At 34.3% G+C, this 72,089-nt stretch overlaps 3 protein-coding genes and 1 long non-coding RNA gene across 6 annotated transcripts; 2 read left to right on the top strand and 2 right to left on the bottom strand.

Annotated features, from left to right (window-relative positions):
- Nucleotides 1–14,307: 14,307 nt before the first annotated feature.
- On the bottom strand, nt 14,308–14,940 carry LOC110105053 (40S ribosomal protein S30). The gene is made up of 3 exons (XM_020834413.2): nt 14,873–14,940; nt 14,623–14,760; nt 14,308–14,547 (listed from the first exon to the last, which is right to left on the bottom strand). Exons 1-3 carry the CDS (start codon nt 14,874–14,876, stop codon nt 14,501–14,503), a joined length of 189 nt encoding a protein of 62 aa, XP_020690072.1. The 5' UTR covers nt 14,877–14,940; the 3' UTR covers nt 14,308–14,500.
- Nucleotides 14,941–15,070: 130 nt separating this feature from the next.
- LOC110105059 (rhodanese-like domain-containing protein 7) lies at nt 15,071–24,901 on the top strand. Of its 2 annotated transcripts, XM_020834420.2 has the most exons (5): nt 15,071–15,465; nt 22,070–22,321; nt 22,436–22,534; nt 23,144–23,404; nt 24,251–24,901. In XM_020834420.2, the coding sequence occupies exons 1-5, from the start codon at nt 15,079–15,081 to the stop codon at nt 24,644–24,646; spliced, it is 1,395 nt and encodes a 464-aa protein (XP_020690079.2). In that variant the 5' UTR covers nt 15,071–15,078; the 3' UTR covers nt 24,647–24,901. The 2 variants fall into 2 exon arrangements, with proteins under 2 accessions (XP_020690079.2, XP_028549359.1); XM_028693526.1 differs by lacking the exon at nt 22,436–22,534.
- Nucleotides 24,902–28,464: 3,563 nt separating this feature from the next.
- On the top strand, nt 28,465–32,662 carry LOC110105034. Its single transcript, XR_002304110.2, has 2 exons — nt 28,465–28,731; nt 32,302–32,662. It is a non-coding gene; the product is annotated as an uncharacterized LOC110105034 (long non-coding RNA).
- Nucleotides 32,663–34,506: 1,844 nt separating this feature from the next.
- On the bottom strand, nt 34,507–53,078 carry LOC110105061. 2 transcript variants are annotated; one of them, XM_020834423.2, is made up of 7 exons: nt 52,709–53,078; nt 52,511–52,613; nt 43,394–44,446; nt 43,143–43,193; nt 42,821–43,041; nt 36,185–36,291; nt 34,507–34,839 (listed from the first exon to the last, which is right to left on the bottom strand). In XM_020834423.2, the coding sequence occupies exons 1-7, from the start codon at nt 52,778–52,780 to the stop codon at nt 34,740–34,742; spliced, it is 1,707 nt and encodes a 568-aa protein (XP_020690082.1). In that variant the 5' UTR covers nt 52,781–53,078; the 3' UTR covers nt 34,507–34,739. The 2 variants fall into 2 exon arrangements, with proteins under 2 accessions (XP_020690082.1, XP_020690081.1); XM_020834422.2 differs by having other exon boundaries at nt 43,131–43,193; nt 52,709–53,077.
- Nucleotides 53,079–72,089: the final 19,011 nt, after the last annotated feature.

The following is a 72,089-nucleotide window of genomic DNA, read 5'->3' as shown; positions in this document are numbered from 1 at the left end:
AAAAGCTGATTTTGCTACCTCTAATGGCTTAAGACACTCTATTAATTGTGTTCATGTTGATCCAGATGTTACTAAACATTATCCTAATAAAGTGTGGTTGGGGTCTGAAAATTTGAGCTTTATTCAGTTGGTGGAGATGGAAGCTATTCATTCTTATTGTGTACACTGTAAGGATTTTGGGCGTTCTAAATTAGAATGTATCATCTTGCACCCTCATTTAACTGGAGCTACCACTAGTACCTATACTCACTACAGGAAAACACGCGATTACCGTCGAAATTTCCGACGGAGCGTTTTGCGCCGGTAAAATACAGCGCCTGAAACGGCACATGCTGCGACGGAAATTTTACGACGTATTTTACGGCGCATTGGACGTCGGAAAGCGTCCAGAAACCTATATTTCCGTCGGATTTCACATATTATCGGCGGATTTTATCCGCCGGTAACACCGGGTTTTCCTGTAGTGACTACTATTAATGTGGGTGAAAAACCTAGTGATGTGAGGCTTACTAATATGAATATTGTGGATGCTTCTTTAATTCTTGTTTCTATTGGAGTGGGCAATCAAGCCTCTGAACCTTCTCTGGATTTAGTTAATTCTCGAAATAATATGGCTAGCCTTCTTGTCTCCAATAGTTGTTCTTCTGCGTCTAATGATTTGACGATAACTAAGGATATTTCAGGGGGCTATACAAATACTGAATGTTTAGAATAAAATTGATAGCCTTATTTCATCTTATGATGTTGTTGCTAATGATTTAACATTTGCTTCTCATTTAATTTCTACTTCTCTTTGCTCAGATATTCAGGTTGCTTCTGGTTTGGCGCTCCTGAGGGGTGTCAGCTTTTTGTCTCTGTTTTGATAGGCGACTCTCAGGGGGCTCTTGTCCATGTGAGTGGAGAGTTTATTGTTCGTTCGAGCTTAGATGTTTTAGATATGGTTCATGTCATTTCCTTAGCTTTTCTTCATATTTATAAAAATGTTAATATTGTTGGAGGGGGCAGGAATGAGCATTTGGATGATCTTGTTGATCATTTCTGATTGGATCGATTAATTGTTGCTCTTATGGAAATTGCGTTGGTGGGCGGTTTAATGTTGTCCCATCTAACGACTTGTAGGATGAATGTGATTTAAATGTGGTTAAGGTGGATAATAAGGGTTTCTTTTTAACTTATGGTAAGAAAGGCAAGAAAAATGTTCATAAAAGTGACAAATTCAAGCTTCATATAGATTCTGCCACTTGAACTTTGGTGGGCATCCACTGGTTTTTTTGGGTTCGGTTGTTGGGTGGTTTCAAGTGATAATTTTTGTGTGGCTTGTGGCTAGCTCTGCGGTTGTTCCCTCAATTTATGCTAGGGCGATGAAGAGGCGGCTTTCTGCTCTCCACCTGGACGACTTGGCTTGTTGGCAACCATTGGCAGTGCTTCCTTGTTTATTGGCATCAGTTTGAGATGTGGGGTGATGTTGCTCAATGTGCGTCTTACTATGTGTGACCTGTTGTTTGCCTCTGGATGGTCCTTGCTTGCCTACTGGATGGTTGTAGGAGCCTTTTGCCATTACTGAGCCTGAATGGTTTCTTTGTCCTCTTCTCTAATTGTTTTCTCTATTTTAGTGTTTTGGCACTGTAATTGCTATTTTGTCCTTTTTTTAGACTTTCTTGTACCATCTTTTTTGGTTGAAATAAAAAGTATTGTTTTAAAAAAAAAAAATCTTAATATAATTTATAAGAGCACTGACGCAAATTATTGATTTGGAATAGGTAGTATGAGTTAAGTAGAATCTTTTGAGGATCTTCATGTTGAATTTATAAATATGTAATTATGATTCATTGGCGAAGTTACTTGGCAAATTATGGATGGAAAATTTGTTTGCGTGGTCAACAGTTATTTTTTATATTCTAGAAGATAATAAGCAGCCAACAAAAGAACTCAGCATCGATTTTTTTTTGCTTTGTTGACGATGTTGTGGATGACTACAAACCTTGCCGAAGCTTCACTGAAAGTGCAAAAGAGAGGCTGCATTCAAGTAAAAACGGTCATTTCTTGACATAATTTACTTATGATAGATACTATTAATGTAGTGACAATGATGGATTGTGTGAATTTTGACATAATATTCTGGATTTGATGTTACAGTATGTCAGCTTCATTGTTTAGTTCACAAAGGGGAGGAACCCCCTTTGAGCTCAGCCCCCCCTCAAATTTATTATTATTATTATATGATTTCTTAGGTCAAATCCTGCCAGAGGTTGTCACTGCCCCCTTGGACCCTCGATATATCTCCCAACAGTTACTTCTAAGTTTGTTTCCCCTGAAAATTATTGCTGGTTCCGCCCCTGAGTTCACATTATCCCTTTATGACTCTAAGTAGCTCAATGTATTATATCACAATCTTAGAAGAAATGTAATAGCTAATTTCATCAAAAACAAATATGATGCGTTTAATTTCTTTATAAGAAGGAAAAGCCTAGCTAAAAATGAGGCTACACAAAAATAAATATTACTATTTGCCAGTGATGGAGAGTGTGATAGCATGAAATTAAAAAATTAATATGCTAGTAATGAGATTCACATAGAGAAAATAGTCCCATTAGATCCCTGATAGAATGGAATTGCTAAAAGAATGAGAAAGATTTTAAATGAATGGGCTAGAAGCATATAACTCCACACAAAGACACCCAAAAATATTTTGGCTTGATATAGTAAATACAATAACATAACTTAGGCTTCATTTGGGACGACTTTTTATTGCTTTTTAAAATTAAGTTTTACTAAAAAATTGTTTGAGTCTTAAAAAGCAATAAAAAAACCATCCCAAACAAAGCCTTATTAATTGATGGCCAACTCTAGCTTTTAGGCTTCGTTTGGGACTACTTTTTTATTGCTTCTTAAAACAGCTTTCTAGTTTAAAAATTAAAAATTTTATACTAAAACATTGCTTTAAAACTGCTTTAAGAAGCAATAAGTAGGCATCGTGACACTGTTAAGTATTGTATTATTATGTTTCTAGCCTCACTTTCTCTATACATGTCTGGGAGGTTGAAAGGAGGCTTAAGTGGAAGTGAAGTTATAAGTAGGCATCGAGATATGTTCATTAAAAACAAACATTACATTGATAATAGTTCAAAAAATCTATTATACATAATACTTTGAACTGAATACTAGATATATACTTCTGAAATTCTATAAGAATTATGATGAAATGAATATGTCAAGCACATATGACAAGCAAGTGATATTCCAATAACAAATATTCTGTGAAGTATTGAAAATCTGTGAAAGTGGTGGTACAAGTGCACATAATAATTTTAGAAATAAGTTTATAATGAAGCCCTAAATATTATGTCCCCGTAGTATTTCATTTGTTTAATCTAAACTGCTATTTAATATTTGCAATGGATATTGATATATGTGATGATTAAGGGAGATAGTTTACAAAGCTAGTTGTGCTCATTATATTCTTTCTGATATTTCAGGAAAAAGTAAAGGCTTAGCTGAGTAGATAAAGTTTAGGAGTAGGATCTTCTGAGTTTGAAATATTATTTTTATAATAAAGTTGTATTTATTCTGATGTACAGACAATTGGATTTGTACTAGATTATTGTATTTATATTTTGATGAAATTAAATTTGTTTATATGTGCTTTTGTAATTTGGAATTCTAGCATCTAGCTCTAGTTATCTTTGGTTAAAGGATGAGTTAATTTTTATTATAGATTTAAGTGATTCAATCCTTTCATTACATCCTAGGGTGTCACATAGTTAAAGTAAGCCCCATGTCAATGGAAAAAAGTTTGATGGATTCATACACAAAAATAACTTTTGTTAATATAATGTTGATCATTGTTGTTATGTAAAAAAATACTAAAAAGATTATATAACTTTATTTTATAGTTAATAACATAATGATTGTAAGGGCTGACATCTGAAAAATCAACAATATGAAAGTACAATTATCATAGAAATTTGATACGAAGATCCTACAGAAAGCCAAGAAGATTCTAAATATAAGAGTAGACTGATATAAAATTACATGTATTTTAACCTTATCATGCTCTCAATATATTAAAAGTGTATTTGATAAGTTCAATATAATGAAAGCAAAAAATGGTGAGCACACCACTTACATATCACTTCATACTATCAAAATAATAATTACTAAATGCAATATTGCAATCATTATACATGCACTAGGAGATTTCAGTTGGTATATATCAAATCTATAAAAAAGAATATTATGAGGCTATATTGATGTGGATTTGGTAGGAAACCTAGACATATGGCAAAGTAAAACTATATATATATATATATATATATATATTTATCCGCCGATTTTTCTGTCACTGTGCTGGATCAATCTAATGTTCTGATCAAGCTTTCGAATGATCTTGATTATGGGAGGATTTTTGCGCATCGTTCATATTTTGTTTTTGGCTGTTTCATGAAGGTGATTAAGTGGTCGCCTCTTCTTGACCATTCGGAGGAATCACCGATCGTCCCTGTTTGGATCTCGTTTCCTGGTTTGCGTCCTCATCTTTTCTCACCCTGATTCTTTTAGGTTTAGGATCTATCTTTGGGCGCCCGATTCAAACCGACAATGCCACGGCTGTTGGCTCGCGTCCCTCAGTCGCTCGTATTTTTGTTGAACTCGACATTTCTAATTCTTACCCTGAGTCTGTTTGGCTGGGTCCGGAGAAATTTGGTTATGTTCAAAAAGTTATCTTTGAAGGTATGCCAAGTTTTTGTTTGCATTGTAAGGCTGTGGGGCATTTGAAGTCGGATTGTGTTAAGCTTTTTCCCCATTTGCGTTCAGATATGATTTCTGCTCCATCGCCGGTGGATCCTCCTTCTAAACCCCTAGCGAATTCTGTGTCTTCTACCCCGAATGTTATTTTTGTTCCTCTCTGTGAGAATAATGTGATTAGTGTTGATGACTGTGTTATTGGTAAAAATGCTATGGTGGGTGAAGTTTTACCCTCTGTTGTTTCTCCGCTATGTTCTCATGGAGCTGGGGCTGGGCGTTCTGATGTTTTGGGAGTCGCTCTTGCTAAGGAGGCTGAGACTCAGCCGGGGGCTTTAATTCCTCTGGTAGGTTTTAATAACAATTTGGTTGAAGATGGTTGTCCTGAGGTTGGAGTTTTTTCGGATCCATTAAGGACTCCTGCTGGTGTTTTTAATTGCAATAAAGTGGATGTGTGCCCTGTTGTGGATGATATTGTCCATTCGGTGGGTATCATTGACGTTATCGAAGGTGTTGTTCCTTCTGGCGAGGCTTCATGTTTTCCTGCTGCGAGTGTGGATTGTAATGTTGAGTGTATGCAGGTGGATACTTTGATTGGAAAGTCTGGTTGCTCTAATACTTTTGTTGATGTCCCGGTAAAATTGGTTGAAGCGCATATTATGGTCAATCGTTTGGGTGGTAATTCCGGTTTGGATATTAGGGAACATGTGAATTGGTTGCACGGCTCGTCGGATGGTGAATCTGAATCCGATTTTTCGGATTGTGGTTTGGTTTCTCCGAATATTTGTTGGGGTTCTGACCCTGGAAATGATTTTGCTTTGGTTCGTGCTAGACCTGTTATTTCGGCTGCCTCTCGGGGGAGGTTTCGTGGGAGAGGCCGCCGTAGAAGATAGTTCTGTATTTTTTCCATGTTCAATTCCATGTTCTCTTTTTCGGGATTGCTTTACTTTTTTATTGATCGTTTTGGTGGCGTGCTGGATTCAGGGCAATGATGTGGCTGAGGCTCGCATCTTTGTCGTTTTGCTAGTGGCAACCTTTGGTGTTGTTTCTAGATTTGGTTGGTATTGGGGGCGATATCTTCACCTTATTGGATGGTCTGTGCGAGGCTTCGGGGACGCTGAGAGCCTTGGCCGTTTATTGAGCCCGCTTTTTTGTTGTAATTTGCTTTTTTCGCTTTATTGTTTTTGTGCTATTGCTGTTGTAACCTTTTGATTTTTATTAATATATCTATTTTTTGGTTAAAAAAAACACTATATAAAAAAATATGAAGATTTAGCGGCGTTTTAAACCGCCGCTAATTGTGAAATATAACAACAATTTAAACAATCGTTATTCTGGAAAAGCATTTGTGGTCATAACTGTCGCTAATCTATTAAATAGAAGCGGTTTAGACCGCTTCTAATATAATCGCTTTAAAATTTTTCTCCGATAGTCTCAAAACCATCGCAAAAAAGCTTTGCAGCAGACACCAACTACGACGGTCTTGCAGCGGTTCTTAAATAGCTGCAAATTCACTTATAGTGGTTAAAACTATCACTAAAGTCTCAGTCAAGTGCTGAATTAATCGTGCATTTCGGTTGGTGGCATTCAGCAGAAACGTATTAAGAGCAGCGAATTCTTAATGAAATGGAAATAGAACAAAAATATATTATTTTAGCCAAATAAAAACAGCACCAAATTGATTGATAAATATGATCAACCATAGGTCATCTTATTTTGTGACGCTTAAGAAGACATTTAGCAATTTATCATTAAGAATGTATATTATGCATTGACAAATAATCTAAGAAAAAAATTCACTCGTAATATTCTGATCAAAATTTTTATTATAAATTATATTAATTAAATTTATTTTCAAATGAGAATAATAGAAAAATTTATTAATTTCTCATATATTACTAATAAATATAAATCATAAATAATGGATTCAATGGTGGAACTTCGAAGAGCCTTAGGGCATATCAGCTGTCTTCAATAAATTATTTGATATATATTTGATCATTCTTCTTTAAGCATGGGAGATTTGAGATTAAAAGACTTCGTTTGAGACGACTTTCTTTATGCTTCTTAAGGGTTCGTTTGGGACGACTTTTTTATTGCTTTCTAAAATGGAGTTATAGTACAAATTTTTTTATTTTTGTACTAAAACTCCATTTTAGAAAGCAATAAAAAAGTCGCCCCAAACGAAGCCTAAAGCAGTTTTTTAGTTATTTGATATATGTTTGGTCATTCTTCTTTAAGCATGGGAGATTTGAGATTAAAAGACTTCGTTTGAGACGACTTTCTTTATGCTTCTTAAAGCAGTTTTTTAGTACAAATATTTTAATTTTTGTACTAGAAAGCTGCTTTATGAAGCAATAATAAAGCCATCCCAAACGAAACCTAAAATGTTTAATGTAAATCATGTTTGTTGATATTGAAAATTAGAGTGGATGTCGATGGTATGTATAAACCTAATAGTGATTAGCTGTATTGACATCATTAGTAACGGTAAGCATCACAGTTAGGTGGCATTTTTTTGTAGTCAGAGGAGCATAGTTAGGTAATATTGGTCAGCGGACGGGAGTAAAGCAAGGGTGGTTGGATCTTTAGAGGCATTAAAACGGGTCAAATTCAGTTTCGACCCAAAATTGATCCGACCCAAATCTGATCATCTTGAACCCGACATGATAATTTTTTTAATTAAAAAATATTTTTATTAGCTTATTTATCATAAATTTTATATTAATTAATAAAAATATAAAAATTATTTCAATAAATAAAAGAATTTGAAGAAAAAATATTAAACGTATCATTTTCAAGTCAAAATCGAGTTAGCGGGTCAACTCAAAACCAACCTATTTAATAAACATGTCGAAATGCTTGACCCGAACCATACCTATTTATTAAACCTATCAAACTAGAATCTGAATTTTTTTGGGTTGAATTGTTGGGTCGGGTCATTTATTAATAACCCTTTGAAGGATTATGGTCGGATGATAAAAGCCAGAAGGTTGTAGTCCAATTTCAACTGCGAGCTTGTCCTCAGGACAATGTCGCCGGAATTTGGGAAGACGACGAAGAAGATGAGCTCAGAACAAAGGATATCGACGGCGGAGGTCGAGAAGACGAACGCGACGACATACGACGGACGGCGGCTACGACCATTTTGACAGCAGAGCTCGGGACTGAGCTCGACGAGCCGCTCGACATGAAGACGAGTCGAGCTCTAGCTCTGATTTTGAGCTCGACTCGAATTCAAGCTTGGTATTAGATAGTCGAGCTCGACTCGAACAACCCTTGGCTCAAACTCGACTCGACTTGTTTGCACCCCTACATCGCCTCCATTTTTATATCACAAGCAAAACGATGCACAAAATCATAGCAAAAAAAACCCACATTTTCCAAGCGTCTTCAACCTTGTTTCTTCATAGAACAGGTTTTCTATGAGGATAACAGCGAGTTCAATTCTTAATGCATCAATATGGCGCATGCTCTGATGGACGGCCTTTCTTCCTCTATAAGAGCAACGCTTCCTGCGACCATGACACAGTGAGGCAGCGGTTGTTGGCATCTGAGAGCATGATTTGCTGTGTGATCAAAGATTTTGAGTGAAACTAATAGCTATTGTGATTATATTGCACATTACAGATTTAAAAATGCTGGTTTTCCCCTCTTTTGTTGTTAACTTCAATCAAATTATACCCCTTCGGTGATTTTTAATCAATTTTGCAGTAGAACAGCAAAGAATTGTGTTTGTTTGATCAATATGCAAAGGACTGTTCAGAATCTGACGAATTGGAAATTGATCTCATTATTTTGTACATAATCTTATTATAAACTTGATATATCATAAAAAAATTATCTTGATCGGGCGCGAATCTCGAGGCAAAATCAAGTTGGAAACTTCAAAAATTAATTCGGAGACAATTTGAACTCCAATTTCAGCAAACTTATAGTCGAACGAACCCAACGACACCAAATTAGACTCAATCAGAGACCAAATGAGTCCGAATCAAAGACCTCCAAATATGACGTGCTTATAGTCGAATCGAGCGGCTCGACAAGATGAATCCAATGAGCCCAATATCTCTGAATTCTGATATCATTAGGGCCTTCAAATGCTCAATAAATGGTCCACGATCAAGGGAGTCTATATTAGCCGTCCATTCTCATTTCTCATGAGAGGGGACCCAAGCAAGCAAGGAAAAGAAGGAAGAAGGGAAGATAAGGAAGAGACTCCTCGACCAACGCCAGCCTTTCACCTGGCAACCGCCCGACTCCGGAATTAAGCAAGGAAGCAAGAAGAGAGGACGAAAAGCAAGAAGAGACTCCTCGACCACCACCAGACTTCCACCCGACTGCCAACTGACGTCGGAATTTTTCCCGACCGTCAAATGAAGCCAGATTTTTGCCCAACCACCAGAACATCATTAGATTTTCGATCTCCGTTTGTAACTGAATTTCAACCTAGAAGAGGCATCCACTTATAACTTAAGCAAATACTAGTATAATCATTTCATCTGGGCGTGGCCCCATGATTTTTTCCTTTCCAAGGATTCCATGTAAAAATTTTGATGTTCCTTTTTATTCTATTTGTGTACTGGATATTCATACAAGGCTAAGACATAAAATTTTCAAACTCTATCACCGTGTATACACTAGCCCGCAACAAAACTATAAATGTAGTCACGGTTCAATAACAAATTATATTTAGGGAAAATTTTTGATAGGATCAGATTTTAAAATTATATTAGGAATAGGATAAAAAAAATAATTTAAAAAGGATCAGCCGCGTGAACATGATTCGCGTTTTGCTACAAAACGCAAAGCAGAACTGCGTTTTCTATAGAAAACGCGATCCTAGATCGAATCTGAGGAATTGGAAATTGATCTCATTATTTTTTACATAATCTTATTATAAACTTGATATATCATAAAAAAATTTATCTTGATCGGGACTCTCTAGGCAAAATCAAGTTGGAAACTTCAAAAAATTAATTTGGAGATCATTTGAACTCCAGTTTCAGCAAACTTATAGTCAAACTAAACGTCTCGGAAATACGAACCCAACGACACCAAATTAGACTCAATCCGAGCCCAAATGAGTTTGAATCAAAGACCCGAAACATATTTGAAGGGTTCAAACTATAATCTGGATTAGTTTCCAAATATGACGTGCTTATAGTCGAATCAAGCGGCTCGACAAGATAAATCCAATGAGCCCAATATCTCTGAATACTGATATCATTAGGGTCTTCAAATGCTCAATAAATGATACACGATCAAGGGATTCAACATTGGCCATCTATTCAAAACACTCCCAATGTACCCTTTGATCTTCATCTTATTTACTGGCCATGCCACTCTCAGAAAACTATAAATAGACCCCTCATTTCTCATGAGAGGGGACTCAAGCAAGAAAGGAAAAGAAGGAAGATAAGGAAGAGACTCCTCCTCGACCAATGCCAGATTTTCACCCGGCAACCACCCGACGTCGGAATTAAGCAAAGAAGCAAGAAGAGAAGGACGAAAAGCAAGAGAAGGAAGAGACTCCTTCTCGACCACCACTAGACTTCCACCCGACTGCCAACTGACGTTGGAATTCTGCACGACCGTCAAATGAAGCCAGATTTCTGCCCAACCACCAGACCATCACCGGATTTTTTATCTCCGTTTGTAACTGAATTTCAACCTAGAAGAGGCAGCCACTTATAACTTAAGCAAACACTAGTAGAATCATTTCATCTGAGCGTGACCCCATGATTTTTCCCTTTCCAGAGTTTCCATGTAAAAATTCTGATATTCCTTTTTATTCTATTTGGGTGCTGGATATTCTTACAAGACTAAGACGTAAAATTTTCTAACTCTATTGCCGCATATACTCTAGCCCGCAACAAAACTATAAATATAGTCACGGTTCAATAGCAAATTATATTTATGTCGCCATATTAATGACCAAATGACTTTTAGGTTGCCTTGCAAGAAGGACAGAAGTAGAACGTACGACTTTCTTTAGCTTTGCTTCGTCTATTATATCTGAATATACTACTTTTTTTATAGTTTCTTATTTGTCTTTCCAGCAATCTTGATGAATATTAAAAGGGTGCTGAGTAGAGTTATCTTTTTGTTAAAGATAAAAAAATAAAAATGATTTACTTAGTTTGAATTAATAAATAAATAAAACCCACTGATGCTTAGCTTGGTTGGGTACCACCCAACCGTTGAATCCACTCGAGCGGCAGCGCCTCTTAAGTGGGGCCCAATCAATTGCGGGCTAGGAGGTTTCTGGGGTGGGTGCATCTTCTAGGCTAGCTGAGGGATTAGTTATGCCGTCAAGCGCCTCCTAAGGGGATTGCAGCGGGCCGATATCCCAATTCCAAAAAATAACAATAATAATAAATAAAGAGGCAGTTCTATGGAATTTAATTGTTAAAGATTATCTAGTTTAGATTATATTGCAAAAGATGATTTCATTAGTTGATTAGCTTCCCCAACCTCCTCAACAACCTCAACCATTACAACAAGGATCACCCTTGTCATCAAGTGGTCATCCTCCTCCAAAGTCATATTTTGATAAGCCCCCATCTCTATGGAGCCAAAGGCAAAATCTTGCCAAGCACTGCCTTCCAAACTATTGTATCTACTACATGACTTCCTAATAATAGAGAATCTCATCATATTGATGGTAACTTGGAAACTCTCACTCTTCATTCCTCATACACATTCTTTGATAAAATTGCATATATACATGGGCAACCAAGTCTAAGTCCAAAACTAAGGCATGAGTTGTGTTTTGTAATATCAAGATCATCTATGTCATCCTCATTCTAAAATTCTCAATCATTTAGTATCAAATAAACACATGAATACATGAATTAGTCCAATCCATCATTATTAAATTTAGCTTTCTTTCTCTACATCAAAAATCGTGACCTCTCAACCATTTGAAATTATTTTTTGAATGTGTAGACCTCCCAAACACCCAATTGATGAATTAAAAATATGACATAATATTTGTTGATCACTATCCTGGAAATCTTCACTAAGTTCAAGCCAAATGAAGTTTCATCACAAAACTCACCCATTACTTTGTCAATAGTAGTGTAGAAGCTCTTGATCCCTTTCTCTCGTCTAATGAAATATACCATCCCAAGTCATACCCCAAAAAATAATGGGTACTATGAATATTATCATCATAATACAATACAATAGAAATTGGTCTCTCTATGCTTACTGCTTCCCTCCTCCTAATCAGTCATATGCATTTATGATTGTTGCCTACCTAATAAGGCCTCATTTGGTTCCCCCGACCTTTTTTTCGTTCTTAAATAGAGGTATTGCAATGGAGAAGCAGAAATTTTTTTCTTCCCGGATCGGCAAAAATACGGAGGTGTAGCAAAAGATGTTTTGAAAAAGTCGCGTAAACAAACAATACAATAATAATTTTTTTCACCGATTGAAATCGAAAACGGAGAACTTGTGGCCAACCAAACAAGGCCTAAGTGATATGTCAACTACCACATTTTACTTTTAGTCTCCCTTTGAATCTCTTTTTATCCACCCTCCCAACTACTCCAAGCTTCGAGTATTTCGATGTCTCTACAAACCCCAACTCTACCTTAAGTCTACCCAAAACTAGATCCTTAATCTTCTCCTTTTGTCTTTTTTAGGTACACTATTACACAAAGAGATGATCTCTATGAACTCCACAAAAAATGCATCAAATATGTTGAGTTTGTCAAAAATATCATCCACTTTGTGTATGCCATTGACTCTCACTCATCAAAACCCTAAAACTTTACATTCATGAATTTGTTGTAGGTCCATTAGTTGACCCACTAAACTATTCCTCATCATCATCTTTGCAAGCAAGTGATAAAAATTGTTCCTCCAACTCACCACAAAACCTAACTAGTACCCTACCATCTCCAGCTACAACCTCCACTACCACGTCCACCAATTACCCAATGACCACCCGATCTAAAAATAACATCCACAACTCACCACCACACAGATAATGCATATGGCTCAACTACCCAACTTTCTTGATCATGATCATTCAATTATATATATAAGCTCCACAAAGTTATATATGAACTCAAATAAGGCACTCATACCGAATATGCTAAGCTCCCTCATTTATCTATAGCATTTGGCTTCACAAACTCTTATGTCTGTATGTCATTATTTGCATTAAACTCTAATGCTATAAATATTCTTGTATATGTTGATGACATAATTATCACCAACAATGACCTTGACACCATTCAACACTATATAGATCTTTTTTTTATAATTGTTTCTTAATCAAGGGTTCAACTCATATTTTTCTTTAGTGTCAAGATTAAAATTGTGTTTGTTGTAATAAATTGTCTTAATTCATGCATCACCCTATTATTGATCACTAGACAATGATGAAATATCTTCTAAACTAATTTTCCACCCTTAAGAATGGTATTATGCTTTATCGCTGCTCTTCCCATGCGCTTTGAGTTGGTAGTGGAGACTTGAACTCTCCCTATAAATAGATTGTGCCTAATATCATCTATCTTAATCACAATGTTCTCTCTTGGAGCTCTAAGAAAAACAAACAATTTCCACTTCCTCCATTGAAGTAAGATATCTAGTGATGGAACACTAGTATTGCTAAAATTATCTGGCGAAAATCATTATTCTTTGAATTGGTATTACTCCTACTAGCACATCAAAAACCTATTATGATTATATTAGAGCAAAAAATATTTGCGTTAATCCCAAATTTCACTCTAACATGAAACATACCACCCTAGATTATTTTCCTTTACTCGGGAAAAAGTTTGGCATTATGATATTTGGATTGCATATGTTCCTACAGAAGACCAGACTGTCAATGCACTCAACAAACCTTTGTCGTGTTATCCGTCTCTCTTCTTCGTTCCAAGATTGGACTCTCCAACCAAAGCTCCATCTTAGGGGGGCATGGGCATATTTATAGAACAACTGAATTTACATTATTTGTACAACTTAATTTACTCTTTGACACAAATTTTGTAATTTTGAATTTATTTGAATCCCTTCAATCAACAAATTTAGCATTAATCAAGAGATTTAACCAAATCTGGGAAAATGCCCAATCATGTATAAATACATCCATTCCATAAATGATATACACACAACAGAGAGCAAACATTTCCTCGATAATCACTCTATAGTGTTCATAAAAGAAGTAAAGATAAACGAGGATGGGGTCAACCCTATCTCAAATCATCTTTAGAATTGAAATAAACTTGGACCTCACCATTGGCAATAATAGAGAAAGAAAGATTTGTCATGCACATACCCTTGCTAGCCAATCCCTTGAGAAGAAAAGGTTAGTTAACACTATCAAAGCCTTGCAAAGGTAGTTTATCTGTTTGCAGACAAAATTATTAAATTTGAAGTCGAACAACATGAACAACCATTGCAGCCCCATTGTTTGAAGAGTACAGACTTTATGCTTTTTATTGACTCCTATCCTAAATATGCATAATAATTGGAATCATGGCTTTCCTACTGCATTGAACAACAGAAGTAATACAAGCAAAAAAAGGAGAACACACAATAAAATGAGTTCAGACAATAAAGCAAGATAAGAAAGTGATAAATCAACAAGATCTCATTAATACAATTCAAAAGCAATTACCTATAAAGTTAATTCATACTCGAGGGTTTTGATCCTTTCAATACAAAGAAAACAACAAATTACCAAAGACATACAAAAATCAGAATTCCACTCCTACGAACTTTGCAAGCCAGATCTTTACTTCTCGGACGAGTTGGGTCCCCTCTTCTTACCGAATCCAACGACTGGAAAGAAAAATTAAGATCATAAGAAGCAATCCCTATATTGAAAAGCTAGAAATTACGGACTGCGGAGCTCACCGGCGGTGACGAAGCGGCGGTTGTACTGCATCCGCTTGTGGGCCCTCCCCCTCGGCTTCTTCTTCTTGTCTTGTTTCGCCACCTTCGGCGTTTGCCCCCTCACCTTACCAGCGCGAGCCAGAGATCCGTGCACCTTTCCTGCAAATCATTTCGATAGAAAATAAGAAACGATCCATAAAATCGATGCTCAAACCCCAACTCCCGATCGAAAGGAAAAACTTAAACAATAAAATACAAGCTTTTTCCTTACCCATGGCGGACAAACAAGAGAGACCGCCGTTCGAATGATCGCGTTTGCTAACTCAAAGCGAGAATTTATCTCTTTACATGAAACCCTAGTAGCGCTGGCCTCAAACATTTTAGACCGTTCGATGTGAATCGATGGTTTATTACATGACACGTCAGCTTATAGAACAGTACGTCCTTGACAGATAAGGTTAGGTTTTCTTCGAATTGATGAACCCAATGGACAGAATCGGTGCGGCCGCGACGGAGGTGTGGGTGCTCACCATACCGCCTAGCTTCAGAAATCCTCCCTATTGGCCTATAAGAACCCTTCTCTCCATGAAAGCAGCCGAAGTGAAATCCATTGCCGCTAATCTCTCTTGCAGTGCGACTCACGGCGGCTCACTTCCTATCAAAAGCCGAGTTCTTCGCGCTGCCGGATTTCGCCAGGAACCCAAAGCGGTTGGCGGCGGGAGCTTGCAGATGTCCATAGCGAGGGATGGACAGGATGCGGAGAGGTCTATGCCGCCTTTAGTGGTTGTGTCCTTCTATAAGTTTGCGGTTTTTGCGGACTACAAGGATATGCGCATGCCATTGAAAGATCTCTGCGAAAAAGTGGTGAGGAGATAGGAAGTTCTGCTTTTGCACTAATTTTTGGATGTTAAGTGAGATTGCTGTTATCTATGCTTAAACAATTTAATATTTTCATGCGCAAATTATAACAGCTATCTCTGATATGATCAGCAAGACCTCCTGCTATTTAGCATTGCAATTTGTATACTTTAGTTGCTAGTAAGTGAAATTTGGCTAGTGTTTGCTTCGGAATTATAGCTAATTGATCTACATCAAGAAAGGGAAGCCACCTTTTGAATAGGTGTGAATTCTTTGAGGAGAAGAGAGATTAAGAAAGAAAGAAAGCAGAAATCTTATTTCTTGAATTCCATTACAGCATAGGGTCTATTTATAGAGATTTATATGAACTAATTTTGGGTTTAATAGAGGTTCATACTAGTTGATTTAATACAAGTAAAATAAAAGAACTAAAAATGAGTCTGGGATCAATGTCAGACCAGCTGATTTAATGCAAATAAAATAAAAGAACTAAAAATGAGTCTGGGATCATTTTAATGCTAATCACAAGTTATTGTCGGTTGTTATACTGCACCAAATCTTTGAAAGATTTGCTTCCTTGTTCTTCTATGGTAGATTTTAAATATTTTATTATCTTTATGCTGATTTTTTGAATTGTTCATTTATTCTTGACATTATTGTTGTACTATCCTTGAATCCAAAATAATATATTATTGCTTAACACTCCCTTCACCATAAAAAATAAATTTGTCCACAAGGTTGAGAGATGGAAAAGAAGTAGAAAGAGCTTTCATGCCTAACCATTGGTACCAAGTAGCCGTAGGTACTTTAAGATGAAAGGAAGTTATTTTAACTCAATCATAATCATGTGCGTTGTGGAAACCAAAGTTTTCCTATTCTTTAGAGGTCCATGTTCGACGTTGAATCCATTATAAAGCGAAAAAGTTCAAATTTCATTGATTTAAGAAAAGAGAAACTTGTAGAAGACGGTGGCAGCTATAGGGAAGGGATTTGTTCAGCAGAACCAAGGATGCTGACGGAAGACAAAGGATCTTGATGGAGTGGAGTAGTTGGGCGGTCAATGCACAAACTATCAAGTTTCTTGTCAATAAAATGTATAAAAGCATGGAATTGTTGAATTGATGAGCCAATGAAAGCAAATTGAACATTGACTTGTTGTGGAGATTTTTGAATTTAAGAGAATTATAATTCTTGATTGGTTTGCATTGTTCGGAGAGCTGTTTTTTTTCATGTTGAGACGACCTTGGCGGCTGTTGAAAGGGAATATAAGATGTAGTTCTTGATAAGAAGAACAGTGACCTGATAGAATCTTCAAAGAAGAAAGAGTAAATTGCAAGAATTGGATTGGTTTTTGAAGGAGAATCAACATCTTGATGCTGCAGATTTCTGAAGCCGAGGCTGATGCAATTTGTGAAGCTATCCTTGATGCTGATTTCTGAACCTGTTATTGATGTTGTAACCGTTCTTGATGCTGCCTTGACTATTTCTTGCTGTTGAAAATAGAAACTGATGGCTGATTATTGAAGGCAGTAGATTTCTGGAGGTGAACGGAGAACCTAAATGGTGCAGATTTCTTGCTGTTGTTCTTGAATGCGGCAGGTCAGCAGGTAAAATGAAGGCTGGGGCAGTGGAGGTGGCTTGCCCGCAGGATTAGGAGGTGTGTAATGGAGTTTTGGTGGAGGAGAAGAGATCTGGTGGCTGGAAGGAAGGTTGGTTGTAGTGGAGAGTGCTGGCCAATAGGATAGGAGATGGAGAGGTAAGTTCTTAGGGAGAAGAAGAGGGCTAGCAGCTGAAAAGAAGTGTTGGTTGCAGTGGAGACTGCTGGGTGGCAGGAGGGGGAAATGAATTTTGTTGTCTCAACAAGAGCATCATTTGATATGCTTCTTGATCTACATCAAGAAAAGGAAGGCACCTTTTGAGTATGTGTGGACTCTTTGAGGAAGAAGAAGGAGAAGAAGAGAGATTAGAAAAGAAAGAAAGTAGAAATCTTATTTTCTGAATTCAAGTACAATATTTGGGGTCTATTTATATAGAGGTTTACATGAATCGTTTTTTGGGTTTAATAGAGGTTCAAACCAGCTGGTTTAATATGTGTACAAGAAAAGAACAAAGAATGGGTGTGTGACCTGTGTAATGCTGAAATAACTTAAACTACGAGTTTTTGAGCCGGTCAGTTGTTGTAGTGCTTCCAATTTTTGCAAGATTTGTTTTCTTCTTCATCTATGATGGACTTTAATATTTTATTATTTTGATGCTAATTTTTTGAGTTATTCATCCATTCTTAACATTGTTGTTGAACTATTTTTTAATCCAAAATAATATGCTATCGCTTAACATATTGTGATGGTTTGGTTGGTCTTTGATTAATCACTCATTAGTGGGACGATATTTTTTTCTGGTTTTTTTAAGGAAGATAGGGATAGAATTGTACACTCATAGTTATACACTTTTTTACTTTGTTTATTATAGATATGCAAATGCAAGCTTCAGGATAAGACATGCATTTCGAGAGTTCTTTTAAACTCTTTATGCCCGAGAATGGCAAGAATTTTGCTGTACATCTAGGGCAAATAGCGTTGTCCTCCCACACTTTAATACCCAAACCTTCATAATACAATTTCCCTCCCAAAACCTCCTCTCCCCACTCCATTTGAATTTCCCTTTATTAAATTAATGGGGCCCGCTCCTTTTGAGCGGAACAGGCAGAGGAGGCGGAAGTACTATAAACCAGCGGCCCTTTGGCCGGCTGGTTTTGGACCGGTTCCAAGTGAACCGGTCTAATAGGTTGCCACTGATTGTTTTGGCTTGGTAAGTTCCTTTGGATAATCTTGTTTATTAAATAGATAAATCTTATTGGATCAATGCTTCTCATACCTTCTAGCTCTTTGACCTAGACTTTTTGGAATTTTTGGCTTTGATATCAATATGATGAACAATCTATAAGATATTTATGGTGAAGGCAACAACTTAATTGGTGCTTTTTTAAGATGATGGTGAAAGGGTTATTTGGGTGGTGATAAAATGGGTATTTAGGGTTTAGACAAATTTGATAGTTTATATGCTGTTAAAGGACAAGTTTGTCTTTGATTAAAATCTTAAGAAACTTCATGTTTGAAATATTAAAGAACTAATTATGATATTCTTATAGACTTTAGATTAGTAGTTAAAAAAGTTATAATATTTTTAATTTAGTTATTCATAGCAGGAAATTCTCTCTCTATTTCAAGCTTTTAGCTTTGGTATCTTAGGGTTATTGGAGAGTAGAAGCCTTAGAAGATTATGAGGAATGTGAGGGACTATTTGAGAGTTTTGAAGAGGTTGGATGTATTTATGATTTGAGGGAAGCTATGCTCGAATTTATATAGAGGAGATGAAAATTATGTGGGAGAAAAGAAGAATAATGTCGGGAAAAGATAATTAAGGACTCTCCAAAGTTCTAAGAGATCGGCCATTAAGTTTCATGGAAGAGTAGAACAGCTATCAAGCCTTTCTACGCAAAATTTTAACAAGCTAAAATAATTTTTATTTAATGCGTTAAAGGTACAAAGCTATAGCCCCTTTTTATAGGCTTTTTCCAAGCCTGGATCATTTTGAGAAGCCTTACAAGTTGATAAAATACTATTATATGGATTAATGATTTATCTTAACATAAAGCAAAAAAATAAGAAAAATAAAATGAAATTTAAAGCTTTTAAATGCATGAAGATTTGGATTTATTAAAATAGGCAAATAGAGTTGTCCTAGAATTAAGCAATTTATGAAGATTTTTTTTTCTTTTTAATTGGTATAACCCACCTACCAATCAAGCTTCTTAATTATTCTTCTATGATTTTGAAAGAATTATTGTTAGATCATGAGCTTGCATGGAGAGTTATGTATGATGCATGATCGAAATCTTGATGCAAAGTCTTGGTTTGTGACATTGTCATCGACTTTTGTCTTAGTATTACATCATGTTGAGATGTCACTTGTAGGTGACATGCTGGCTGATCCATGCTTCCTTTACGCCACAATTACTGAAAGTTGTACCATCTCACTTATGTACATGTACAGCATTCTAGCAAATCCTTTCTTGCTTCTAACTGAAATTGGTTGGGTTATGTCAAGTTGCTTTTTTGGAATGCCCTAGTGCTAGTAAAATTAGAATTTGGGTGGTGGTGAGATGGGTATTTAGGATTTAAACAGATTTGATATTGAAACTTCTAAGCTATTAAAGTGCAAGTTCTTCGTGAATAAATATTTGGAAACTTCAAATCAAATATTTGAAATACTATGAAACTAATGATGATATTCTTATGAACTTTAGATTGGTGGTTCAAAAGTTATAATATTTGTTATCCGGTTTCTCATAACAAAGAATTATTTTTCTATTTTGAGATTTTGTCTATGGTATCTTAGGGGTATTGGGGACTAGAAGCCTTGAAAGATTATGAGGAATGTCGAAGACTATTTGAGAGAGTTTTGAAGAGGTTGAGCGTAATTATAAGTTGAGTGAAGCTAGGCTCGAAGCTATGTAAAGGATATATAAATTATATTAGGAAAAAAAAAGAAAAATAAGGTTGGGAAAAGATGATTGAGGACTAACCAACGCTCTTACAGATCGGCCATCAAAGTTTCATTGAAGAATAGAGTAACCATCAGGCCTTTCCACACAAATTTTTTGCAAGTTAAAATAATTTTTATTTAATGCGTAAAAAGTATAAAGCTAGCTCTTATTTATAGGCTTTTTTCAAGCTTGGATAATTTTGAAAAGCTATAGGAGCTAATAAAATGCTCTTATATGGATTGATAACTTATCCTAATATAAAAGACTATGATGCATCGACACTTCTCCTCAAAGAGGCGTGCAGTGTCCGACACCGTATCCGACACGACACTCTTCTGACACTCCTCCGACACGTGTCAGACACGCCAAAAATGTAACTGATTAAAAAAATATTAAATACAAATTGGACACGCGTGTCCGACATGCGTATTTTAAATATTTTATGAATTATTAAAATATTTTTTTTTTGTATTTGACGAGATTTAAACTAAATTTCTTATTTCATATCCACAATGCTAAATCAACATCCGCACTTAATACCCAATCATCGAATATTCTCATTTTCATTTCTTTTTGGCAGTGAAGGTATTTTCTTACTAGAATGGATATAATATAACCCAGATTGTAAAGTTATTCCGAGTGAAAATTTATATATCCAACATCGATTATTAGTTTTGGACTTTAAGATAAAAGGGCATAAAATAAAAAATATAGTAAAACATTTTTCTAGGATTAGATGGGGGAATTTAAAGAATATTAACAAAAATATTTTTGAGAGTAAGATTTTAGATCTTAAGATTTTGTCTGTGTTCAAAGATCGAAAAGCCAAAAGCTTTGATGGTTTGGTCACATAAAAAGGCGGCCTTCCGATGACCCGGTTAGGAGAGTAAAGGTATTAGATTTGACTTGTGTTAAGAAAAGTATGGGTAGACCTAAAAAGACTTGGTTAGAAAATATTAGGAATGACCTATCTTTATTAGATTTAAACGAGAATTTGACTTTTAATATGACACAATGGAGAAAAAGGATTCATGTAGCCGACCCCACGTAGTGGGATAAAGGCTTGATATTGTTGTTGTTGTTGTAGTGAAGGTATTTTCATCTCATCTCTCAGTGACTTATAAACGGCAGCGACGCTTGACTCTCGACATCCTAATACTAATCATTTTAAACACAAATTCTAGTTAAATGACTTATAATTTTCAAATTATTTTTTAAATTATACTTATTTAATTTTTATGCACTATTTTTTAAATATTAAAATTATAATACTGTGTCAACCCGTGTCCGTGTCCTATATTTTCAATAACTAACGTGTCCCGTGTCCGTGTCCATGTCTGTGCATCATAGATAAAAGAAAGAAAATAAAAAAAATAAAATAAAATTTAAATCTTCTAAATACATGAAAATTTGGATTTATCAAATTAAGCAATTAGAATTGTCCTGAAATTAAGCAATTTATGAAGGTTTTTTCCTTTTTGATTCATATGACCCATCTATCCATCAAAGCATCATAAATTAATTTTCTTAATTTTTCTCCCATGATTTTAAAAGGATTATGAGTGGATCATGAGCTTGCATGGAGGATTATGTATGATGAACAATCCAAATCTTAATGCAAAGTCTTAGTTTATGTTATTATTATTATCTTTTGTCTCATTGTTATATCATGTTGAGATGTCACTTGTAGGTGACATGCTGGCTAACCCATGCTTTTTTCCACGGTTAGTGTAAGTTGTACCATATCACTTATGTGTAACATTCTAGCAAATCATTGCTTGCTTCTAACAGAAATTGGTTGAGGTAATGGAAAGATGCTTTAACTGTGGCAATGGGAATTTTATAAATCTTATTTAATCAAATCCTAAATGTGTTTAATCCCTCTCTAACCCTCTGTTGTATTTACAGCATTCAAAATAGCTTGTAATGTAATTTTAACTAGCTAAGTAATGTGCGAGGACTATGTCAGTACCTTAATTTCCATGTTTAATTATAACATTGTACATTTTTCCGATCTTTCATCAATTTGCATGCATGGAGATTTACATAGCTGATTCTCTTCAGCGTATTTCAGGAGGTATCATTCTGGCACCAGAGGGAATAAATGGTAGCATATGTGGAACGCAAGAGTCAGTACAGAAGGTTCTTGAATTTATTCAATCTGATGCAAGGCTAAAAGGCGTAAAAATGGTTGAATCACCTGTTACTCCTGAGGAAGAGGCCATTCATCATGGACACACCAGCCATTCTCCTCTTGGAGCAGGTGATGATGCTCCTTTTCGTTGGGATCATGTTCGTGTTAAGTTGAAGAAAGAGGTAAATTTTCTATGTTTGAATGCCTTTTCTACTGTCCCTTTCACTAAACAAGAGTGGAGGCTCTACTATCAGAAAACATTAGAAAATTATTCTTTTAAATGTTTTTGCAAGCAGATAGTGACATTTGGGGATGTAAGCGTGTTGCCTACTGAAAGAGTTGGAAAGTATGTTCAATCAAGGGACTGGAATGCGTTGATTAGTGATCCTAACATTGTGAGTACCTCAATGTTACAGTATGTTATTGTTTTTTGCTGTCTGGATTTCAATAAATAAATTGCAATATTGTGTTCAATTTGGTGGTGAGACCTGCAATGTTTTATGGTGCCGAATGTTGTCCATTAAAAGAGAAGCATAGTACTAAGTTAAGTGTTGCAGAGATGAGGATGCTTAGGTGGATGCGTGGCTTTACCCTTAGAGATAGGATACGAAACGAGCATATACGTGAAAGGTTGGACTAGCTCCAGTGGAAGATAAGATTAGAGAGAATCGCCTTAGATGGTTTGGTCACATTAAACGGAGGCCTTCCGATGAACCGGTTAGGAAAGTTGAGGTATTAGATTTGACTTATGTTAAGAAAGGTAGAGATAGACCTAAAAAGACTTGGTTAGAAAATATTAGAAATGATCTTTCTTTATTAGATTTGAATGAGAATTTGACTTTTAACAGTACACAATGGCGAAAAAGGATTCATGTAGCCGACCCCACGTAGTGGGACAAAGGCTTGTTGTTGTTGTTGTTGTTGTTGTATTGTGTTCAATTTGGGCATCAAGAAAAGTGCAGGAAAGAAACATTAATGTGCTAACCTTAACATTTATGGGCTAGGTGTTAATCGATGTACGCAACATGTATGAGACCCGCATAGGTAAGTTCAAAGGTGCGGTCGATCCACGCACAGCATCATTTCGAGAATTTCCATCCTGGGTGAAGGAGGAGTTTCAGGTCGGGTCAAGAATTCAGCAGGTAGACACAGAGGATGACAGACTTGGAGAACCACCTAAGCTGCCTCGTGTCGCAATGTACTGCACTGGCGGAATCAGATGTGAGAAGGCTTCAAGTTTTTTGCTCAGCAAAGGTTTTGAAGAGGTATGAAGTTCCCTTCATGCTATGTTCCTCCATGTTCATATTTTTATCCTCAGATAAAATTTCTCTCTTTAGATAATATTTTGAAAAAATCATAACTAGTTAAGAGCATCTTTATGAAATTCATGACAACTGGGGGTGGATCCACCTAAAGGCTAGGGGGCAATTGCCCCCTCGAGAAAATAAAAAAATTCTTTATTCTATGATTCTTTTGGTAATTTATTCCTCTCTTATTTTTTATTCTTTATTACAAGTATTTTCAGGAAATTCCCCCCCCCCCCCCCCCCCCCCCCCCCCCCCTCTAAAAGTTTTAAAATACTTTTTTCTTTAGGCAATTGACTCAACATGATTAAACACATTGTGTAGGATGTTATTATTAGGGAACCATGAACCAAATTCAAAGAGAAATAGTAAAGATAATCCAAGAATATTCTTACAACCAAATACAAAGACAAATAGCAAAGAGAAATTGTAAGGTTGAAACCCCCAAGGGAGCGCTGCCCCCTTGGACCCCCGACATATCTGTGAAGCGTACAACGATCAAGGATATGAATAAATAGGGGTCGAGAGGCAGCGCCCTCGGAATAAATTTTGGTTGTAAGGATATTTATGGAAAAGAAATCTCTATACTTTTACTTATAAATTTGCCCCCCCAGAAAATTAAGGTTGGTTCTGCCCCTAATGACAACTGAATGCAATTGTTTGGGAGTTGTTATAAACTATATTAAGTGGAAAGCCATTTAGTCTTCCCTTATCTCCTCTTCTATGTCCAATATTAAAACTTCAAGCAAAATTTATGATGATCCACTTTATTGTTTCTGATATTCTTCCTTGTTGTCATTCTTGTAGGTTTATCATTTGGAGGGAGGGATTCTCAAGTATCTTGAAGATGTGCCAGAATCAGAGAGCCTATGGGAGGGTGAGTGCTTTGTGTTTGACAAACGTGTATCTGTTGAGCATGGTTTGGAACAAGGGAGCTTCAAGCTATGTTACGGCTGCAAACAACCAGTGAGCGACGCAGACATGGAATCCCCAGAGTGGGAGTTTGGTGTTTGTTGCCCTTACTGTTTCTCCACCAAATCAGAAAAAGAGAAAGAGAGAGCAAGAGCAAGACAAAAGCAGTCTGAAACCTGGGGAGTTATCGGCGGACCTGATAAGGGACGCCGGAATCCCCATAGATCCCAGCTGAGCTATGGAAAGGTAGAAATGCCTCTTCCCAGCTCAATCCATCATCCTCTTTTGTGACTTTTGTTCACTGAGGTTTTATTTGGGACGGTTTTTTTACTGCTTCTTAAAGCAGCTTTCTATTAATTTTTATAACATAAAGCTTCTTTTAAGTAGTAAAAACCCGTCCCAAACGAAGCCCGAAGCAGTTGGAGCTGTTCATGTTTAGTTTTTCATATTGGGTGTTGATTGATTAATGTCTTATGTTTCTCATTGTGCCTATGTTTTGGTTTGAATTCTCTTGCTTCATTTCTAATTGAGCACTCATTGTGGCTATGTTTTGGATGTTGGTCGACCCACAGGAGATTTAGGTTATGGTGAAGCTTGTGAAGTGAGAAAATGTATTTTGAATATCCCAATGTAAATTATATATGTATGTTTGAATTTGATTGTGAATTTTAATAATCAGGTAAGAATCTAATTCATGAAAGTGTTAATTTTGCAAATAAATAAAATTTGGAGGATATATATGGAATTACCTCCAGAAGTTAACATGAATTGTTTGTCTTGCTAATCATTTCGTCAAGTGATGATTAAGATGGATCCCATCAACTAATAAAAAATTAATTCCACCTAATTTGACAATTAAAGTTAATGATTCTTAACCCTTCATTTTCCTTCGCAGTTAAGATTTAAATATTTATTTATTCCAGACTGATCTATCTAACCATCTGTATTCTTTTAAGGTAACAGCTGAAAGAAAAAAAAAAAATTCAACCACATATGACCATTTTTAGTGCGTAAGAACAACTAAATATTTAATTATTTTTAAACAAATAATCTAATATATATTTAAAAATAATCTGATCTGATTCCAAGTGAGCTTTAATCAGGCATCATGTGAATATATTTGAAAACTTATGAATATTAATTGAGGAATCAACTGATCTTCTTATGATTATAATAAAACTAAGCGTCTCGATGAGCTGAATCTAACGAGCTTAAGATCATTAGATTCTGTCATCATGAAGGTACTTAATGACTTAATAAACAATTGACAATCAATTAGATCTATATAGATTGTACGATGTAGTTTTTTTTTATTATTATTTTGATCAAATTTGATCAAATATTTCTCTTAAAAAGGCTATAAATATGATCATATTCTTTACAGGAAGGGGGATTGTAGAATTGAGAGAGCTAAAGAACTATATAGCAATTTCCAACAATTAATGCCAACAACCACCTCAATAGTCATCGCCACCATCATTGAATGCCTGTCATCCAATTAAGACTATTAACATATAACTCTGACACTTTGTTTTAACAATCCTCTAGTGGACGATTGATTTATGTAATCTCTCTAACATAATAAAATAATTGTGTTCAACTTTATATAAAAAAAAAATCCCAAATTCCTCTTTTGTGAGGAAGGATTCTTATATTTCAGATGTCTGGTGATTTTTCTCATTCTTGAGTTATTCCTATATTTCGCAACTTTTAGATGGGCGTGTTGAATTTTTGTACAAAGTTAAAATAATAAGCATATGTTTTAACATCTAAAAAGCTTATCTAATATGATTATAATTCTATCAGTAAGTGAAATATATGACCTATCTATGTAAGAAAACAGATATTTAAAAATACATAAAATTTATAATAAATTATTATTTTTAGTTCTTTTACGGAGTCATTCTTGACAAAATAGGAGAGAGGTATGAGACTTTTTTTTGTAGCTTATTTTATTATGGTTCTATGTTTGGTATTACAGAAATACTGTGTTTCCACGACAATCTTCATACCAATTAACAAAGTTATGCTGTTGTCATCGGGATCTATCCATAGCTAGATCACTTTTTGTCTGCACTCCTGTTTCAGTGATTAATTTGTTAGAAACAATCAAAGATGAATATAATAGTTATCCACTTAAAATTTTACCTCAATATATCAAGAAAATTTATCTATATATATATATATATGTATGTATGTATGTATTGCAGGCGAGAATATATGCGACGATGGAGTAAGAGAATAAAACATCTTAGTAATGTGCTTATATTCGTACACCAACAGATAGTTGAGAGAGAATAACACTAGATGTTTTTTTATGTGAAAAACCTGGAAAGGGAAAGCCACGGGGCCTAGCCCAGATGAAAAAATTTCACTAAATTTGAATGAATTATACAGCTTGATTTGCCCATTTACTTGGAAATGGTGGAATTACAGTAGATAGGATAATCGTGCATAAATCTGACAATGGTTGACGTACGGACCAAAATTCGGCAATAGTCGACGACGAGTGGAAGTTTGGCAGTGGACAGGAAGAACTCCAACGATGATCAACGAACAAGCTGAAGTCTGGCGGTGATCGACAAACGGCCAGAAGTTCGACAATGGTCTGCGGGAAATAAGCTCCCAAAATTTTCCATTCTCTTCCTTTTTTATGCCTCTTTTTCTCCTCCATAAGAATAATGAGGGATTATTTATAGTTTTTATATATAATTGTGATAAGATATGATCTTTTTCATAAATTTGTGTTTACACCACTATCCCATTTGTGTTTCAACAATTGTTATTCGGAGACTTAAGTCACAACCCCACTTGAGTTACACTCATCCTCACCAAGACTTAGGCTTCGTTTGGGACGGCTTTCTTTCTGCTTCTTAAATCAACTTTATAGTATCAAAAAATTTATTTTTTGTACTAAAAAACTATTTTATGAAGCAGTAAGAAAGTCATCCCAAACAAAGTCTTATTTTACAAATATTATTTGTGATAGAACTATCATCATGCATGAACCTATATCATAATTCCTTGCACCATAGTTCACTTTAATAAGACATACACTGCAAACTTACTAAAGTCGCAACCTTCTACTGCAAAAACTTTTGTGATAATATATTAATTTTATACAAATTCTTAACGGGATAAGGTCGTTAGGAGTGTCAATATTTGACACGATTCGAAAATCCGACATGAATCTGACCCGAAAATTTTGGCTTAGGGTCAATCCAGACCTGAAATGGGTCGGATTCGGGTTCAACAAATCGACCCGTTTCAAAAACCGGGTTGGGCTCGAATTGACCTAGAAACCTAAATTTTACCCGTTTTTGACCCGAGAACTCATTTTTTGATATGGAAACCCAAAACCGATCCGTTTTTTTATCCCAAAATCTGATATTGACCCATTTTTTGACATGAAAACTAACAATTTTTTGTCAGCCCCAGCTCATTCGGGTCATGTCGGGTTGACTCGAACTTGAAGCTTGTAGGGTTTGGGTTCGAAAAACTGACCTGTTTGCAAAAACGGATCAGGTTCAAGTTAACCTGAATAGTGCCGATCAATCTCGAATTTGACCCGAACCATCACCCAAAATTGACACCCCTAAAGATCATATGAGTTTTTATGTTCAATAATGCTTCAAAAAATATATTATATCACCGTTTATTATTTTATTTTAATTAATTATGCACATCAAATAAAACTTAACTTGAACAATCAGATCGATCGACATTATAATGATTCAATTTTCAGCTCACACATCTTTATTATGAGTAGTTATAAGTTGAAATTAGGATTGAGATGAAAAACAATACATTTCACCATTCTCTTTGGTTTGTTGGTTGCGAGTTTGACCCTCAATTAAGAGGTCCTAAATTTGAGTCTCGTGTATATATATATATATATATATATATATATATATATATTGTATGTATTTGATGCTTCCTCTAATTTCTTAAAAAGAAAATGTGGACCGACCAAATCATTAAAAACCGATTAATTCTAGCAATAATCACGACATGATAGCGTCCATGGCAATCGTGAATCGCACGGACAGGCGAGCTTAGTGGATAATAATGCCAATACTTTGGTTGTTCAAAGGCTGTGGTGTTTGATGCAATATACGTGATCTAATCCACCTACACGATGAAGACACTTATTTAACGCGTTTCTGCTGAGATTTGGGATTTAATTCATATTAAGCCTTTCTTCTCTTCTTCCACGAATTTAGACGTCTTTCCCTCTCCTCGGAAAGAACTGAAAACCCTAAGAAGAGAGGAGTCTTCTTCTTCAAGTTTGTCTTCGCTTTGTCTTAAATCGATGTGCTTTTGTTCCATTGAAGTTCTCTTCTGGTTGGGATTTGGCACTTCAATAAGAAGTTGAGGTATGGATGATTTCAGTTTATCGTTTTATAATATTGATTCCTTCTCGCAGCTAAATGTGATTTTCACCTAGAATGATTTCATTCTTTTTCTTCATGTTTTATTACCCTCTGGAGAACTTCTCTTTCTCACGCTGCCCATGTTTATTAAAAAAGAAATTTGGGCTTTTTAATGGAAACAAGGTCAGACTGTCTTCTCTAATATCTATGATATGAGCTACTATTTAATTAAAGAAGATGTAAAAGCTCAATACTGTATTCTTAGCTTTGCCATTCTCATCCGGAATACAATTCCATAATCAAATTTTCTCTGATTAGACTTGATACATCATCAAAAAATTATCTTGATCGGGCACGAATCTCAAGGCAAAATCAAGTTGGAAACTTCAATTTCAGCAAACTTATAGTAGAACTGAACGTCTCGGAAATACGAACCCAAGGGAACCAAATTCGACTCAATCCTAGCCCAAATGAGTCCAAATAAAAGACCAAAAGCACATTTGGAGGGTTCAAACTGTAATTTGGATTACCAAACGGTTTTCAAATAAGATATGCTTATAGTCGAATCAAGCGGCTCGACGATACGATCCAACGAGCCTAAGATCGCCAAATTCTGATATCATTAAGACATTCAAATGCCCAATAAACGGTCCACGATCAAGGGTTTTAACATCGGCCGTCCATTCAAACCACTCCCAATTTACCCCTAATATTCCTCCTATTTATTGACCAGGGGGGGGGGGGGGAAGAAGGCCCAAGCTAGAAGAGAAGAGAGAAGCAAAGGAAGACCTCCGCTCATCGCCGGAATTCTATTAGGCATCAAACTTCTATCCATCGACAGACTTCTACCCAGTGCCGGACTTCCGCCCGTCGTCGGATTCTTACCAGACACCGGAATTCCACCCGTCGCTGGATTCCTACCCAATGTTAAACTTCCGACTGTCGCCGGATTTCTGCCCGACGCAGGACTTTCGCCCGTCACCGGAATTCCATCGGGCTTCTACCCGACACCAGACTTCTTCCCGTTGTCGGACTTCTATCTGACGTTGGACTTATGTCCATCGCTGGACTTCTACACCACGTCGTCCTTCTGACTTTCGTCTCTATATAACTTTCTTTATGACTTATGTCGCCCAGCAATTACAGTCCTTTCGACCTCCTTCGCCCACCGACTATGGCCCTTCCGACCAAGCAAACACGTCAACAGCAATTCTTCCTGTTTCCACCATTTAACACACTTTGTATGATGTATATTTGTTACATCAAGCTAAGTCGGAGTTCTGCCCAAGCAAGAAGAGAAGAGAAAGAAGCAAGGAAGAGACTCATCCTCGACCACTGTCGGACTTCCACACGGCAGCCTACCGACGTCGGAGTTTTGCCCGAATGCGAGGGGGGGGGGGAGAAGGCCCAAGCAAGAAGAGAAGAGAAAGAAGCAAGGAAGAGACTCCTCCTCGACCACTGTCAGACTTCCACCAGGTAGCCTACTGACGTCGGAGTTTTGCCCGAATGTCATCTGACATAGGATTTCTATCCGGCCGTCGACTGAAGTCGGACTTCTACCAGACGTCGGACCTCCGCTCATCGCCGGAATTCTATTAGGCACCAAATTTCTATCCATCGACAAACTTCTACCCAGTGCCGAACTTCAGCCCATCGCCGGATTCTTACCAGACATCGGACTTCTGCCCGTCGCCGGATTCCTACCCAATGTTGGACTTCCGACTGTTGCCGGATTTCTGCCCGACGCAGGACTTTCGCCAGTCACCGGAATTCCATCGGGCTTCTACCCGACGCCAGACTTCTTCCCGTTGTCAGACTTCTATCTGACATTGGACTTATGTCCATCGCTGGACTTTTACACCACGTCGTCCTTCCGACCTTCGTCGCTATATAACTTTCTTTATGACTTATGTCACCCAACGATTACAGTCCTTTCGACCTCCTTCACCCACCGACTATGGCCCTTCCGACCAAGCAAACACGTCAACAGTGATTCTTCCTATTTCCACCATTTAACACACTTTGTATGATGTATATTTGTTACATCAAGCTAAGGCCTTCCCCCAAATGAAGGGCCTCATTTGTAATCAACTGCAAATACTAGTTTATTCATTCAAACTAGGCTAGGCCCTATGATTTTTCCCCCTTTTCAGGAGTTTTCCATGTCAAAATCTTGGTGTCTTTTGTGAATACTATACTCACTCTTTTTATTTGATTGCGTGCTGGATCTTCGTGCAACGCTAAGACGCTAAACTGCATAGAAAGGTTGTGCCAATCACTGACAATAGCTGAGTTGTCCTACGAGTGAAGGAGGCATGACTTGGAGGTTGAGGATGAGATAATGCAAGAAGGTTATGAAGGCCATTGGGAATGAACACTCAATTCTCCTCCTGTAAGTGAAGACACACGCCTAAAGGGAGCAAGCAAGACAATACAAATAAATCATAATGCATTTAAAGATGATCAAATCAATCTTTTTTCTTGGGGGAGAAAGCCAGATGGATTCAAGAACATAAATTCAAATGAAGGAGAACTTCAAGGAGGGGTAAAAGCTCTAGAGTTAGTTCAACATTTGAAAGTTCATAATATTTAAAATGTCCCAAATGAGAAAATTTTGGGGCTATTAAGAATAAATATACTAGATTATGCCTCCAAGCTAGCCCAATTGACTTGTCTAAGTAGGTTGGTCTAGACTGATGGTGTTAAACTATCAATGGTGAATTGAGGCTGCAGGCTATCATTGACAACATCTTCAATCAAAAATCAAAATATATCATCTTGCAAATCTCGACACCACAAATCCAACAAAGGCGATGGATCAAATTTTCAAACGACAAATTGGCCTTTGCAATGCTGAGGAAGTTCATGAATTAAATGAACACGGCTTAAAACGATTGTATGTGACTGCCAATCCTCAATGTGAAGACGTGCCTAAGAAAAGGATTTCTGGGGAACTCAAATTGTTCCAAGTTGATTTAGTTGGTTAAGGGTTTTATCATGCTTAGATTTGAGTCTTTTTGGAGTCATTGAAATTATTGCAACAAGACGTTCACCTAGGTGGTAAATTTAGGCTTCGTTTGAGACGGCTTTCTTACTGCTTCTTAAAGCAGCTTTCTAGTAAAAAATAAAAAATGGTGCTAAAAAGCTACTTTAAAAAGCAGTAAGAAAGCCGTCCCAAACAAAGCCTTATGCTATGTAATGCTTGTTCAATTGCTGAATTTTTAGTCAAAATAGGTGTGTCAAGCTGTTCATTGATTTTGAGATGCATGTTTTTTTATTATCCCAATAAATATGATCATAATATTTCATTTTGTTATTTTTTTATTTTATTATCAAATAATCTTAACATTTAGGCTTCGTTTAGGACAGCTTTCTTAATGCTTCTTAAAGCAACTTTTTAGTACAACAAATAAGATTTGTATTCTAAAAAGCTGCTTTAAGAAACAGAAAGAGAGCCGCGCCAAACAAAGCCTTAGATGTTGCTAGATTTAGGTGGCATTATTCAATAAATTGTTATTAGTCCTTTGGTAAAACTCTTTCGGTTTTTTTTTTTTTTTTTCAATTTATTTTCAGGGATAATGGGACATCACGACCATCATCACCATCATGACAATGACAGCCCATATGATGATCCTTTCTTGGTATGCTGCTGCTGCCCCTGCTTTGCGATTCTCTCCATCTTTAGGGGAATTGGAAGGTGCGTCTTTGTGGCTTGCTTCCCCTTGTTGAGATGTCTTGGCCTTGATGATTGTAGGCATCACCACCACCACCATCATCATTGTCATTTCCATTAATGTTGTGTACCTACAGCCATTGGTCTAAATAGTTATTCTATTTATATATGTTAAAATGTAATAAACAATTTATTTTGTTTGAAAACCAATGGATGTGAGATCAAATGGATTGATTTCAAGAACCTTGATGCTTTGTCCCACCTGTGCTATTCTTTTGTTATATTTGTTATTTGATGGGCATTTGGTTTACCTGCTTTACAACTCGCACTCAATATTCTAATGAGTTTTCATGGACTAAAAGTTTGATTAGCTAAATATTTATTTTATGTTCATAAGAAAATCTTTCGGAGTAAAGAAAAAGAAAGCAAGAGGATCGACAGAGTCAATTTGTTACCATGTTTTGCTTCTTAAATCAATTTTAGTATAAAATTTTAAATTTGTTATCAAAAATCTATTTTAAAAAACAGTAAGAAAATCATCCCAAATAAAACTATTATTTAGGTATTGTTTGGGATGATTTTTAGTACAAAAAATTGCTTTAAGAAACAATAAGAACGTCATCCCAAACAAAGTCTTAGTTGGAGAGCAATATTTCTTGTGTTTTAGAAAGTTACTTCAGAGTTGTTTCCTGAGAAGATAACTAGATGGTTTTTATGTTTTGTTTCTGTATGCATTTTCTTCTAGGCTGGTTTATAATGGTCTATCAAACAGTAAGAAAGCCTTCTACTCTATTAATTACTTTTCTAATTATCTTAAAGGACTGGCAGTAAATTTTCTTATCAACTATTCATTTCTATAAAAATAATAATCATTTTATTTCTTGAAATGCTGTTTAATAGCAACATATTAACTATCAACCGATCTCACAGATACCATGTTTGCCGGTGTTGTTGGAAATAATAATCGCTTGAACAGTTGATGATGTCATTTCCGTAATAGATTTATTTGACTGGACAATAGAGGTAGCTGAAGTTGCAAATGTCATTTGCGATAGCTTTCTTCTTATTTAAAAAAAAAAACTAGTATAAAAATTAAAAATTTTGAACTAAAAAATTACTTTTAGAAATAATAAAAAAGCCATCCCAAACGAACCTTAATCCCAAAGAAAAATCAGCATTTCTAAGCTAGTTTTGGTTGGGCCTGCTGATTATAGCAGTGCAACTATAGATGCATATAGATCCCTTTGAAATCTAAGCTGCGGCATAATAAGAACAAGCATATTATCACTATGATATTATGATTTTAATTTGAAAATATGAGGCTTAAATTTACATTACATCGAACGTTGAGATTGGCAGATATGAGCTGATGAACATTAATTTCACAACCAAACTCCTGTTGATTGTGTGTTTGTTTGATGACAGTTCGATAGCAACTCAAGAAAGAAGAATCCACACGATAAGTTAACGTTGGAAAGTCGTTTTGCCTTTGAAGGCAAATTTGTTCACCTAACTTATCAATTGATGTCAAGAGATGAGAAATCCGGTTGTGAATAAGCACTGACCAAAAGATAAAGACAATTATGTATATAATAGTTTGACTTTGAAGCTAACTAACAAAACTAATATTGAATTTAAAGCCAGTTAGGATGCAGCTCACTTTGGTCTATTTGTTGGAAGCTTTGGCTACCAATTAAGAAATCTTGACTTTGAATCTTTCGTATGTGAAGTGTGTGTAAGTTTGCCTTAAACTTCGTTTGGTTCAGTTTTTACTTCTGAAAACTCTATTTTGTAACCGAATAAGGAGAAGCTGAATGAATTTTGTAACCGAATAAGGAGAAACTGAATGAATTTTCTAACCACCGAAAAAACAAAGTTTACTAAAAAAGAATTATGACAAAGTTTTGATTCCAAACGGTAAAACAATAACTGAATTCGTCGTATGAATACGGAGAACGGAGAAATTAAGCCTAATCAAACAAGATCTTAATTGACCTAAATGTCCCAAAAAAAAAACCATTCAAGTGCATTTTGAAGGATGCTTCACATTCAAGAAACTATAAATCACGACGTTCGCAAAGCTTTGCTTAAGTGGTTCATAGAAGTGAAATAAGAAGGAAATCGAAATGCTTAACTTAGCTTTTAAGTTATGGGATACAAGCAGACATTCAGAGATAATCCGGATACAGCTCAAAGACCAACTTGGTTAGGAAAAAGGGCATAATAATACAGGTGCTCAATAAAAAAAAGTAATAAGAAACTGGACAAGAGGATCACCAGCTAGAGGAGGATCCTCAGTTAAGGAAATTGAAGAAAAAAATGAAAGATGGAAGGTGTATTATCTTGCAGTCATTATCAGGTTGCTTGTAGAGTAGATGGAAGCTGCAGCTGCTCTGACTGCACACTCCCCTTCCCAAGACTCCTTGTTCTTCCACACACTGAAAAGAAACAGAAGAGCTTAGATTGCTAAGATTTTCAAGCATATGGGACAAAATAAAAATGAATATAAATTCTGAATTCAATAGCAATTGAATAACACTTGAGAAGACGATGTAAATTTTCCTCAAAAAAATTTCATCATTTTCTTGTTGATATTAGACAAAATAATGAAGAAATTTCATCCTTTGGTATATAGGTATGGGTAAAATATTTAATATTTAGTTTTATTAAGAGAAGCAAATTATGAATATTATTTAGTTTAAATTAATAAAATTTAAAATACTAAATGACATAACTTTCATGAGAGCTAAAAAAAAAATTAAAAAGGTCACTAATATAAAGTATATTGTACCACATACGAAATTTAGTTGTGCTTATTTTAATTTAATGCTTTATTTGATTCAACTTTTTTACTGCTGTTTTAAATCAACTTTCTAGTACAAAAATTTTTTGCTAAAAAAATTGTATTAGAAAGCTGTTTTAAAAAGCTGTAAAAAAATTGTCCCAAACAAAGCTCTAGAAATGGTTAGATGTTCATTATTCACCATCCCCTCTAGCCTACAGAAATTAATTTCATTTTTTAGGATAGCTTTGTTGCAGCTTTAAGTAAACTTAGGCTTCGTTTGAGACGCCTTTTTTATTGCTTCTTAAAACAGCTTTCTAGTTTAAAATTTTTAATTTTTATACTAGAAAGCTTCTTTAAGAAGCGGAAACAAAGTCGTTCCAAACAAAGCCTTAACTAGCATATCCTTTCAAAAAAAAAAATAAAAAGTAATTTTACTGCAATTTTAAGTAAAATATAAGTTTCATATCCTTTCAAATAATTTTATGGTGTCTTACCGAAGTTCTTATATTTAAAATATATTTTAAGGGTCAGAATAATAAAAAAAATTGCAAAGGCAGAATTTGCTAAATGTCTGGTTTTGACTAGAAGTAGGATGAAATTTTAACAATAATAGCATAAGAAATTCAATGGTTAAAGATAAAATTTCATAAATTAATAAATAGTTTATCAATTTTCATATGAATTATAAGGAGAAAACTAATTTTAAAAAATATTTATTTAAGTTCAGTTTAGACTGTAAAGAAAGGGCTTTATTTCTAGTATTTCCATTTGTGTCCATATACAAGAAAAGTTTTATTTTGGCATATAAAATAAATATAATTCAGTTTTATTAATAAAAAAGCATCAATATTATTTACTATAAATTAAATAAAATAAAAACTACTTAATGAGAAAATTTCTCAAAAAATGTTAAATAAATAAGATATAAATTAATTTTGTAAATAAAAAGAACTAATAATTTCAAGAGGGTTAAAACTAAATAATGACTTTAAACTAACCTCACATCCTCTATTGAATCCAAATTCGAAAGCCCATTGGCACTAACATACTTTAGACCTTTGTCACATTGGGATTGAAGTTCTTCAACCTGCCTAAGCCACTTCTCCTGCAACATTAAGTGTGATCAATATATTATTATCACCATATGAACACAATACCACAAAATCCAATTAAGTTTAATGTGTCCACCGCAAAAGCTCTCTTAGATTTCGGCTTCGTTTGGGACGACTTTTTTATTGCTTTTTAAAACAGAGTTGTAGTACAATTTTTTTTTATTTTTGTACTAAAACTCCGTTTTCAGAAGCAATAAAAAAGCCGTCCCAAACGAAGCCTCTTTTGAGACAGCTTTCTTAAAGTTTCTTAAAGAAGCTTTTTAGTACAAAATTTAAAATTTTTGTATAAAAAAACTGGTTTAAAAAACACTAAAAAAGTCTCAAACAAAGCCTTAGATAAGACATAAGTCATTGTTAACAGCCACAGAAGAAGTCTATAGCAAGAAAAAATTGTGCAAGGAGCTCCTGACAATATTGCATTAATATGGGATTCATTATATGCCAGCTGTCTTCAATCTTAAATGCAAATTGAGTATTAAAATTTTCTTGCAATTTTATTCATATATCCTGCTAATTCATAGCCAACCTCTCCATGTTATCAATTAACCCATAATAAGAAGTAAGAATGGTTAAATGAAGTATTAGGAATTCTTTGGAGAGGATCCTTGATTACTCATTTAATTAAGGCTATCTCAATTGAGTTTTCTTAGTGAAGATAGCAAGTTTTCTCTCTCATTAGGTTCCCCTCCAGTGGATAGCAAGCTAAGCTATGGTTTTCCTTTCCAACTGGCTTTAATGTCCATCAGATTCACGGTTTTTAGACAGGGCAACAGTAACAAACAGATTGTTTGTGACGTGTTTAACTTTTACTAAGTACAACGTATTTAACATTTTTAAGGCAGCTGGCCCACACTATGAGAAGATTTCACATGTCATGATTAAACAATATTACATTAGTAGTTATGAGATCAAGAAGAAAAAAGTTGAAAAGATTGTTAAATTCGGTTGAAGTGGTTGGCAAGTGTTGCAGAGATGAGGATGCACAGGTGGATGAGTGGCTTTACTCTTAGAGACATGATACGAAACGGGCATATACGTAAAAAGGTTGAAGGAACTCCAGTGGAAGATAAGATTAGAGAGACACGCCTTAGATTTATGGCCTTCCAAAGACCTGGTTAGGAGAGAATGTATTAAATTTGGCTTATGTTTAAAAGGTATAGGCACTCAAAAAGACTTGGTTAGAAAATATTAGAAATGACTTTTCTTTATTAGATTTAAAAGTAGGGATTCTCTCTATCCCCATCAAGAATTTTGCGTGTATGAGAGGTTCGAATGTAACATATTTCTTAATTAGCACTTGTATTCTGACTGTGATGATAGTTCCATTGAAATCTTGATTATTCTTCAAGAAATCAAATTTTTTATCACTCCTCCATTTGATGATGTCATTTGAATGCATGTCATATATCATATGGGTCCTTTGTTGACTTTGAAGAGAACTCATATCTCATGTGGTAGATTCACATACTAATGTTTGTATGATGATCATTTGATATTTCATTGAAACTATGCTATTGATTGTAGATACATCATTGCATCTCCCATTTCATTAAACTCTAGTTCATTGTTGACATCTTTGAGTTTATCTTTTATAATCACTCAAGTCAAACTCTTTATGAATCAATTGAGTTGTGTCATTTTCGAGTTTAATGCAAGTTTGAGTCCATATCAGGTCCTTTGCATTTGTTCACTTGGGTTCAAGTTATGACATGTTCATTTGCATTTGCTTGAATATGAGTCCAAGTGATCCAAGTTCCAGTTGTTCAAATCTTGTTCAAGTCCCTTGTGATTTGACTCAAGTCTTTTGTAATTCACATGAATTCTTTGCTTGCATTAAAAGTTGATGTTCGTTTGAAAGTTCACTTAAAATTTTTACATTTTAATTTCATAGTGTATTTATTGCATTGAAGTCTGGTTCCCTGTAGTCAAATTGCAAGTTCTGTTCAAGTTCAAGCTCAAATCAAGTCCTCTATTGTTCGTCTGATTTGAGTTCAAGACTCTATTTAGTTCATTTGAGCACAAATCCATAAGTCATCTGCTAAATTTGTTGTCATTGTTAAGTTAAAATTTGTTCAAGTTTATTTAAGTTCAAAACAGGTCTCATATTCACCCGAAATTTCGGTAGCCTCCCGATGTCTCCCCTATTTAGGGAAAAACTACGGGGAACTAGGCATTCCCACCACGCTAAAAAAAAACATGTATGGTAAGTGTTCTCGAATGAGGACACCGAGACAGTATATTTTTGTCCCCCACCACGCTAAGAAAGTTGTATATAGATCTTCGGTACATGTTGCAAAAAAAGCAGTTGTTTCCCTGCAAGCGGGTACTTATGGGTATCCCCACTTCGTCGTACGCATCGCACCGGGTTCCCATCCCACTACGCTAAGAAAAGCGTGTATAAGCGGTTTTCTGGTGAGCCACGAATCACCACGCTTCGTCGCAAGCGTCGCGACGCACTTCCTCCCACCACACTAAAAAAAACGTGTATATGTGGTCGTTTTATCGCGCTGCAAGCGTCGAAGGTGGGTTCTCAAAGTTTTAGGGTTTAGGAGTTTATGCCTTAGCAACGTCAGCGTGTGGTTCGAGGCAAGAGAAGAGAACGAGTGGGGCATTTCTTAATTACAATTAATTATAACTAACCATAATTAATTATAGTACAACAACAACAACAACAACACCAAGCCTTTATCCCACTACGTGGGATCGGCTACATGAATCCTTTTTCTCCATTGTGTCCTATTAAAAGCCAAATTCTCGTTTAAATCTAATAAAGAAAGGTCATTCCTAATATTTTCTAACCAAGTCTTTTTAGGTCTACCCCTACCTTTCTTAACACAAGTCAAATCTAATACCTCTACTCTCTTAACTGGGTCGTCGGAAGGCCGCCTTTTTATGTGACCAAACCATAATTAATTATAGTAATAATAAATAATTATAATTATTTATTTATAATTATAATTAATTTAAAAATAATTACTAATTAGTAATTATTTATGATTATAATTAATTTCAATTCATTATAGTTAATTATTAATTAATTGAAATTAATTATAGTTAATGAGATAATTATAATCACTAATTAATTAATAAATAATAATTAATTATAATCAGTTAATTATTTATAATTATAACTAATTAATAATTAACTATAATTAATTATTAACTATAATTAAATATTAATAATTATAATTAATAACAAAATTAACCTCTTCCCTTCTCTTGTTTGGCGCGCTTAGGAATTTAGCTGAAGAGGCACGCGAATAGGTAGAATATAACTCTATGACATATAGTTGCATATGTCTTAGGTACGAAATACCAGCTTACGTATCATACATCGGTGGACATATTCCCTATTTTCTATACTGATAGTTCTTTCCACATTCTCTTTCATGATATATGCCATAAGGACGAGCCCACAGAGGAGCACGAGTTCAATAAGGAAGGGGGAGACCTTCCAGCACCAGCACCAGTACCTACATACCGGCCCTAGGTCTACAACACGATGGTAGAGAGATTTGACCGCCTAGAAATGCAATTGGATACACACTTCTAGGAGTGTACTCAATATTAGGAGCGGCTCCAGCAGCAACACAAGCTGGTCCAGCAGCAGCACGAGGCAAATTGAGCGTGGTTCATTTACCAATTTTCTACCATTCACTGATACTTTCAACAACCACTTGATCACGAACCTTCCTACTTTTAATTTTGTGTGATGTGTTGTAGATGTTTTTGTCGTTGTAGTTTGTTTTGATTATTGCTTTTCTCGGTCAGTTTATTCTCCTTTCTGGTAATGTTAAAAGGGAAATATGATGTTCGTTAGTTGTATCCAATGTTTAATTTAGTTTAATTTTTTTTTTATTTAGATTGTTCTTGTGTTTATTTATGTCATGTTATTCTTAATATTAAAAAAATAAAAAATTAAAGAAATCAATTAGTAAGGAGAAGATTATGAGAAAATTAAATAAACTTGAGAATTTAACCAAAAATATTTGTCATCATAAAAAATAAGGAGATTGTTGCAATCCAAGATTCCGAACTTATGATTTTGATAATAACAAATATTATTGGATATTTACTTTATTTCTCCTAGTATTATTACTGCATATATCTCTTGTGTGTACTAATATTTCAGATACATCATACACCATGCATCAACAAAGGATCAAAACTCAAGGCTGGATAAAAAAAGTTTGATGTTTGCAAGATTCAGTATTTCTACTTATTTATTTTTATTTTTCTTGCGGCAAATAACTGATAAAAGGTGTATGCTAGCTTAACAACCGTGCACACATACACCGAGAGAGCGAAACTTAGAAGTTTAAATTTTCACTAGCTCATACCGTACGATCTAGATCGTAGAATAAAATCAGTCTATCAGAAAATAAATTAAAATGGGTAATTAAGAGTAAGGCTGTCAAAATCGGGTCACGGGTCGGGTTCCGGTCTAATCCGAAACTGACACGGCATAAGTTGACCTTACTCGAACCCGAACGTTTTTGCAAACGGATCACTTTTTTGAACATGAACCCGACCCGTTGCAGACCCGAGTAAACCCGACTAGAGGTCCATACCTTCTCACATATGTCTCTAAAGGTTGTGCGGTGACATTACATTAAATAGACATGAAAAGTACTCTTTAAGGAAAAAAGAAAAAAAGATAAGAAAAGTTGTTAGGTCGCTTCAATAGTTTGAAGTTGTGCAATTAATTGATATGCCAAATTTTGTGGATGAAAATGCAAACAAAGTGTAGCATTAGGAAGTATGCCACCCAAAGAGATTCTTTCTATATTTTTATTCATAATGCTTATTCTCATCAAATGATCAATTTTCATTATGGCGCTTACCACACCACAAACCATCTCAGGTAGACTAGAGGTCACATACCTATCCATTATGTCTCTAAAGATTGTGCAGTGACATTACATTAAATAGACAAGACAAATACTCTTCCAAAAATAAATAAATAAATAAATAAACATGACAAGTCCCTATGTCGCTTCAATAGTTTTAAGTTGTGCATTTAATTGATATGCCAAAGTAACAACTCAACTTTAAATTATTTCTGAGCAAACGACATAATGTACATGAATTAGCACACTATGATAAAATTGATAAAATAATATATTCTGCCAACCATACAAATAAATAAATAAATGCAATATTATGATGCTAGTAAACCAATATAATTGGCAATTTGTTTACAAAATTAGAAGAATTGAAATTAATTTTGTTTCAACAAAAAAACATGTTTTTTTTTTTTTGTAAAATTGATTTCACAACATGCTAGAACTATTCTTAAAACTTTTAAGTAGGATAATTAACAATTTTAAAATTAAAGTTAATTAGGTTTACATTTCCTGATTATTTAGGATAAAAAACAATGCTAGCAATATAGGTTTCTAGAAGGATTTCTATACACGTTTGACCAAACTGCCTTTTAGAATTAAAATTTTCTTAATGCAGTGGAGAACCTTATCATACGATATGATTGAAACTCTACTAATAATCAGGGTTCCATTTCTGAGGTTCTCTCCAAGAGTTTTGTTATCACCATCTTTCTTTCCACCAAAACTATCTAATCTTGGTATATACATAGAACTCCCAACTGAATTTCAACCTTCAACGTTTTTGGCTATGATTTTAAAACTAGGTTTTAGATTTTAGCGATTTAGGTTATTGTTATGGAATTTTTCCCTTCAAATTATGAAAAGAAGGGCCAGGGAGAGGAGGGTATGGTGGTTTGTGGGTTGTTCTTGTGTGCTAATGTTTAAGGCAAAGCTCATGAGGAAGATAATTTTTGAATATGTATGAAATGGGACAATTCTATGGGGAAAGGGAGACTAAACTAACTTAGACTTACCATCAGGATTTTAGTACTAATATCAATTTTGTGTAGATCTTGAAGATGTATGTCTCCTTGATTTTTTTTTCTTTTACCTTTTCTTTAAATCTGTTTTATTTTGCCTTTTAAAGGTAGAGGACAAGTTGAGAGGGAGGATGAGGGGGATGCTTCATTTTTTTGAATGATAAAGAGAATGACGCCTGAAAAATCACCATTCTATAAAAGAGAGAAAGAGATCAAGAGATACTGTAATTTGGTGATAACTGGCTTTGTTACGAGCATTCCGATCAAAATAGAGCCAAGAGAAATTATATATTTACAAGAAAAAAAAACCAAGGAGAAAGGGAATTGACGATATCAGAACAGCAAATTTCAAATCAAAATGATAAAAATAACATGCTCCAAGTCTATTAAAGAAATAGGTATTAAATTTCAAAATTCAAAAACTAAATCCTGTCATCTTATTCATATTTAAAAATAAGATTATCCAATGCAAGAATAATTCCTATCCAATTTGCATAAGAGATTATTGAATTAAAGAAAATCAAATAAATACAGTTTTATGACCTAGTTTGATCTTTAGGTTCAATCTAGACTTTCGCATAGTCATAAAATATAGCACATATTAAAACTTCTTATAAAAGATAAAGCTTAATAAAAGCCACAAATTTGAGACTTACCAGATGTTTTCCCTCCTCCAAAAGTGATTTCTCCATCTGACCAAACAGATTTTTCCATCGAGCCATATGCATGTCTAAAGTTTCCTTTCTGGGGCACTCAAGCAAAGAGGAATGTAACGGCATAGACTCATTCTCTTGTTTAGGTGCTAGATCTCTAGTTAGCAAGCAAGGTAACTCTATCTGGATTGCATTTTTAACTCTCTTTTTGCTGCGTCGAAGTGCTGCATCCATTGAAAAATGGAGAATCGTCATTAACAAAATAGCAGCATATTTGAAAATGTTTAGTAGTTCTAAGCTAACAGTCTCTTACCAGCCAACCGACCTTTAATATCTTGCTGAATCAACCCTAGCCATTGAGAAGCAACACTAGCCGCTGTAAAGTGTGGGTAAAAATAAGTCTCCACAGAGGTTTAACTTGCATTATATTCTTATGTATTGCATTATATTATTATGTAGTTGATTTCTTAATCTTCAAATTTTATATGGATACATAAAATAACAACCGGCATCACAATTTTGCAGTGATTACAAAGATATAGCTAGGGGCAAAAAATAAAATAAGAAGTACATTACCTTTAAATGATAGAGAGGTGTTTTCTTGGTTTATTGAGAAATCAATGATTTCTGTACTGCTAGCATGCTCTGTTGATATTACACCTGATGATAGTTTCAGTGTGAGAGAAGCATCATCGAATTCTGATGCATTGATGCTATCACTGTTGAATTTGTCATCAGGCAAATCTGACTCACTGCTTTGCACTCTAGACCCAAAACAAGCAGGATTAAATGTTTTATTTAGTGATAGATCAAGTTGATCAGCTACTGAGGAATAACTATGTTCATTTGAACCCACATTGACTCCCCTACTCCCACTCCTAGATTGTTCAAGGGGCCTATGTTGTTGTAGCTCTTGATTCTCAAGCTTCTCACTTTGCAGCATCGCTTCAATAATTGAGTTCACCTGCTTGCTATTCCTTACATGCTTGATGATACCAGGGTTAAGCCCAGAAAGCAAACCACTTGGGGCACCAACATTGATGCACTTATTGGTCACTTCTCCCTTCACGGTGTCAGTCTTTTTCTTGGTATCTTCACTTTTTCTCCTTCTAGGCTGACGGCCCCTTGGCTTCGGGATGGCAGCAATTTCTTTCAAGGAGACAAAGCCATTCTGCTTCATCTCATTCCATATTCTCATTGATTCATTATTTTCCATTGGACCAGTGGAGCTACCACATTCTGAAGCATCTGTAGCTCTCACCTGCCCTAGTTTCTTATAAGGATAAAAGGGATTGTTAAGATCCACCCCAAGTTTCGGTATATCAGTTGCCTGAGAAACACTCTTCATTTCACCTTTTGTAGGCATGGAAACTTTAGAGGAATCTTTCATGTTTTCTGATTCAAGCTCACTAATAGTAACCATGGATGATTGCAAATTGATGGCATGACCCAAACTGAGAACTGCAGCATCAGTTTCAAGAGAACTATTGTGCATTGGCATGTCTAATGGATGGTTAGAAAGCTTCAAATCTGTTGCCTTAGTGATCTGGGAGCTGTCCTCTTCTTCACTAAAATTTTCAAGTTCTCCAGTTCCCTTTTCTATTGGGTTAGGTGAGGAAGACCCGATTCCTGGAGTGCAGAGAAACAATTTAAATATTCATCATCAAATACTGTCAAATGTATGTGAAAGCAATTACAAAAGAAAAAAGATTGAATCCAGTCTTATAATTATCATGGTATTTAAGCGAGGGAAAATGCATAATCAAATAAAATTGATATCCTTTTTACCTATCTGGTTCTCTTAGCTGTAAATACAGTCAGCAATAGACTATTTAAACAATTCTGATCTGCTAAAAAAATAATAAGATAAGGAAGCATGCAATTCAAAAGAAAGATACAGGCATAAACAAATGTGAAACACAGGTGCTCTTGCCTAGCAATAAAAGTGGGGAGGGAATTTCAAGAGGATGAATCTGTAAAGAGGATTGTAAAGTGTCATTTAAGTTAAGCCACGCACAAGAAACTTCTAAAAAATTTCTGCTTAATATTAAACATATTTATAACTGACCGACACTTATCTAGTGCAGGCAAGGTTGATTTGTTATAATATTGTGTTTCTAAGCTTTATTTGAGTGATCAAACTTCCAACCGCCTTTTTTAGTTCGGAGTTCATCTGATTGAAATCTGAAAGTTTAGACTTATAAAACATATATAAGTAGCGTTAGGACAAGCATAAAGGCATTCTAAATTTAGGTATTATTCTAGTTGTCTTATTTTTCTATTTTGTTTTTTTTTTACATCCCTATGTTGTTGGTGCATATGAGAATGTGATGGTACTCCAGTGTTTTGATTTCATATGGGTTTAATTTACAGTTGCAAAATATTTTCAATGTACCCGTCAAATCCCAGCAATCACTTATTTCCAACAACATGTTCTATCAAGTGAGTTAATTCCAGTTTACCTTCAACTCCCTCTCTAGTCTTATCAATAAGAAGAATATCATCAGCAAAAAGCATACGCCAGGGTATAATCTCTTGCAAATGTCTAGTGAGATTGTGAGAACATCCATGACTAAAGCAAAAAAGGTATGGGCTTAAGGCTGATCCTTGATGTAATCCCACTGAAATAGGAAAATACTTGGTCAAATCACCTAATGTTTGAACACAAGTAATAGCTCTTACATACATATAATTAATGACTTGAATATAAGCATTATTAACCCATTTCTTTTCTAGAACTCTCCATAGCACTTCTCCTGGAACTTTATCATATACTTTCTCTAAATTAATAAATATCATATGAAGATCCTCCTTATTCGCTCTATACTTCTCCATCAAACCCCTCAATAAATATATAACTTCCATAGAAAACCTATCCGACATGAATCCAAATTGATTTTGAGAAACATTAGTATCACGCGTAACATATGCTCCATAACTCTCTTCAATACTTTTGAAGCATGACACATTAACGTAATTCCTCTATAATTCGCACAATATTGTCCATCACCTTTATTTTTAAAAATAAGAATCAACATACTCATTCTTCACTCATCTTGCATCATTTTAGTCTTCAAAATACTATTAAAAAGTTTAGTAAGTCAAGAAATTTATTCATCCCCTAAGAATTTCGACACCTCTATTGAAATATCATCGGGTCCAACAGCTTTTCCACACGTCATTTTCTTTAAAGTCTTTCTAACTTTGGTTTTACTAATACTACACCAATAAAAGCAAAAAATTATTTTCATTTAAAGTGCTGAGGTAACAAATGTCAATCATATTCTCCTAATCTTCATTGAAAAGCTTACCAAAATATATCATCTATCTGTATTGAATATCATCTTCTAATAAAAGCACTTTTTGATCTTCATCCTTAATGCACACTTCACTTAAACCAAATCCTTACTGCTCATATCTCTTTGTTTGCTAACTTATACATATATATTTCACCCTCCTTAGTATCTAATCTATTATATAAATCATTAAAAGCTAAAATTCAGCTAAATCGTGATCGAATAAAAAATAGTCTAGCTAAATCGTCACAAAATATATCTTATCATTTAATATATTATTTAGTCATTAATATGAATGCGTCAATAATTCAATATAGACTACAAAAACTAACATTTTTATAGAAAATATATGTATACTAGAATCTTTAATTTACATCATGTGTATTCTTTTTAATATTATTTTCTAAAACTATACATCTATCCATAATACTTAAATACAGGATAAATTAGGTCACCTGCTTAAGGTCCATCTATCCATAATAATAAAGTACAGGATAAATTGGATTGCACTTACTCCTTTTCCTTTCCTTAAAAAATAATAATCACAATGTCTAATAAGCTAAACGCTCAATGAGATAAACAATTCTAATATAAGATTACATAAGAAAATAATAATAATATGCAATATAAGATTCAAAGACCCAAGAAAATAATAATAATATGCATGTTGGTCTTTTGAACTCACATGGCCATTTTTTATTATAGATATAACCTATTTAATGCAACGATAAATTAAAAAAAAAATACGTTTACATTTAAATAAATAAAAGAATTAAATTTAAAAAATGAACATTGTGGGCTATAAAAATTTGGTGGGTGCCCCAACCTCTCCACGTATATTCAGGAAGAATTTAATGGTCCGAGTTTCGAGAAACATTTTCATTAAGCAAATTAGATAGAGTTAAAATACAACTAAGAGATTTTTCCTTCATATGTGAGGACTTTAAGATAGGATTTCTAGTATTCTATAAGCATAAGTCCTTATAATTAATTATCCCTCCTAGTAATGAGATAGCACTTTTGATTAAGACTAATCGTTAAGCGGTTATTAAATACCCATCATATCGTAACAACAAATATGATATTTAAGTTTGATGTTTATGATTAAGAATTTACCACCTTGCATTTAAAATGGATAGTGGGGAGAATGATGATGATGATCATGATAAAGCTCCCATGGTTCTGTCATCTCAGGTCGGCATGGTCTCTAATCTACTTAATCAGATGAGATAGTCAATCAACCTAACCAAAAAATTATTGTCAGCAGGCATGGCCGGGTTGCTTTGTACAAGAATGCTTTTTAGACTTGGAGAGAATGTTAGTTTAAGGGTCAAGTAAATCTTAGCTAATAAAAGACTTGCTGTTTTATCAAGTTTTTTTTATGATTCACTACTCAAAAGTATTAGTCATTAAGGAATATAAGGGCTCGAGTTATGATCGTAATATAGTATAGTTATTGGCCAGACAACCCACTCAGAGGGCCTCAATTATAATTGTTTATCATGTCGAGCTGTTCAGTCAAACCACTGATACAAGGACCTTTCATAGTCATTTACCTTGTGGAGTTATTAGACCAAAGTCACCAAACCACTGATTAAAGGACATTTGGCACATCCTTACTAGCAGGAGTTTGCTTAAGAATGAATCTTAATAATATTTTCTACTGAACATTTGCTCCCTATGAGAAAAAAATTATTCTTGAATTCATCGCCCTCATCAAACGATTGCAAAGGATGGATGAATTTTTTCTTTAATTTATGAGATGATTCATTTTATTTTCAAATATTAAAATTTTAACTATTGAGTTGAATTTTAAAAGTTTGATAGAATTTGATAATTTATCATTTAGTTGATATTTGCTTTCAATACGGCCTTCATCAGGATACTAAATAATTGGTTTTTTTAGTTGTTTAAGCCTCGTCAATTTTGTGCGCCAACAGAGGATTAGATTCAATCAGAGTATATATAAGATTTTAATTGTAGGGTCTCTTATATTTGATAATTACTTTCAAAAAGACCACCATCGATGAAATACATAATTGGATATTTGAACCTTATCAACTTTCTTCGCTTGCTAATAGAGAATCGAGATTAATATCAACTTTGTGAACTATTACACTAGAGTTGAGTTTGAGAATTTGCATTTAGAAGAATTTCATTTAAATAGGCTTCGAAGGCCTAATAAGAAATTAAGAACATAAAATTTAAATATCTCAAAAAGATTTTTATGATTGTGCATTCATTTATTAATTAAAGTCATGTTGACTCTATCCCTTTCAAGAAATATTAGACTAGAAGCTTAGATTGATCTTTAACCCCGCACAGTATTCTCAAACCTTAGATTCAGAGTTCAAAATAATAGTCAAAGCATGAGGAATTTTGATTTCTTTAAAAATTATGTGCATATTTTTCAACGTGTTTACATAATGCATTTGCACGTCATATTATTGCGCGTGCATAACACATTTGCACTTTACTTGATATACTGAAGTATATGCACTTTGCTTGATGTACTTCAATAATGCATTTTGCACAATGGATTAAGGCACTATATTTGATATACTTGTATATTGCACTTGCATAATATTTCATGTACTTGTATAATGTATTTGCATTATGTTTATGTAGCTGCACATGCATTTGCACTATATGTGATGTACTTGCATATGCAATTGCATAATGTTCGATGTGCTTGTATAATGCATTTGCAAAATACATTAATGCACATAATACATGTGCACGTCATATGGCACACACGCATGAAGCATTTGCATCACACACTTGCACGGTGCATATGCATGTTTTCAATTTATTTACATGCTTTTCGATAAGCTTATGTGATGCACTTGCGCACATTTTAATGCACTTGCATAGTTTGTCAAACGCTTTCATTTTTGCACTAAATTACTCATATTTAAAATGATTGTGCTTCTTTTGATGTTGCTAACCACTTTTCAAGGCAATGACGTGCTTCTCCAAGCGACGTGCTTTGTTAGCTTGTTGTATGTTTCTTGAGATAGTGACTCCATTCTCAAGGCAATAGCAATGCCGGACCTATCACATTTTTTTAGGTTGTTGTGTGCTTCTACAAATAATGGCTCGCTTATCAAGGCATCATACTTAGGTTTTAGAAAATTGCATTTTAAGACTTATGAGATTTTAAACCTTTCAAACTTGAGCATTTGCAATTGTATTTTTATATTTTAAAAGCAACATCTTTTGTCTATTGCAAGCATGTTGTGAATCTGACTATGTTGAGACAAATAGGGTGATGATTGTTGTGGTTAGGAGAGATGTTGCTTGTTCATTTAATTTATTTAAGTTTTCATTGAACATAATTTGTAGGTTATGCATATTCAACTGATGTTAGAGATCCCCGCCCTAACTCGTAGGCGGGTTAAAGTGTGCATTACATGTTCTCTGTCACAAAGGCAGGAGGAATTTAAGACAACCACAATGACATACTGATTATTTGTATTGTTCCAATTATCTTAATTTTTTTATACATAAGTATATAACATGCTTATGATGTCGATTCCTATGAAAATGTTAGGGGATTCAGTTTATTACTACTAGTTATTTTTCTCAACAATCAGATTCATTCAATCGCGTGCTTTCATTTGCTCATTTTGTCCAACTGAAAGATTTGAAAAATCCTATGCAATTCTACTACCCTTATCGAGGTTGGGGAACTTTGCCAAGGCAAGTGAAAAGTACCTTTCCAGTTTCCTTTCTAATGTTTTATTACAATTTTTCCATTTATATAGTGCTTTGTCTCCTTGTGGTGACTTTCCTATTGTAGCAAATTTGGATAGTTTGTTTCCTAAACTTGAAAACAAATTGATGCATTGAACTCTGAACTGGATGCTTATCATTTAGGTTGAAATTTTGAGATTCTTGAATTGAGAACTTGCAATTCCAAGCCAAAACTTCAAGATTATGAAAAACTACTAATTTTTGCATTTATGGGTTATAAATAAGACCTTAAGGCATATAATGTAATATGATGTATAGAATAAATGTTTGTTTCTCTCTTAAAGCTATGTTGGATTGTTCGAGTGCAAAGCAAGCCCTGATGACAACCAAAGGGGGATGTTTCCCCTTGTACATGTGTGAGTCTTGCTCTTCAACTTAATGACTTGCATCATTGTTATTCTCATATAATTGTTCTGATTGGCTTTCTGTGTGCGATTTGAATTCAATTAAATTCATAATATGTATATTTCTTCTTGAGAAATTTTAAATTTAGCGACTTTAAAATTGTTGTTTGAAGCAAATTAAACATCTTGTTTTGCATCACAAGAGGCCAATATTTGCTTAAACTAAAAAAAAACGGAAACTAGGAAGTGTGATCTTTCCGTGTATTTCATTTTGCATTTTATCTTATGTTTGCATTGATAAACCATAGACCACAAGATATCACACATCACTATAACATTAGCCAAAGGGTTGATTCTATTAATAAACTTCACAAAAAAAATAAGTCTTTAAAACTTCATATTGCATGAAAGTAATAAATTTCAACCTCATTTCAAGATTTTTAGTGGACAATTAAGACTTTAAGAACGTAAATAAATAGAAATGCAATCATGTATTGACTCAAAATAATATTTAACATCTATTGTACAATTTGCATTAAAAAGCATGAAGCGAAAAAAAGGGGAGATTATCATGGATTTAAGGATCTCAATGGTCGATTATCTTCAAGATCATATTAGTTTTTAGTGAGGCTTAAAATTGTGCAATTAGGTATTGAAGCGTTTTTCATTTGTGAGGCGAGGTGTACGCCTAAAAATTAAAAAAATTGCATAAAATGAAAATAAAGATTAAAGTAATTTTTATATAATATCAAAATAATATGTTAAAGAATGGCATATTAACTTTCTATTAAACAATGAAATAACAAATTGGCATACATATAAAAGTCAGACAAAACTTAAAATGCAAATTACAAATTACATGAAATAGAATTGAAATTCAAATATTATAAGAGCAAAACAACATAAATATAAGAATTGCATAAAAGCATCATAAAGCATCAAGTTTAACTCCAAATTCATTCTTTACCAATTCCCTGCTCATCCACATTTAATTCCTAAAGAAAGTTGAAATTGTTGAAAACAACTTTGAAATCATTTGCATTGTCATCACTGAGGGAATATTTATTTAAGTCATTTCCTAAACCAAATTGAGGCGCTTGCCTCTTAAAAAAAGCTCAAGGTGTAAGCCTCAAGGCATTTTTCACCGAAATTGCATTGAGATGAGCCTCACATTGCGCAATTTTAAACAATGATTTTTAGATTATAAGTCAAGTATATAGGATGCATCTTCAATATAAGATCCATTCTTAAGAGATCAAATGAGTAGATATACAAACAAGAAAGAAATATGCAGGAGGAAAATTTTAAAAAGGAGAAGTCATCTAAAAATCAAATTTTAGAAACCAAATCACTAAATTCGGGCAATTAATTCTTCCAGTCAATCAAACAAGATGAAACTAAGCGAGAGCATTACCTTCCCATTATTGCATTAAATGAAAATTGGTTATCAGGCTATTTCTCTTTAATGCCATAATCGCACTAAACAGCCAACCGGCTCCCTATATTTAAAGGGACCCAACTACTACACCACCACTTCTTCTCTCGAAAGCCATCACTCCCCATTTATAAACTCCATCAAGCTATTCCTCCCATTCTATAAAGTGAATCACATAGAATGCAACAAACACATATTGCAAGTTTGACCTCAAAAGCAATTAACAAGTGCAGAAAAAAAATCGGTTTGGCTGAGGAGGACTGGAGGGCTTGAACCAATAACTTTATCGATAACTCAGGCTGCGATGGTCTAAAGAGCAATGAGTTACTCTATCCAGCCAGCAATGTCGTATCAATGGCCACTTAAACCAAAAATGGCTTGCTAGAAAATTGCCCACATATCAATTGATTCGCAATAAAATGAAATTATGTAATTCAACACCCACGTAGGGGTTGGATTAGGAAGTTCGCTGCTACACAGAAATATCATGATATTCGGTCCATATGCATGCAGCCCAACCATTGCCCTCGGAAACCCTCATCTGAAGGAAGAAAAATCGCCCAATCGACAAGCAATTTGGCTCCTTTGTAAATTAAAATTATGAGGATTGCTTTCCTGGAAATTAGAAGAAGAGAGCTCCTCTCCAAAATTTGGCAATGGATAAGGTGTGAAAAATCAACAATTTTTAAAAACCACAGATCAAACTGATGCCAAAAAAGACGAATCTTTTTGTCTAATATAGCCGATGAACCCAGTAAATCCTTGCCCTTTTCGCAGTATCATAAAAAATCGGAACTCCAGCTAAAAAGAACGAAGCAGAAAACAATCAAAAATACATATTTTAAGCAAGGAAACGGCCTACCTTCCTCCGATCGCATCACCGTCTCCAAATCGCACAGCTTTACTCTCTTAACAGGCTCATTTGTCTCTTCCAGATCCACCTCTCTACTCCTCGTTCTCCTTTCCTACAAAAAAAATAAAGAACCGAACTTCAAATTACGGCACGAAATAAAGCACGATTACGATAAGAACCATGCGAAACTCCCGAAACAGTGCTCGCCTGAAATGGAAATCTAGGGCTACAAATGGAGGAGGGAGGATCGACTGCCTGCGTTGCCTCCTGCCCATCCATAATCCGATTCCGCCAGAACGGGCTTCAGAGCGAATGAGCGGGAAGGAGGAGGAAGAGGAAAAAAGAGATCTTGACAGGAGTGAAATAGCGTTTAAGGCATGAGAAGATTTTAAAAGATTGCGGTTTTCACTTCAATTAGGGTTCCTATATAAGTGGGAAAGGCGGGCCTTTCTCTCGCTATCTCTAACTCTCTCCCCAACTTTCTTTCCGACTCTCACTCGACCCGCCCTTTTCATTCTGCGACGATGGGTTTTCATTTTTCAAATTCAAATAGAGGAAAGAGGGTGGGAGCTCGAGTTGTTCATGGTCCCCTGCTTATAAACAGCTACTTGAAGCGAGAATTTGATGCTGCAGATTTTAAGCATTGAAAGCCGTGCGATTAATGGTGATGATGTCCACGTGCTGCTTCTTGGCGGGCTAAGTAATAACAAGTAAAGAAAAATTAAAAACTTCTCAACCACTGAGAAACAAAACCACTATAAAAACTTCTCAAAATGAAAGCAAATGTACAATATTTTTCTCTAGTTTTTTTTTTCTGCAAACTTGAGAAATGAAGTACATTGATCTTGTTGTATTTCTATCATATTCATATTTAAAGTTTTTTTTTTAATTAAAACTCATAAAGGAGCCTACTTGTTCATAAGTAAGAGATTATAAGTCATTAGAGTATCAGAAGTCCTCTAAAAATATAGCTATTGAAGTAAAACATATGAGCCTTAGATCCTAACTATTACAAAGCAAAAGGAAAAGAGCCAAAAAGCCAAGGAAAATAAGAAATACGAAAGACAAAACCAACAAATAGAACAACAGACAACAGCAGCGCAGCTTCTAGCCACGCACATCAACAGATGCATTAGAAAGAAGTCTCGCGAACCAACACCCAAAACCAGCAAAACAGAGAAGAGCAACCAGCCAAAAATCGCCAATAGCACAAACCATATCAAAAGAACAACCCTCGAAGGAAAGAAACACAAGAAACATATGGTAGGTAGCTCCCCAACGAGACATGCCAAAGACACCAGCTCAACAACCGATCCCCATCAGGCAGAAACCAAAAAACATAACAAAGAAGGAAGAAACCACAATAAAGATGCTATTTCTTTTCTTTTCTTTTCTTTTTTTCCTTCTTCTTTTACCAACCTTATTGAAAAAACCATCATCGACAATGTGAATAACATCTAATCCATACAATTCCATAGAATCATCCTCTGGCTTATGAAAATCCTCTCCACATCCTAACCAATCACTGTGAACCACACCCTTAGCATTCGAATCAACGCCCAATTGAGCTATTAGAACATCCTTAGAAAGAAAAGAAATAGGGAATCTATAAGTGGCTCATCCTTAATCCAATGCAACAAAGAAGAAGCATTAACAGTACCCGTGGAAGAGACATTTAAATCCACATGATTAAAACCACAAAAAGGAGTTTTCTCATTAGGATTAAGAATGTCATTGGACAACACACCAACAATATGAGTCAACACAGGCAGATAATTACCATCAATAGCAATATTATGATCACCAGTAGAGTCACGAATGACCTTTAAAATCTGCCCAACATAACCTTCCATGCTTTGATGGCACCATTCAATCCAACCAAATTGCTATTCTCCACATTAAAAACAACAACATAAGGAGGAAGATTAACATTAGTAATATCAATAGCCTTTTGACCAATGATTAATCCACCAGCATTCAAATCAAAAACATGCAATAATTCCTGAAAAGGGGGTTATAATTCAGTATTTTCAGTTGAAGGAACATCAACAAGAGAAAAACCATCATTGTTGGGGCCTTATCAATGACAGTATTAAAAACATGATTTCTCACATCCAAACCATCCTAAAAAAGAACCAGTGGCATCATCTTTAACATGAATGGGCAAGGAGTTCAAAGTGCCCATCGGATTATCACATGAATGAGGGTAAAGTTTGTGACATTCCACTTCTGAATGCCTAAAGCTTTACATGTATCATAAAATGAAGGAAAAACTTCTATTTCAACATATTAAATGTAACCAATTTTATCCAGACTAACCCTTATATGATCAGGATAATGCTTAAAGATATCCAGCTAGGCCAGCACATGGGCAACAGACATCCTCGATTCAATGGAGGTTGCATTATCAATTTTTAAAGGTGTACAAAACAAGTATCCCAAACCATGAAGTATACACGGAGAGAGCAAATGAGGATGCAGATTAGGAAATGAAACACATATAAAAAAAATAGAGGAATCCACATTGATGTTGAAGAAGAAGGGCGACCATTTGGTAAGTTTTATGTAGCAGTTATGCACAAAATATGATCGATGAGTAAAGACACGATTATAATCTAGATCATTCTCAAGTTTAATTAAAACATGCTTGGGATTCATAAGGGTAACAGAGAAAACCCCCTTAATCTTAAGATTGAAAAAGAAATTTCTAATTGAATCTAGTGATGGCCTATGATATGAGATTGTACCAACTAAAGCAAATTCAAAAGGAGCCACTAGAGCTAGAATTTTCTCTTAAAAAATCCACAAGAAAGGCAACCCATGAAATGTTGAGTTCTTAAGATCAGAAAAGCCATTCGAAGGAGAAGTTCCAGACATAACATCCAAAAACAAGCGAGAATGTTGCTGCACATTTATGAAACTCGAATATAGCAACCATGAAACGCCATTCGGTCCACGAGATGACCAATGTGAAAATAACGATGAGAGATCAAAAAACCAAAAGAGAAGAACAATGGCATGAAGAATGGAAAGAGATCGCCTAAAAATTTTGAATGGAGAAGCTTGAACTCACCGACAGAGTGACGGGGGAGGTGGCTAGGGCGAAGCCCTAGTGGAGCCCTAAACCATCGGGGAGGGCATGAGCTACAATTGTATTCATATTTAAAGTTTGATTTAGATTTTCCAAGTTTATAGGCTGAAGTCAAGCATGATGGAGATATGGATCGAGTGGGAGATATGATTTCACATTAGAGAAAAAAAGTTCGAGAACAGAAAATGCAAGGAATTAGGAGAAGGGGATAAAATTAAATGGGTTATTAATTTTTATGTTTTAAATAATCTTTGGATGTTGTATAAGTAAATAGAATGATTTTGAAAATTACTTATGTAAATAAAAAACATTAAAGTGTTATATATGTAAGTCCTCCTACAATTAATTTTTCAAGAGTTGAAGTTCTTAAGATAAATAATGTATTCGTCGATGAACTAGGTAATTGTAGTCAATAAGGTTATTCATCCACTTAGAATAAAAGTGCCATTGAACTCTTAGTTAATATCATCAAATAATCTTGTCATGGAACTCACCAGTAAAAAAAAAGTCTAAAAATGCTCTTCCTTAAATGATGTCATCCTAAATATTAAGATTCATCAAGAGATCATCTTTAAAGACTTAATTTTTTATATGCATGATCAAGATATTTCATGTAATTTTACTTCTATTAACCAAAATAGCTACTTATGTAGCATCGAACCTTAACTTGAACGAGTGAGTAGAGATTAAAGAACGAGCCTAACACAATAAGTCATGTTTTAACACATTATCATCAACTTGAATCACTTTGGCTTGTACTTATAATATAAATTTAATAAAATCTTAGAGCTTCTCTCTCTAGTTTGATATTTTTCTCCCCTCTCTCTTTATTAGTTAGGTTCGATACATACTAATAAGATGTTGGTGTGATCCATAGATAGATATGAATCCAAAAAAATACTTCCTCAACTTGTTAAAACTTGTTGTTATAATTTTGAATTTCCTTTATGATATATATATTGGATTATTATTATTCAAGTTTGAGGTGAGTGTGAGGAGATTAGATATAGAAAATAAGAGAGAGAGAGAGAGAGAGAGAGAGAGAGAGAGAGAGAGAGAGACCATATTAAATATTATATTTACTTGATTGGAATTATTGAGAACTTTTATTACTACTTATGAAGAGAAAGTATGCATTGAATAATGATTATAGGGATTTAGACATAAGTTTTGAAAAAAAAAAAAATCTCAAAGATTGGGGAAGAGAAATACATAATTATGTTATATATTCGCATGTGTCAAAGCACTACTAATGAACTTCCATTTCAATGTGTGGGATAAGATTGGTGGTACACAATAGACAAGAAGAAAATACTAATAATTAATAGTATTTGAATTATTTAAACATATTCATTTTTATAGCAAGTTCATCAGTTTCAATCAACCATTATGAAAGTCCTATGGGAAAACTCCAAGAATAGAGTGAGAATCTCAAATGAATTTTTCCTATAGAGAACTTTCATCAAATTTTGGTGAAAGGCCCTACTTAGTAGGTGAGTGCTTGTACTCAGTAGGCCAGTACCCACTGCGACTAGTTAAGATAATTGGGAAGATTTACCTTGTTAGTCTTACAACAATTAGAGTATATTATGTGACTTCATTGTTCAAGTATTGGCGTTCCACTTGAATTTGTCAGCTTTGATTACTTATAATCAAATGAGGATAGTTGCAACTCCATGCTTTGAGGAACTCTTAAGCTTGGTGAGCTATGAGCAAGTTAAGTTGGTTCATATTCAACAAGTTGTATAACATGATTTAAGCTTATCAATTTGACTTAATTAACCATAGTCAAATGAATATGGTTATCCAATAATTCATTGATTCGACTTTCTAGAAATCTAGAAGAATAGAAGATTAAATGTAAATAGGCGTGCGCGCATGCTCATACACACAAAACTTACCATGGTTGTTGAATCATTACATTTCAAAGGTTTTGAAAAAATTTGACAGTTTTTTGAAATTTCAATAATGACATATATGAAAATTGATGTGTTTATATTCCAAAACATATAAATATGGATAATAGGCTTGTTCATACAAAGCCTTTAATTATTCTTCAATTACACTAGATATGGAAGGCAAAGGATATGTAGAGATATTAAGAGACATCAACTATGCATTTAATTTCTACAATTCATACTTTATGAACCGATTAATTTGAAGAATTGATCATGATAAGAGATTGTATGCAAGCATTTTATGATATAGTATAATATATATTTTAAAGTGGAAAGTAAAGTTACACTTAAAATATGTTAAGATGCAAATAAAATATTAAAAGTAATTATATTACTATAGGAGGGTGTTACATTGTGTGAGACCTCTAGAATCAGAGTACTGTTCAAACCTGTCTAACCCAACTAAAAGTCAGATAACCTGTTGAATTTTTATATTTGAACTCTCTTATATATGTTTGAGAATGATCTATGTGCATGAAAAATGGCTGCAAGTATTATAGAGTCGGTTCCAAGGGTATGAATGTATATTTGTGAAATATAAAATTTTCCCTTAGAGCGTCCTGGTGCTGTGTTTTTTAGCTCCCCAACACTGTGCTTTATGGAATTTGTAAATTAATTCAAAGGTGTGAATTTCTGGAGAAGCACCTTGGAGCGCAGCGTGGTGCCTTGGAGCATCTTGGGGCCATCCTAAATTTTTATATTAAAAATATACAAATCCACTATTCCATTCGATTCATTTTTATTTGGGCAGCCACGGAGTGAGAGAGAGAGGATTTTTAGAGAGAGAAACTTTATTTTGGACTACTTTGGGTCATTTTTAGCTGCATTGTAAGTTGAAAATTTGCTCAAATCGAGGTAGGTTACATTTTTCTTATCTCAATTTTTAATAATTTAATATTTTTAATTTTTTTTTATCAAATTTATGATTTGGTTCTGAAAAAATATAGTTTTATCAGATTCCGGTAACTTTTTCCCTGTAACTTTTGATATATTATCAATATGACTGTTATGCTCGTTTTAAGTATTTATTTGAGATTTTTTGTTAGGTAATTTTGAAAAGTTGTGAGTTTTATCAATTCAAAAATTCATTTTGACATCTAAAAATAGTAATTGAATTCAGCTAAAGCTTCAAAATGTTGTTATTTACAATCTTTGTTAATGTGGTAGAATTTCGATATCTTATTTTTGACAAACTGTAGTACACTGTATGGAGAAATATTTGATAGCCATTATAGCGTTTTCTATACTCATATAATAATACTATGATTATTTCAGTAATATAGAATGCACTTTATATTCAATATATGTGATTAAAATATTTGAATTGGCTGAGAGATGTTGGTGGCAAGAAGGAATTTAGTTACATGTTATGTGATAAAAACTTAGTAACATGTTGTGTGATAAAAACTCTAAAGCCTGAGGACCATTTTGATATTCCCTAAGAAGGGATTTTATTGGTGGAGAGAAGGGATTTTGTTGATGGCGAGAAGGGATTATGTTGATTTTGATATATTATCAGTATGATTGTTATGGTCGTTTTAAGTATTTATTTGGTAATTTTTTGTTTGGTAATTTTGAAAATATTTGAATTGGCTGAGAGATGTTGGTGGCAAGAAGGAATTTAGTTACATGTTATGTGATAAAAACTTAGTAACATGTTGTGTGATAAAAACTCTAAAGCCTGAGGACCATTTTGATATTCCCTAAGAAGGGATTTTATTGGTGGAGAGAAGGGATTTTGTTGATAGCGAGAAGGGATTATGTTGATGGCGTGAATGAATTTTGTTGTTTGTTTGTATAAATTAAAAGTTGGAGCCTAAGGGCTATTCTAATATTTGCTACAAGATATTATTTATATTTCAATAAGTTTCAATACAATTTCAATATTTATTGAAATGAATTCAGTATCAATATCTATTTTAGTTTTTGTTTTATGTACAATACTTCAATTGATTATTTCTACATTATTAATTCTTTTGGTTTAAGTTGTTAATTTTTATCTTAAGCTATGATAACCTGCTGAGCCATGTTAACTCACTCATTTTTTCTTTTTTTTTAAACGATAGGAAAATGGTAAGGAGCGAGCTGAGTGGTTTTGATAGCAGTCTCGAATATGTATTGTAGGTATGCCTTTTTAGTTAGTTTCTTTTTGTAAGCTTGGCTTATTTTTTGTACTTTATATTACTAAGAGTGCTGTTATAGGTAGACATATATATATATATAACGGAGCCATAAAATTCTTTGAATGGGGGCACAAATTAGTACTAGTCATTAAATTACTCCTAAAATATCATTCTTCTTTAGTGTATTGCAAATTATAAAATAAATTTTTAATAAAAATAATAAAAAATTCATCCAAAATTATATTTATTCCCAATAAAAGGGAATATATATCGCTTGATCACTAGCTAGCTTGTTGTTCATTAAGAAATTAATATTTTTTTCTAGAGGACTCTTAATGAATTAAGTTCAAATAAATTATTTTTATACTTAAGAATATTTTTTAATTAATTAAATCAAATCTTAATTAATTTTGAACTATTTTTAGATTAATTAAATTTAAATTAGTATAAGATAATAATTTACCTAATAATAAATTAATTAATTATTATTTCTAAATTAAATTTTTATTAAACAAAGTTGACATAATGGTTAACATTTATTCAAAGGAAATCATAAAAAATATAAAATTATAAAGTTAATATAATTAAATTAATTGATTTTCTTACTAAAACATTTTAAAATATTTTGTTAATTCTCCTCCTCTCTCCAAGAAAAAAAACAAAGAACTAGTGGGCGGTAATCTTGAGCAGTCAAAATGGAAAATTTCCCCCAAAATAAATGTGGGGAGAGAAATAAAAAGAAAAAAAAAAGGAGAGAGAGAGAGCTACGCCAACATCATAAAAAAAATTTTGAACGAAGGCATCGGAGGCTGGAGGCAAAGGCGGGAACAATTATTAGGTCCGGTGAACGTACGTAGAGAAACGTCTGGTCGGAGGTAAAATCCCGCCAAAAAAATTTGGTATTTACTCGATATTGCTAGGTATTATTTGATAATAACGAGAAATACCTCTCTGTGAAGACCAATACTGAGTTATACCGAGCTATACCGAGCAATACCGAGTTGTACCAAGTTTTTTCTAGGAAAAACTCGGTATTTTTTGTATAACTCAGTATTGCTCGGTATAACTCGTTATTGGGTCTTCACTTAGTAGCGCGCTATGATACACATCCCTATATATATATATATATATATATATATATATATATAATAAATGCCTAATTATGCTTCATTTGGGACAGATTCCTTATTATTTCCTAAAGTAAATTTTTAGTACAAAAATTTATTGAGCTAGAATTTTTTATATCTGAGAGTTGCTTTAGAAAGCAATAGAAAAGCTATCGCAAATGAATGCTTTATTTCGGACGGCTTTCTTACTGCTTTTTAAAGTAACTTTTTAATATAAAAATTATTTTTTCTTAATAAAAATTTGATTTAAGAAATAATAAAAAAAAGTTGTCCTAAACAAAGCTGAAATCTTAGATGCTTCAACTAGTTCATTAAATATATCAAAATTATTGGAAGATATTATAAAGATTGATGTGGAGTTTAATAAGACATTAATGAACGAAGGGCTAAAATTCCCTTTCACAAATAAAAGAATGATAATTTATCATTATAAAATACTACTTTCCAAAGTATTGTACATTTAAGGACCACCACAAACCAAAATGCTTTCCAAAGCCCAATTAATGAGTCAACATAACCAAGGCGCCCAAAGGCCCAACCCAACACCATCACACAATCTTTCAGTCAAGCTTATAAAATTTATTTAATTAAAGTAGGACTAATTTTGGAACTAAATTGAAGAATATTGTGTTTGATTATAATTTTCATAATTCAATGAAATTTATAATTCATATTGAATTCAACATAATTTTTTTTATTAGATAAAACGAAATAAAATTTGGATTGAATAGGAGTTAGTATTTAAGAGACTAAAATAATAGAGTAAATTATAATTAATTTTTATATTACTGAATACCAATAAGGTACTTAAATTCATTTTATGTTGGATTAATTCTAAAGGAGCAATATTTAGACTTTGTTTAGTACAACTTTCTTATTATTTTATTTTTTAGAATATAATTATAATTTTTATTTGGTCATTATTTTTTCGTTGCTTTCATTTTTTTAATGAAAATGTGTTATCTACAACATCTTTAAAAAATTACTTTATCTAATATAGCTTTATAAAGCAGGAAGAAAGCTATCCCAAATTAATTAAAAATAGTATGATATATTAAGAATTAATTAAAATTAATTTTTCCTCATATTAAATAAATAAATATTTTTGAAATTCATAACTATAAAAAAATTAATCAAAATATTCTGTGCTATTTCTTTTAAAAAGTGACCCATCATATCTAGTGAAAAATCTATACTAATTTCCTTTTTCAAACTAATAATTACTTTGTTTTATATTTCCTAGTAGCAAAAAAAAAAAAAAAAAAAAGCCCAATGGTTGAGAATATGGGTGTAACCGAGTGGAGTTGAGCTTAACTCATGCTTAAGTACTCGGGTTTGGCTTGTCCGGAAAATCGTGAGCTCGAACTCGAGCTCAAGCTTGCATCGAGAGCACAAATGACCTGCTCAAGCTCAGCTCATGGCGATGGATGCAAGCTCTCGAACTAGCTTGTGAGGCATAAGGCCAGTGTTCTCTTCCGCTTATGGTTCTGATTTCGGTTTTCACGTATGTGGTTTCATGTGATTTTGTATCCAAGCTTCCGCTTTCACGCATGCGATTTTTTCTTCTGCTCCGCTTTCTCGCCCACAATTCTTCCTTTTGCCTTTCGCCTTTCGCTCCTTCACAATTCCACCTTCCGCACTCAAGCCTACTCACGAGCTCACGAGTGGAGATTCATCAGACTCTGTTAAAGGAAAAAGTCTTTCCACTAATACCTGTGATGGTATATCACCTTAAGTACTTGCACATGAAAGGCTCCATTACGTATGAATTCGACCACAACTCCTCTATGATAATCTTAACAACTAATTTATAACAAACCCATTTATCTATAACCATCGAATGCTTCTCTAATTTGGATAGCTCTCCAATCTCAGCTTTATATATTTCTGTAATCACTGTTATCAGGGAGAGTAACACATATACTAGTTCAAGTTTTCTCTCTACCTTTATGTATAAGCTGTTGTGCTTTTCCCTCTTTATGAGAAGTATGTATGAGCTTTTCATCATGGTATCAAAGCAGTGTCTTCATAGCACTCTTTTTTTTATTGTCTTTCTTTCTACAATAGTGACACTTGCTTCCTTCTCTTTGAGCCCATCAACGTTGGAAGCTTCTTTTGAGAATTTTTCTAACGTATCAATCCCACCTCAACTAAAGTTTCTTATGAGCAACATTAGAAGCATTATTTTCACATCTCCTACATATGATAACCATTCTATGTGGCGCTCACAAGTTTGAAACTCTTCCATGCAAATGAATTTGACAGATTTTAGAGGGTTCTATCTCATGTCCGATCAAGTTTTTAAATTCTCTAGATGGTGTTTGTATTGTATATAAAAACTTAATGGATGCTTAGGGATCAAAATATGGCAATAGTGCTTTAATAAGTCATTTTAGCTCCACTGATTTCTTATATCCTCAACCTGGATACATGTCATGATATTTGGTTAACTATCAACAAGCGGCTTTAATCTACGAATCACTCATGCATCCTTCAACTCAAGAGTGAACTTCGTCACATGACAATGAAAGATATGTCTATGACCCAATATCTTTCCATGGTAAAATCCAAGGTGGATGTTATCAATGCTACTACTAGCTCTCTTGATGTTGAAGACGTCATCTTATACACATTAAATGGCATACCCTCCTCTTATAACGCTTTTAAAACAACAATCCACACTAACTTGAAATCATTGAATCTAGATGATTTATACTCATTATTATACAGAGAAGAGATCAACCTTATAGTTAAAGCACTTTGGAAGTCTCATATATCTGATTTTACAAGTTCACACATTGCTCTTAATGCATCCAGAGGCAGTGGTCATGTATAATCACAACTTCCTGGTTTAAATAGAGGTCGGTTTATACCTAGAGGTGGATGCATAACTAGCGCTCATGGAGCTCAAGCTCGTACTCCTGGCATTAAATGTCAAATTTGCTTAAAAAGTGGCCACTCTGTGGCTGCTTGTTGGTATCGTGCATATTTCACTTGTCAACCATTTCTCATCAATCCAACAGCTTTAGATGGATACTTAATACCAGAGCTTCCACACATCTCACACCTAACCTCAACCAATTAAACTCGCCCCAGCCATATACTATACCTCAACATATTTCGATAGGTAATAATAACATACTTTCAATTTCTTATTCTAGTCAAGGACTACTACCTACTCATCATAAGTTTCTCCTTAAGTTGCTCTATCATGTTCCATCCACACATAACACATAATCTATTATCTTTCAAGCAATTAATCAGTAACAATAATTGCTCTGTTTTATTCACCAATGGTGGTTATCAAATCAAGGATTTGACGAACAATAAAATTCTCCTTCAAGGACCTAGTAGGCATGCTTATATCCAGTTTCTCCTCCTCTACTATTAAGCTCTTCTTCAACATCTCTGGTTGCATCCGCCACTTCTTTCAAGTCATCCTCATTATTTAGTTTTATCAGCTATTGTACTTAAGAATCCCTATATTAAGTGTTCTTCTTCTTTAGCATGTATTGCTTTTTTATCAAAGTGTTATAGAACACATAATTCTTTATTAGCTTTATATACTTCTCAACCTTTATAGCTTATTCACTCTTATGTATGGGTCCATCCCATATTTCTTCACTTAATGGATATCACTATTATATGCTTTTTGTTGATGATATTCCTGGATTTATTTGTATTGTATATAAATCTAAAACATTTATAAAATTTCAAAACTTTAAGACGATGGTTGAAAAGAAATTTTCTCTACCCATTATGACATTTTGATCGGATGATGGTCGCAAATATGTCATCTCAAACCTCGTCAAATCTTCAACCTTCTTCACAACTCATAAAATGATCCAACCTCCTACTAAGCTGCCTCCAAATTTCCTCACTGGAGGCAAGTGATGTCTGTTGAATTTTAGGCTTTGCAATCTCAAGACACATGGGTCATAGTCCACCTTCCTTGAATCATCATGTACTTGGATGCAAGTGGTTGTTTAAAATAAAATTTCATCATGATGGCTCCATTGCTTGCTATAAAGCTCAATTAGTAGCTCAAGGGTTTCAAGAAGAATATGGCATTGATTTTATTGAGAAATTTAGCCCAGTGGCTAAAATGCAAACAATTTTTATTTTTATTTTGTTAGCTCAACAAAATAAATGTCCTATGCTTCAACTGGATGCATCTAATGCCTTCTTACATGATAAATTAAATGATATTGTCTATATGTTGCAACCTCCTCGTTTTAAGGACCCAGCATATCCCAATTATGTTTTCATTTAAACAATGCTCTATATGGCTTGAAACATGCCCCTCGGCAATGGTTCTCAGCATTCACTGATCATCTAATCTCTAGTGGATTTCGGGCTAGTGTTGTTGATCCAACCTTATTCATCTACTCTAGTAATAGCTCATTCATTTATTTGCTTGTATATGTTGATAACATTTTACTTATGAGAAATAATTCTTAACTTAGCTCTGCTCTGCTCACCGAACTGTAGTCTTCAATTAAAGCAGCTTGACCTCTATCGAACTTCCTTGGTCTGCAAGTTTTGACAACTACATCTGATATCCTTCTCCATCATACCGAATATACATTAAAGATATTAAAAAGAGTAGGGATAGTGGACTGCAAGCCTATTCTAAATCCTTTGTCCAGCAGAAAGGATGTTAATTCTATTGAATGTTGTCCTTTTCTAGATCCTTCACTATTTCTACATTTGGTTGGTTCTTTTCAACCTGTTGTAATAACAATGCATGATATTTCATTTTTTGTTAATAGCATCTTTTAGCACATTCATGAGCCTCAACAACAACACTTTTATATGCTCAAATGTATTTTACATTATATTTAAGGAACTCTTCATCTCAGATTGCCCCTTCACTCCAAAAAAATCATCAACTTCAAGCCTTTTTTATGCTGATTGGTTCGGGGACTCTACTGATCGGAAATCTACTACTTGATACTACATATTTCTTGGTTTTACTCAAATTTCATGGGCAGCCAAGATGCAAACCACTATTGCACGATCCTCTACTGAAGTTGAATATTGTGCTCTTACTACACTTGCTACTTAACTCATTTTGCTTCAACAGTTGCTAAAGAAAATTCAAATTTCTGTTTCCTAGCCAACACTTATTTTTTGTGATAATATCTCAACAATTTAATCTATCTTGCTCGCAATCCGGAGTTTCATGCTTGTCCCAAACATGTAAAGATTGAACAACATTTCATTCATGAGTGTATATAAGTCCAAAACAGTCACTGTTCATCATATCTCTACCATCGATCAGATTGCAGATACATTTACAGAAGCTCTCCCCAACGATAAGTTCTTTACTTTGTGACAAATTGACCCTCCAATTTCGGACTATCAATTTGCAGGAGAATGTTAAAGGTAAAAAGTCTTTCCACTAATACCTGTGTTGGTATATCACCTTAAGTGCTTGTACATGAAATTCTCCACTGCGTCTGAATTTTGCCATAACTCCTCTATGATCTTCTCAACCGCACCTTATAACAAACCCATTTATCCATTACCATCAGATGCATAATTTTTTTTTTAATAATATCTCAACATAATTTATTTCAATATTAAAGTCAAACTATAAAGAGATGAATAAAAAAATAAATGCGATTAATTGTAATTCTATTTTAATGTAAAATATTTAAATCAGATATATATTATGGACCAACACTAATGTCCTTAATCATATCTTTGAAGATAATATTTTCAAAAATTAATTATATGTATTATATGTATTATTTCATAAAAAAAATATATTAACCAATTATGTAGCACTTTTTACCTTATTCTATAATATTAAATTTTTAAGTGGGGTACATTGATTATGATTTGACAATATATATGGCACTTACAATATATACTTTAAATTGTATGATGATAAAATATTGAGCACATAATGGTACTGATTCGTGTCTGTGGATACACTATTTATGTTTCTATTGTGCGATGTGGCTATGTGGTTGAGATTCATTTCTATTTATAAATTATTTTAAATATATGATGAGCATGAGACCAAAGAATAGTCTCACAAGAACAAAATAAAAAAGAGTAAAGTTTGTATACTCTTATCAATCTGTTCATAGATTTTTCTGTTGTTTGTTCTATTCATTGTGTCAGACTCAACCAAGCACCTTTTCACCCTCGTGAGCACCATCATCTAACTACAATATTTACCCCAACCCTAAATCTTATGAGCACCATCATGGGACTACAATATCTCGACCTTCGTCGCCCAATCATATTTTCTCAACTACGGTCTCCTAACTATTGTTGCCTTATAACGATCTTCCAACTGCATTCACACAGCTATGTTGTTGCCCAACGTTCATCGTCTACCATTGCCTACAAAGTTGATGCATGCTATTGCCTAGGGGTGTTAATTTCGGGTTGCGGGTCGGGCTCGGGTCAATCCGGAATTGACCCGACACTATTCGGGTCAACCTGAACCCGACCCGTTTTTGTAAGCTGTCAAACTCCCATGGCTTTACTAGCTGTCGAGCTCCCGTCGCTACTTCCAATCAATCGAGCTACTGTCGAGTTCCCGTCACTACTTCATTGTAGCATCCTGATCAGCTGAAACTAGGGGTGCAAACGAGTCGAGTTGAGCTCGAGCCAGGGGTTGTTTGAGTCGAGCTCGACTACCAGATACCGAGCTCGAGTTCGAGGTTGAACTCGAGTCGAGCTCAAAATCTGAGCTCGAGCTCGACTCGTCTCATGTCGAGCGGATCGTCGAGCTCAATTCAAGCGCAAAATGTTGTCGTCGCATCGAGCTTACTCCGTCGTCGTCGTCGAGCTCAGTCCGTCGTCGTCATCGTCCGCTCCGAGCTCAGTCCGTCATCCTCGTCATCGTCGAGCTCAATCCCGAGGTCCATCGTGGTCGAGCTCAATCCCGGGCTCCGCTGTCATCGTCATCGTCCGTTTCGAGCTCAGTCCGTCATCCTCGTCATTGTCGAGCCCGATCCTGAGGTCCATCGTGGTCGAGCTCAATCCCGAGCTCCACCGTCGTCTTCACATTCGCTCCTAGCTCACTCCGTCATCCTCCTCATCGTCGAGCTCAATCCCGAGGTCAGTTATGGTCGAGCTCAATCCCGAGCTTCACCATCGTCATCGCGTCCGTTCCGAGCTCTGCCATCGTCGTCGCGTCCATTTCGAGTTCCACCGTCGAGATCCGATCCGTCTTCGTCGTCTCGAGCTCGTTCCTGTGAATCCCGCCCAGTCGAGCTGCTCGCCGAGCAGACGAGTCGAGTCCGATGCCTGTTTGAGCTTGAGCTCAGTAAGCCTTCGAGCTCGACTCATGAGCTTGATTAGCTCGGCTCGTCGAGCCTGAGCTGGCTAGACTCGGTTGCACCCCTAGCTAAAACTGCCTCACCAAAATTGTTTTTGATTTTCTTGTTTGGTGCACTTTTCTTCTAGGAATCCAGATTCATAATCTTCAAAAATTGAAGTAATTTATGTGATCTTAAGATTGCCCGCTTGCTTAACAAGAGTGGCCCTAGCATCCTCCGCTTGCTTGAGCTTATAAAGCCTCTAAAAATAACATCAACAGAAGGCACGAGCTTCTCAAAAGGACCGTGGAAGAAGGCATCTGGACATTTATTTTTAAAGCTGACAATCTCTTCCACTAGCTTCTAGCTCACCCTCTTTCCTCTCTCTCTCTCTCTCCCATGAGGGGTGAGACTGTTTTTCTCTCTTTATTATCATATTAGTAGTTTTTTTTTTTAAACTCAAAATTCTAATTTATAGAAAATTTATGCAATTAAAGCCAACAAATTACATTAGAGAAAAATTGTAATATTTAAATTTAAATCAACTAGGTTTAAAATATACTTATATAAATTTTTATATTTTTTAATATTTTTATATATTTATTACTTGTAAAATACTTTTTAATTATATATTTATTTAAATTATATTTGAAAATATACGGTAGAAGAATAATTGAAATAGATTAGTATGATAATATATAGTTTAAATAAATTTGTGTTGAAATTAATTTAGATGAGCATGAAAATAAGCTTTTTTTCATTTTAATAAAATTTATCTTCTTATGATTAATAATAATAAAAAAAAAATTAAAGCCATAATATCAATTTCAAGCTAAAACAAAAAAGCTTGAGGGTTTTTTTTCAGTCAAAATTTTGTACCCGCAGATAAAAAATACTGGCTCCACCACTGATTTCAATCTGACAACTTTGTCACCTACAGACTACAGTTGCTACCAATATATGCACATGTTACGTAAAAGCCTGATTCACATCATCAACTTAATAGATGATCTTTGCCTATTTTCATGCTTATAAGACAGATGCATATTATTTACACCAATCCCCAGACACACAGACTTAATCATGCACAAACTTTGTTACCATCCATCTCTAATAATGTCGATGCACATCATCTCCTATAAAACCGAAGCATGTCGTTGACACGAATGCAGTTAAAAAGTCAATACAAAATCGAATCAAATAATTCACGCTCAAAATGAAATGATGCATAGTTCGCGCTTGTTCACGTTTACTTCATGAACTGCAGTAGTAAATCACGGAAAGCGAGAGGGACCAATCTCAGACTCGCAAGAGGCTTGTTGCCAAATGCCAAGGAATCTTTGACTGCTGGCACCACAGCCTCCATCTGCAAATGAGCCGTGTGCTGCCTTCGCGCATTTCATCAAACAGTCGTTGCGCGCCTTTCTTCCCTCCTCTTTTGATGCGGGGCCAGCCTCTCGAAAGCCCACTAGCTCAATTCAAAGTTCTGAGTGATAGAGAAAAAATCCATCACCAAGCTCATTGATTATGAGAAAAATTTGAGAATTTTGATGAGTCAAATTGAGTGTTCATCGATCCATAAAAATTAAAAAAAAAAAAACTCTTCTGGCTGAGCTTCAATTGAAGCAGCAGCCTCAGTTTTGAGTAATCTAATCAATGAGTCATATTCGATCAATTTATTAGATCGGATCATAACTGATTTCTAAAATAATCATTTAGTACAAAAATTTCTTGAATAAAAAATTTTGATAATAAAAAACAATTTAAAAAAGAGCAATAAAGCTATTTCAAATGAAGCCCCCTGAGCCTTGAACTTTTATTAGGACAAGTGTAAGGACGTAGAGGAACGTCCGGTCGGAGGCAAAATCCCGCAAAAAGATTAAATAATTATTTGCTTACATGTAATGACTATTTACATGAAATTAAATAATTAAATAAAATACAAAGTCACTACTATGAAGAATATTTCAAAATTAGAATCAACTGTACATCAATACCATAATTTACTACAATGCACATATGCACTACAAATTAATTTAAGTTGTAGTTTCCTTCTTATATATAATTCAATAAACTAGCCAAATCACTCAAAAAATCATAACAGTAAATATACCAAATGAAATTTCATAATATTATGTTAAAAATGTCCATATCAATACTATCTATCATATACAAAAAGCCATTTGGTAAAAACTTAATAAATTGAAAGAAAATATATTTTATCACTTTTTAGAAGATTTAAATCAACAAACTCAAAATCATTGAAAACTAAATGGGATTTGGAATACTTACTGGGGCAACAAATATAAATGATCAAAAGCACGTCTCTCTCTCTCTCTCTCCCTTCCTCCTTTTCCTCTGTTCTTTCTTACGCAGCATGTCAGGAGAGTGAGCGGAGGAAATGACTGGAAAAATATATAAAAACTCGTTTTAATCTATGTCATCGTGGTGCCTAAGTGACCCAACGCCTCTTTTGCCACATATGAATTCAGAGTTATTGTAGAACAGAGAGAAATGACGTTGAGGCACCACTTTTTGTGCTTCTCAAGACCGCTGCACCCGAACATACAGCACTGCATCGCTTCTATTGGTAAAAATTTATGGAAAATCATATGATCTAAAATAGGGATTTTACAATGTAGTTGTTATGCATCTCACTCTTGATCTTCTTGTCAAAAGACAAAATTATTAAAATTTGTTTGGTTTAGTTGCTAGCAATTTGATTCCTAGTTTGAACTTTTATCCAAGTTTCTTGCATCTAAAAGAATGTTTGGTCAAAATTTTTGTAGCAAGAACTTATTTGAACTCTAAGCAAGACAACGAAACAATTGAATTAGATCATATCATCTCTATTATTGTTAGAATAGAGAACATAATATGTATATATATTGTTATTTAATGGACAATCAATCGTCTCCCTAATGGGAAGCTCCCTAGACTTGTTTTTCCTTAAAGGACGACAAAAATATGCTGTTCAGATGATTATTGCTGGTAGATACGTTTTGCCCCTAATTGATAACTTTCAACTTTAACTTAGTATTCATTTAAGGTGATTTTTTTACGGTTTTTAAAGTTGTTTTTTAGTACATAAATTTTAATTTTTATACTATAAAGCTGCTTTAAAAAATAATAAGAAAGTCATCCCAAACGAAACCTTCTGCCTCGTTTGGGATGGTTTTCTTACTGCTTATTAAAATAACTTTTTAGAATAAAAATTAAAATTTTATATCAGAAAATTGTTTTAAAAAACAATACAAAAACTGTCCCAAATGAAGCCTTAGTTTATCATTTAGCTGATATGCATGACATTGACTCGTTAGACTGGTTTAAAGCTAAATTTTGACTTAGCGCACTTAACTTGGATGAGTATAAGCTTCAATAAAGATTTTAATCTTTTGACTATTTAATATACTTATCCAAAAAAAATAATTCATAACCCAAATAAATCTTATACAAATGTAATTTAGGCTTTATTTGTGAAAGCTTTCTAAAAAAAATTTTAGTACATTTTTTTTTTTGAAAAATAAACTTTTATAAAAAAATTTATTTTAAAAAATAATAAGAAAATTGTCTTAAATAAAACCTTAAACTTCATACCGAACAAATTAAATCTACATATACTTTAGGAACAAGTAACATGAATGTATAAAATAGTATAAGTGACAAAGAGAACATTCATATATGTACTTATTACAGGAATCTAAAGAAATCCAACTACTATATAAAGAGGGCCGGTTTACGTGGGATCCTATTTAATAGAAAATATTAAAAAATTGTAAACACCTAGAGAAAAATTCAAAATATCCTTTATGATTTAGGATAAAAAATTCTAGCATCTGCCAATCAAATGATTCAAACTAATTACTAAATGTTAAAAAGAGGACCTGAAAAAGATATGCAATTATTAGATCTACAAACTAAGCAAGAAAAGTAGAAAACATAACAAAAAAAAGATGATGTTTGTTGAGTATTACCCGAATTGTTCATCATAAGCATTGGATGACGA

The sequence above is a fragment of the Dendrobium catenatum genome, unplaced genomic scaffold (assembly GCF_001605985.2).
Source record: "Dendrobium catenatum unplaced genomic scaffold, ASM160598v2 fragScaff_scaffold_313, whole genome shotgun sequence".
NCBI classification, from domain to species: Eukaryota; Viridiplantae; Streptophyta; class Magnoliopsida; order Asparagales; family Orchidaceae; genus Dendrobium; species Dendrobium catenatum.
This window is presented reverse-complemented; position numbering and strand designations above follow the sequence as displayed.

What these genes read in the sequence shown, in the direction of transcription:
- LOC110105053 (XM_020834413.2), bottom strand. An exon ending in CCGCCGCTTCGTCACCGCCG is followed by an intron (nt 14,548 to 14,622) that starts GTGAGCTCCGCA and finishes TTTTCTTTCCAG; the next exon opens with TCGTTGGATTCGGTAAGAAG.
- LOC110105059 (XM_020834420.2), top strand. Translation starts at nt 15,079, where the DNA reads ATGAACCCAATGGACAGAATCGGTGCGGCCGCGACGGAGGTGTGGGTG. An exon ending in AAGATCTCTGCGAAAAAGTG is followed by an intron (nt 15,466 to 22,069) that starts GTGAGGAGATAG and finishes GATTCTCTTCAG; the next exon opens with CGTATTTCAGGAGGTATCAT. An exon ending in GTGTTAAGTTGAAGAAAGAG is followed by an intron (nt 22,322 to 22,435) that starts GTAAATTTTCTA and finishes TTTTGCAAGCAG; the next exon opens with ATAGTGACATTTGGGGATGT.
- LOC110105061 (XM_020834422.2), bottom strand. Translation starts at nt 52,780, where the DNA reads ATGGATGGGCAGGAGGCAACGCAGGCAGTCGATCCTCCCTCCTCCATT. An exon ending in TGGAGGAGGGAAAACATCTG is followed by an intron (nt 36,292 to 42,820) that starts GTAAGTCTCAAA and finishes TTAATGTTGCAG; the next exon opens with GAGAAGTGGCTTAGGCAGGT. An exon ending in GATTCAATAGAGGATGTGAG is followed by an intron (nt 34,840 to 36,184) that starts GTTAGTTTAAAG and finishes GTTTCTTTTCAG; the next exon opens with TGTGTGGAAGAACAAGGAGT.